Consider the following 72,089-nt stretch of genomic DNA (forward strand, 5'->3'; position numbering starts at 1 on the left):
TATTACTATTTCTTTATTATTATATTATTTTTCATATAAGCTGTTTGCTAGTCCACCGGACTTTCTTCTTTAACTTTGAAGCTCCACTCTGCAGTGGCTACTTGTGATACTTTATATGACAAACACCCTTTGTTTTACTGACAGATACCTCACTTGTCAAGGTAATAAACTGAACACAACATTAATTATAAAACCCAAATCCTTCAGACAAAAGATCATTGAGAGATAAATGGACCTCTGCTTGCCCTAGTTCCTCGTCGGTCTGAACTTTCTTATTCCATTGCGTGGTACAGTGCCGAGGGGCTGTGTGACACTCCCACGAGATCTACCAGACACTGCATACGCAGACTGAAGGAGAGGATGGAAGTCAAGGACAGAAATGGTAAGGGTGGAGTTCGACATATCAAAGGTCTGTGGGGTTTGGACAAAAGTGATGAGCTGAAGAAGGACAGATGGTGGGTCAGGAATAGTGTTCATAGTCACAAAGCTTTTCCAGAAGGATGGATTATACTACTATCTAGTATTTTACAGACCTGACCAGTTTCTTAATCATGTCCTATAGACTAAGTTCAGACTCCAGAAAAGGGTGGGAGAGGTTTTTTATAAAATAAATGACAGGAAAATTAGGCTCACGCCACCAAAATTCAGCTTACAGTTGAGTGAACGAATATGGGGGAACATATTTCCTCCATAAAATAAGAGCACATTGTGCCCTGGACTCCAGCTGAAATGATATTTTTATCCAGAGGTGCTAGGTTATGGAAATTCAAGGTAGGGCAGATTTTCACCCACTTGTAACCTTTTTTAGGATCCACTTCTATTTATTATTGACTTTGGCATGGAGGCCTCTATTCTTGGCTCTCTCCCCAACATGCATTCTCCCATTCCTTCCTTGCTAACAGTACCTCTGTTTTGCTCACCCTCATATAAGCAGTCAGGTTCTTCAGGAGAGGCTGGAATCTTCATCAGCCCCACAAGGGTGAAGTTGAGCGGTCTCAATGAATTGGTGTTGTCAACCCCTTGACCCTAAAGTGCTCACAAACAGGGAGTCCTGAGGGGATGTCTGCTGATGAGTCTCTGCAACAGATTTAGGTGCTTTTGATCTCTGACCTAGGGACTCAATTGTGAACATGGGCTTCCCAGCCCAGGGACCTGAACCACACACTGAGGATGCAGAGGGATCGAAGGCTCCTGGGTCTTCGATGATGGTGTTGAAACCCAGACTTTCAGTCACATAAAAAGAGAAATATCCTTATAATTAGAATGGTTTACATTGGGCTTTCTATGAGTTTCAGCTGCCAGTATTCTTCTGCTACTGTTGGTATTTAGGCCAGATCCTCTCAGTAAATAGACCCTTCAATGTATTTTACATGTTCATTTGTGGCAGAAAAAATAGTTACGTGTCTTTTGTAACCTAATCAGATTTTTCAGTGATTTAGTTAATAACAACAGTAGAAAACATAATATTCTGATTACTTTTTGGTCTTTTCTAATTGAAATGGACCGATGATATTTCATGTCTCTCCTTCACCCATGTCTCCATTCCAGATCCCTGAAACTTCGTGCTGCCCCCTCATTGACAAAACTTTTCTTTTCAAGCTCAACATTGTATTTCCATTCAAACAAAATGATAAATTTTACTACTTTTAGGAAAAGAGGCATGTAAAGTACAGACATTCTTAGAGTTAAAAGAAATTTAAAAAATAAATGGCAAAAGAGGGCAGAGGAAAATATCATTTATTACATATAAGCAACAGGCATTTTTATTACATGAAGAGTTAAGAGCAATTAGCAAGAACATGGAAAGCAACCCAAGGAACAAATAGGCAAAGGGTATGCACAGAAATTTAAAAATATATATACAAGCCCAATAAACAAATATTTAATGCTTTAAACCTCATTATCCATTGATGGTGTACGAATTGAAGAGCGATACAATTTTTACACATCAAACTGTCAGAGTCTGAAAAGGATGTTGATCCCTGGTGTTGGCCAGAGTATGTGGCATTTATCAAAGCCTCGAACATGTTTATCGCCTTTGAAGGAAGAACACTCCCAGAGTTTTATCCTAAGGAAATAATTAGAGAATCCTGCAGAATTTGATGTGCCAAGATGTTCTGTGTAGTATTTTTGTACCATTTTAAAAAATGAAATTACTAATTGCATAACACTAGAGTTAAATAAACTATGGTATATCCCTGAATGAAAGAGAATACTAAAGAAAAACCATTCTAATTTCAGTGTCACCTTCACTCCATTTTCAGAGATAGCTAGTGCCGTAGTCATCTGAGTGGCTGGGGCCTCTGTACTGAAACTATGGTCCTTTGTCTTGCCTCAACAGGAGCTCAGGAGTCAGTGTTCGCTGGTCTTTCTAAGTCAGTTACCAGTCACTCTTTGCAGGTTGCCAAATTCACTTGCAGGCATCTCTGTTTCCATTCTTCTTTCCTTACAGGCCTTCAGAAAATTCCTTTCTGTCCTTCAGTAGTGTTTGGGGAAGAAACAGAGTTGAATGTGTCTTTTCAATCTATTATATTTCACTAGAAATTCATATCCTAAGATTTTTAAAAAGTTGGTTAGCAAATGCTGCTTGCAAGTTTTCACCTAAAGGGCGGTTTTTATTGTTTATTTGTGCATTTAGTTAGAGCAGATGTTCTAGAGCCTTCAGCGTGCCAAGGTGCATGGTATGACGTGGTGGGAAAGAGAAAAGGCAGACACCCTTCCCACTGGACTTAGGCATTTTTACAGCAATTTAGTGGGACATCTCTTTTGGGTTTTGTTCACAGCTCGTCTGTTTGCAAAGGGTTTTCAGATGAGTCTCTTGGAAGTTGGAGTCTGAGAGAAAATCCAGGTGGTAGAGACCAGGATTCTGGCTCTTTCTCTCTGGCTTTTTCTTCCCTTGGGGTTCTCCAGAGCCTGATTTCCCAGACACATCTTGTCATGTATGAATCCTAAGAGGGGACATAATATAGGCTGAAGCTTGGGTTCCTACTACATTGATTTATTTAGAAGACTTTGAGATCACTTTGCTAACTTCTTCATTTTACAGGAAAGTCTCTGAGATCCAGGAAGTTTAAATAACTTTATTAAGGTCATAGGCTAAGTAAGTGGTAGAAACTCATGACTGGAGCTGTAACCGAGGCAGTATAACACAAACTTGCTATTCCTTAAGAAAATGATATTAAGAAAACAAGGAAAGTTATCTCACTGCATGAGATAGGAAAGGAAGAGGAAATTTGCCTAGCTGAATCTAACTCTACAAAGATAACACCACGAAATGTGATCTTCACACCTTATCCACTTCCTTCTATCCAGCAACAAAATCTTAAGACAAAATAGCTCGCATTTGCCAGAAGCTAGAAATTTCAATCCACAATAATGTTAGAGAAATGGAGTTTTTTAAAGCACACTACTTCAGGATATTTTTGGTTCCCCAAATCCAGTCCCCAGCTGAGTGAGTAAGGTCTTCCCATCTCCTCCTTCTTCCTGATGGTCATTCATTGTTATCCAACTACAGTAGCTCTTTGCATTTCTCTATTCATTTTTCCTCCTCCTACAATAACTCTGATCTTCCCGTTGCTTACTCAGATTCAGCTCTGCTTACTCTCCTCTTGTGTGGTCTGGAGGAGCATGGAACTCAGTGGCTGGTTAAGAGGTGGACGTTTGATCTCAGCTCTTAAAATCAGAGGATTACTTAGCATTTCCAGTAATGAAAGGAGAACCAAGAAATGAAGAGATAGGAACACCATGCTGATGACTTTATTTGAGCTCTTGAACACACTGCACCTGAATTTAGAATACCCAGTATTTTGCAAGTAACAAAAGCTAATAAATTTACCTCCCTCTTTTTTCTTAGCCCAGCTTCAGTGAGGGAGAATTATTTCTTTCACTTGTAAACAAAGAAATCCTAACTGTTAAACTATTGGAACAAGCCTGTGAATATACACCCATTTCTTAAGGACAAATATTACTTCTTAGGGACAATGTAATCTGTTTTCAAATTAAGAAACAGTACATTTTCCTGCATGGGGCAGAGCTTTACATTTTGAGATTGAGAATGCCCACACTCACTTTGCTCATTTTCCAGGCCAACTGCCTACAAGAGTGTACAAAATGTGGCCTGTCAGTACAGTTTTCAAATGACAGCACCACCTGCTCCATCAATGACCACTTCGTGACATTTCAAAGTTATGACGCAAAGTGTTGAAATGACAATCTTTTTATAGAATGTCTGGTCACAGTCTAACCCTGTTTTCACACTACTTTCTTCAAGTGAAAAGACAATGTTAGTAGAGAATGCTTATTATGTCCAGGGCCCAATAAGGTGTCCATCATCTAGTCCTGGGGTAGGAGGAATTTATATTTTCAGTACGTCAGTAGCCAAACATTTTTTTTAATCTAGAAATTTGAAATCATCGTACCCTACTGTACCTAACCCAGGTTGTTTAAAGAACTGACCAAAGTGCCCTGGCTGGTAGCTCAGTTGGTTAGAGCATCATCCCCATATGCTGAGGTTGTGGGTTCGATCCCCTGTCAAAGCTCATACAAGAATCAACCAATGAATGATTCAATAAGTGGAACAACAAATTAATGCTTTTTTCCCTCTCTCTCTCAATCCAATAAGAAAAAAAAACTGACCAAAGTGACAAAAGAAGTTCCCACCACCCTTGGTGAGAAGTTTCAGAGTCCAGACCAGAGGGGCCACTCAATCATAGGATGAAGAGAGGTCTCTAAATTTTATTTTAATTTTTATTTATTTATTTATTTATAATATGTTTTTATTCATTATGCTATTACACTTGTCCCATTTTTCTCTTCTCTTTACTCACCTCCACTAAGTACCCTCTATCCCACTACAATCCCCCCACCTTAGTTCATGTCCATGGGTCATACATAGAAGTTCTTTGGCTTCTCCATTTTCTATACCATTCTTGATCTCTCCCTGGCTTTTTTAAAAAATATTTTATTTATTTATTTATTTTAAAAAATATATTTTATTGATTATACCATTACAGTTGTTCTATTCCCCTCCTTCATTCCCCTCCACCCGCACACCACCTCCCCCACCATTCCCCTCCTTAGTTTATAACCACGTGTCTCAAGTTCTTTAGATTCTATATTTCCCCTACTATTCTTGCCCTCCCCCCTATTTTCTACCTATTGTCTATGCTATTTTCTGTACCTTTTCCCCCCTTCTCCTCCTCCCACTCCCCTGTTGCTAACCCTCCATGTGATCTCCATTTCTATGGTTCTGCTCCTGATGTAACTGTCCTCTTAGTTTGCTTTTGTTTTAGGTGTGGTTGTTAATAACTGTGAGTTTGCTGTCCTTTCACTGTTCATATTTTTCATCTTCTTTTTCTTAGATAAGTCCCTTTAACATTTCATATAATAAGGGCTTTGTGATGATGAACTCCTTGAACTTGACCTTATCTGAGAAGCACTTTATTTGCTCTTCCATTCTAAATGAAAGCTTTGCTGGATAAAGCAATCTTGGCTGTAGGTCTTTGGATTTCATGACTTGGAATACTTCTTTCCAGCCCCTTCTTGCCTGTAAGGTCTCTTTTGAGAAATCTGCTGACAGTCTGATGGGTACTCCTTTATAGGTGACTGTCCCCTTATCTCTTGCTGCTTCTAGGATTCTCTCCTTCATTTTAATCTTGGCTAATGTAATTATGATGTGCCTTGGTGTGTTCCTTCTTGGGTCCAACTTCTTTGGCACTCTCTGAGCTTCCTGAACTTCCTGGAAGTCTATTTCCTTTGCCAGACTGGGGAAGTTCTCCTTTATTATTTGTTCAAATAAGTTTTCCACTCGTGGCTGTTTATTTCCCCCTTCTGGTACCCCTATAATTTGGATGTTGGAACATTTAAAGATGTCTTGGAGGTTCCTAAGCCTCTCCTCATTTTTTTCAATTCTCATTTCTTCATTCCTTTCTGGTTGGATGTTTCGTTCTTCCTTCTGGTCCATTCCATTGATTTGAGTCCCAGTTTCCTTTCCATCGCTATTGGTTTCCTGGACATCTCCCTTCATTTCAATTAGTTTAGCCTTCATATGTTCCTCTAATTTGTGACTATAATCAACCAGTTCTGTGAGCATCCTGATAAACAGTGTCTTGAATTGTGCTTCTGAGAGGCTGGCAATTTCTCGGTCGCTGAGAGTTATTGGCTCTGGGACTTTGAGTTCTTCTTGTGCCATCTTTTGGGCTGTTCGTGCCTGTTACATAGCAGGATCAGAGCCCTAGGTGTTCACCAGAGAAGGGCAACTCAGTCGCTGGGTTGTGACACTGTATGTGGGGGCGGGGTCAAAGAGGAACAATGGTGTCCCGTCTGCCGCCTCCTGCCGCGGGTGCCACAGGTGCCGCACCTACCACAGTTACCAGGGCCCACGCGTTTCATCCCACTGCACGCGAGTGTGCCACCACCGTCAGTCCTCCACCACAGGGTTCGCCCCCTGGGGCCTGCATGGTCCGTCTCACTGTGCGTGAATGTGTGACCTCGGTCAGTCCACCCCACACCCTGACTGGGTCCGGGCCACTTGCACGCCTAGGTCGGGGGATCTGTCCTGCCTGGCCCTGCTCCACTGCTGGCTCCACCCCTCTTACCGTCCTGGTTGAACAGTTTGTTGTTGTTGGACTTCCGTATAATTCAATTTCCTGTTCTTTGGCTGTGTCATTGTTCTCCAAACCTTTGTTGTATTCAAACTTGGTTGTGGGAGAAGGTACAGTGTTTCCACCTATACTTCCATCTTGGCAGAAGTCTCTCTCTAGATTTCATAGACCCACTCGCCAACTGTGTACACTCAGGAAATACTGAAAGATTCATCAGAATCAAGTATATGCTGTTTTATTTTTGAAGCACTAGCACATATTAAATAATCCACACCTGGAGAAGCCCTCCAAGAACTAAATTCCAAAATGTACATTGTCTCATTAATGGAGACCTCCTTGTGTTTGGATTAAAGACAGGCAATTCTTTCACGGTTGTCCTGGCAACCAGGCATGGAGTGAGGACAAGTCTCAAGTGTGTCTTCAGAACCTGTGTAGTGACAGGCCGCACATGACACAAAAGAGATCCTTTAGGAGCTTAATTGCCTCCATGTTGTCACAATTTTATTTTCTAAAATTATCCTCATCTAAGCATACTTATAGAAATGTAGTTAAAGGAAGTTAATTCAGTAAGCCTTTTCTTCCCCAGGTAGAACTGGGGCAAAGAACTGGTGTGTGCCCTCTCATACGGAAGTTTAAAGGTATAGATTTGGGTGCAGAATTGGTGCCTAAGGCAATGATTCTCTGCGTGTTGTTCCCAGACAAGCAGCAGCATCATCACCTAGGAGCTGGTGAAAAATGCAGATTACTGGGCCCCACACTAGACCTCTGGAGTCTGAGCCTGTGGGGGCGGAGCCAGCAGTTGGTGTTGGAATGAGCTCCAGGGGACTCTGATTCAGCCAGAGTCTGAGGTCCACCGCCCTAAGGGCCTTCAGTGGACTGTCCTTGGGGAGCAGGCAATTAGCTCCTGCATTTTAAAACAGGTTCTTTGGGAGAGAATGGTCTGGGCTGTCCAGGTGAATTCAGATAGATCAGTAGAAGCCCCACCTGCAGGCAGGTCCCTCGGTATCTTTGATTCCCAGGTGATGTCAGTAAGTTGCAGGTTGCCTGGAATGAATAGGAGCTTCATGATCAGAGCTTCTGGAGTTCAAGTAAATTGATATTCTTTTAAACACTTTCTAGGAAAAAAAAAGGAAAATCCATAAATCTATGAAGTTCAACAAAAACTGAGTCTAGCTATTCTCTTTAGTGTATGCCCTAGGTACTGGACACGTTCTGGGAGCTGTTATGCTCCTTCTAGCTCAGAGTGATTCCTCGTGGCGTGGGAAACCCTCAGCAGGGTGGCTGCATTGGGCAGAGCTGGCCCTGGCTTTCAGCGGCACCTGTGAGATCGGAGTGTCCAGACATATGGAGAACTCGCAGTGGGGCTCCGACTTGTCTTAACACCAGGGCCACTTCCCAAACAGTAAGCTGCTGTTTTGTTGTGTCCTGTTTGTGTGGCATGGAGGTGGGACATGGACAGATAGTGTCTCCGCTCTCTGTTTCTGTGAACTTTGGTCCACCCAAACCCAACACCCCTAGCAACAGAAGGCTGGAGAGTGTTATTGTTAAAATGCAGCTTCTAGGCCCTGCCCTGAAACCGTGAGTGAGAACCTCCAGGGCCGAGTCCTGGGGCTCTCTAACAAGCATCCCACATTTCCCTCAGATGTGGTTCTGTTTGAGGACCACCCATCTATGCCATCTGACTTGGCTACTCGTTTAGGTTTTCGTTAGAATATACAATCTCCTTTCACCAATTGGAATTTGGGCCTATAGAAAAGTACAAACTTGGCAATGAGACTAACCTGGCTTCAAATGTAGCAGTGATCAAAGGGAAGACTTCTGGCAAGTTGATGAACTTGCTTGAACCTCAATTTTCTCATCTGCAGAATGTGATGACTATAGTTTTCAGACTACAGGAGCCCTGAGAAGAGGAAATGAGAAACCGTGAGCACAATTATTTATGTATTTATATTTGTATATGCACATATTTAATACAGACATGTTATTTGTATTTTAATAATACTTTCTAGGGAAGTCATCTGTTTTCTAACCTTAGATGATTTTTTCCAATATTTTTCCAAAGTGTTACTTTCCAAATGAATGAAGGAAGAAAAGAAAAATTATAATATCTGAGGTAACAATCAGAACCTCCCTGGGCAGCAGATATTATATCATCTAACATTTACAGATGAGGCTGCTGAAAACCAGAGAAGCAGTTGAAACAAATGCCCAAGCCTTCAAGCCTCAGGCAGTCTCTAACTCCTCAAGGGGTAACCCTGGCTCTGAGTAAGTCCCCACTGCCACATAACCTGCAGCAATTTGAAATTACTGGAGATGTGGGGCTTTATCCATACACCTGTGAGGTTTCACCTGTGAGGTTTAAGCAGATGTGAACCCAAAGTGGAAAGGCCACTGCGTTTCAGGGTGCCTGCAGCCAGCCTCCCCAATCTTCAGGGTGTCAATGCTACAAGGAGTGACTCAGAGCTTTCACCTCTAGCCAAGTAAACTGTGTCCCAGTTACTGTACTCACAGAGTGTTGTCTGAAAAAAGGAGAGACCTGAAAAAAAAACCTGTCTGCCCTTTTTGGCGACACAAGTCCTCATTCAACTTTTAATGGCCTTAGCCATTCTATACGAGTTATGGTGACTTAAACCTTGTTTTGAATGTCAAACTTGATTCCAGTCCTAGATATGGCACCAGGACAAGCCTATTAAAATTTGACTCCGTGTGTTGCAAGAAGTGGACTTGGTATTTGGGGGCCTGAGAGAGTGGAAGATTAAATCAAATCCCTAGGTCGTTGATTACGACACATGCTCTGAATACGGGAAACAGTCCTGGGAAAGATCTCAGACCTTGTTTGCAATGTCCTAAGTCCGTTTAGGGAAGAATGCACCAATCACTTCCCATGCAAACTTCTGCAAAGATACTGTTCCCAGTCTGTGGACAGCCTAGGAATTGAAAAGGAACAAACTCAGTGCAGACTAGGATTGCAGATCCTTTCTGACTTGTCGGAGAAGCCAGGGAAAATAAACAATCCTGGATAATTTAATATTGCAACAAAATTAGCTGTATCTTTTCCTTTTGCACAACATCAAAGCACAGAAGACAAGCTTCTCTTTTTCCTGTGGAAAAGTCAAATAATTTAACAATTCCCAAAGATATCAGTTTCTTTCTGCACCAAGGCTTTCCATAAATTTGGCTGGTCTTTTCAAAGCATGCATACAAAGTGATAGTATTTCATATGCAGGTGTGGCCATCATTATACCAGGGTGTGTGCATAATCACCCTAAAGGTAACAATTTCCATGGAATAAATAGACTAATAGGAATGAAAGAAGACAAGAAGACGCCCTAGTAATAGAATTTTTATTGGCTCTTTCTTGCACTCCCTTTCTTGATAGAAAAACGTCTGCCTAATCTCAGGACAGATTTAGCTCTGTGGTCTTGTTTGTAATCCTACGACACCCCTCCCTGCCCCAGCCAGCCTGGTCAGATCCAGCCAATTTAGGAAAAGAGCTTGTTTTAGGAAAGGAGATTTCTTTCTGGCTGCCTTCTCAGAGCCAGGGGAGCCAGGAGATTCCTGCCGCTGTGGCCCATACATTTGGAGGGAAACCCTTGACAAACCATTACCAAACAGCGGAGCTTCCCGATGACCTAGGAGGCTTTCCTGAGTCTCCAACACCCGCCCAGAGTTTCGGAAAGTGTAAAGGCAGTGAAATGGCAGCTGAGAATTACTGAGTGTGAGGTAAAGAATGAATTCTTGCCATGTTAATATCCGTCATTAAAGGGATGATTTATGTTTTCCAGAAATGGTCGTTTGGAAAGATCTGATGTTCAGCAGTCTTTGGCCCCAGCTGACGCTCATCCTGCATTATAAGACATCACCTCAGAGACACGGCAGCTCCTGACTTAACAGAGAATAGTGTGTGCTTAAAAGTTTTTGGTGTGTATATATTTAAAAAGTTGAAAAAACAGCAAAGTCCTTGCTGGATTAGGGGTGCTATACCAGAAGCCAGTGACTGGCAATGAACAGTTAGGCTCAGGCTTGGTTTACAAGGTGAGTTTTGCTGATTTTCCTTTAGGTTTCAGCTTGAATGTCTTCCCTCGGAGACGTATTTACTGCTCATCGAATTAGAACTAGTCCTCTCTTGATTCAATATTTTTTCTTCATAGCAGATAAGAGCCTATTTTCTTTGTCTTTTAAATGATTTCTGGCTCTAGAATGCAAATGAGACCCGTGAAAATAGGAGCTGCAGACAGTCTTGTCCATAGTTTTATCCCCAATACCCAGCAGACACCTCCTGCATACACAGACAGCAGGCAACACAAATAGTTGTTAAACTCATGGTCAAAATGAGGCTGACTCTGGGGTAGGACGTGAAGGCATACCTTTATAATAGCATGTCTTGAAAGGAAAGCTGAAAACAGGAAGATGTGAGATGAGTTCTTTTCTAAAGTGAAGATTTGGTTGTCTCACTAATAGGGGATAAAACTTAATAAGTGTAACACATTTATTTAAATCTGACAATTTAGTATAGAGGGATATACTTGAGGGTGAATTCATTATACTATCTCTTTGGGGTGGATGTACAGAGTTACAGAAAATTCGTGGCAACATGTCCATTCCCTTTGGCACTGAACACAGGCCACATAGGGCCTAGTGTGTGCAGGACACCGTGACAAGGGCCTAGCGTGTGCAGGACACCCTGCCAGAATGTTGTCAGTGAGGCACGCCCATTTTGCGTAATTTCCCCATCCAAGTGAGAGATGGAGTTTCTGTTAACGGTAAGGGTTTAGAACACAAGGAAACCATGCGTTATCTTTCAGGGTCTCTCTCTCCTAGTATATCAGTGAACCAAGGGCAAGCAAGCATAACTGCTTGACCTGAGGCAATTTCAACAATTGCCTGAGGAAAAACAATTATTCATAGAGCCCATAGCACATATCAGGCATCTTTCACCCTTATCATAATCAGAATCTTCATGAAGATGCGCAGGGTAGGTGCTGTCTCCATTTCTTGAGGGAGAAACTGAGTGTCAGTGCTATTGGCTCAAAGCCTCGGGGTGCTGAAGTGAAGGCTCCCTGCCCCCGCAACTTTGATGAGCGATCAGGACAAAGGCACAGAGGCACCTGGGAGAGGCACCTCCTTCCTGGGTGTTAGGCAGAGTGAGTGGGGGGGTCCCCATGAACAAGAGTGCCCGCACAGGGTGCCTGGAGTGTTTGGTTTGGTTTTGAATTTTTGCAGTTGTACTAGGAGCCAGGTGGCCTGCATTTTAATTCTAGTTTTACTGTTAACTAATGCAATCCCAAGAAGCAAATGTGGAATCGAACATTCAGAGAGTGTGCAGAAGGTTAGGGTACTGAACTGGAAACTCTCTATTTTCCAATCCATAAAATGGACACTTGTGCCTGTTCCTGGTGCTGGGATCAGGCTCAAATTAAAACAGCGGGGGCAAAAGTGCTTGGAAAAGCATCGCGTTTTTTCCAATGGAGGATTGTTTTTTCTTCCATGGACGAAATTTTCCACGTTAACTGAGACACAAATAATTAAGTTTTCAGCCATTATTCTCGCAGGAGATCAAAGGTTGGCTTCTGCAGTTTCAAATTTGAAAAAAGCCACTTTCTCATCTAGTACCCTTTTATTTGCACTTTCTGATTGTCTAATGAATACATGTCAGCAATTTCTTTGCATTAGAGCTGTTGCATTTGTTTTCTTCTGGTGGCCTTTTAGAGCTAATTGTGTTTAAGGGGGGAAATCAGATGTTTAGAAAGCTCACTGGCCTGGACTCGTTAATGAGCCCTTCTTATTCCACTGTAGCCCATAGACGAGTAGTAAGCACGTCATTTCTGCCCCCCACCCCTTACTTTTAAAAAACTTTGACAAAGACCGAGCTGTAGGTCCACACTATAGCTCACCACCAGCCTGCATCAATTTGACTAATGGTGTGCACTTTGTTTTCAGATTCTCTTAATACTTTAAGCACTTAACTGGAGTCTCCGTGCCTTCCACGCTCTAACCTGTGGTTTCAGGCAGAAGCAGCCCCCTGACATTTAGTGCCTTGTCTGTGAGTTGATAAGGCTGCCTGGAGTCTCTCGGCTCCTTTAAGTGCCAAATGTCAAGCTGGAACTGGGTGCCTCCTACTGAACAATGTGGGTTGTTTTAAAATGATCACTTAATACAAAGAGGTTTCCAAGCACACTAATGCTACGGGTATTTAAACAGGGGAATGGGGTGTCTTTAAAATGCCTTTTTAGTTGGCAACTTAATAATCTCCCTCTTGTTCAAATATTATTTACACCACAGTACATCTGATACTCTCCGAAAGTTAAACAAGCCATTCAGGAAAATGGGATTGAGTTGTGACAAGCTGAATAGAGCCCCTAAAAGGCCTGGAGCTCGTGTTTTTATATATGGTAAGATACACCTCCGCAACGCTTTTGTCGGTCCTGCTCAGGAGACACTGAGGAATTTTACCTGTAGATTCACAGGAAAATGAGACACATCCAATTGCAACTATTAGGCTAGACTTTGGATATAGAAAGAGCAATTTCTGCATAAAATTCATTTCTTTTTTTCCCCTCCCCTTAGTGCTCTGGAAATCAAGAGCTAGAGGAATGACCACTCTATGTGAATGGTCCATTGGATGCCTCCCCTACCCCCCAAAAATGGTGCAGAGAGAAGCCCAGGAATACTTCTGCTCCTGAAGCCTGGTGGCATTTAAGGAGGAGCTGTGGCCCCCAGGGCAGTGACTTGCCCGGGCCTGGAGCCTCACTGTGTGAAGTTCATGGACAGTTGCTGCATCCCCACCCTCTGGCTGTGGTGGTCACCTCGTACAACTGCTGCTAGTGACAACTTTCCACATACATGTCTTTCCTATTTTCCCCTTGAACTACATTCATTCTCAACCACGCAGTGACTCCTATCTTTAGTCCTTGACTTTAATGTCTCTAATAAGGTCGGAATATCAGAATCTAAGACCTTTCATTCAGATACTCTGGGAGATTCTTAAATTGTGAACCTAAATATCCTCTCCTTCTCTCTCTCTCACTCTCTCTCTCTCTCTCTCTCTCTGACACACACACACACATACACACACACACACACATGCCCACCACATACATCTATTTCATCTGAGAAGAGAAACAGTCTTATGACATGTATTCTCTGGCTAGGGCTTCTCAGCATGTAAGATATTAAGAAAAAAAGTGAAAAATCTCTTTGGAAAGTCTACCTATTAGACTTTCTATAGGCGAAACCGCTGGTAACTGATGGTGTGAGGTAAGAGAGGTGGGGAAAATGGAAGAGCTGTGAACCAGAAGATAGGCACTCAGCCTCAGGCTGGGCCTTCCCAAAAGCTCGGCCCTAGACTTAGAGGTATTTGTTTTCTTCGGTCAAATAAGGACCACACAAATCCCTCTGTCCAGATGCCTGGTGTCACTGAGAACAAAAGCGGGCAGAGTAGTGCACTGTCCTTCAAGACTCAAAATGTGTCACCCTTTGGATCCTCCTTCCCACGTGGATTACTCCAACAACCCTTGGCGACCAGCAGGTTGTGTGGATGGAGAACTCTTAGGCACACCCAGGATGGCCTGTGAATGTTACTGTCACCAATAACAACTCTGTCAGAAAGACTCCCCTTAAGCGTTGGAGTGTTTTCATACAGGGCCTCTCACCTGAGCCCCACAGTCAGGGCCCTCTGGCCAAAACAAAAGATCTACCTTCACTATTTTTATGTCCCAAGTGAGCCTCACATTCTCAAGGTTAAGGGGTGTGAGCCTGGACCCCTCCTGGCTCTCAGCCTGGGTCCCTTCCTTCACATCCATGACTGGACGAGGACTTGCAAGCGACTTGGAGTGTGCAGCCCCGCCCCCTAGCTCCTCAGGCCAGGGCTCAGGGTCACTTTCGTGGCTCAGCAAGATAAAGGGACATATCAGTGGTCCCAAGGAGCAGAGTGCTGGTTTCGTTGCTAAGATCAAGGCCTGGGATTCCTTGCTTCTAGGCTTCTGGTCTTTCAAGCTCAATATACAATGAGGTCTGTCCAGAAAAAACTCCAGCTGTTGTTAATATAACGAGAATGGTTTACATGACATTGATGTAACCTGGCAGCCAAGGAGAGTGGACTGGAATGCACATGTATAAACAATGATGAATTCACTTTACTAGTCAGGGAGGGCAGTAGATGCTGTAGTGAGCATGTGTACTGTGTGGCTGTCACACTCAAAATGACTGAGCGAGTAGAGCAATGAATCTGTATCAGATTTTGTGTTAAGCTTGAACATTCCTCTGCAGAAACTACTTGGATGATTCAGAAGGCTTTTAGGGACAATGCAATGAGTGCAGCATAAATAAATGTGGCATAAATGCTTCAAAGATGGTTGAGAATCTGTTGAAAATGATCCACATTCTGGAAGGCCTGCAACAACAGAACACCTGAAAATGTTGAATGTGTACAGGCCAATCAACAAAGATTGGTGACTGACAGTAGGGGAACTAGAAGCTGATCTGGGGATTCCAAAAATTACTGTGTCTAGTATTTTGACACAGGGTCTTGGCATGAAAGGTGTGGTGGCAAAATTTGTTCTGTGGCTTCTGGTACCAGAGCAAAAGGAACATTGTGCTGCAGTTGCTAATGAGTTAATTCAGACCACTACCAATGAACCAGATTTCCTCAAGGAGGTTATAGCTTTGGAGGGAACTGAGGTGTCATTGTCCTATGTACAATGTTGCTTGTATACTGTACCTTCTTCAATAAATGTCTCTATTTTTCATATTATGTGGCTTGATAGTTCCTGGACAGACTTTGTGTAGCATCACTGTAGACACTGTAGTGAGAGTGTGAAGTCCCTGTGGCCTCAATTTCATCACCAGGAAGCTGGGACAAACACTGAATTAGTAATGGGAGGGAAAGCAGTGTTCTGTCAGGAAAGAGGGCAATTTTCTACTTGTTGGCACCTAGCAGAGGCCTCCAGCGGTGGCTGGCAGCCTTTGAAAATCCTTCCCAGATGCTGGCATGAGAATTGCCAGGCCTATGTGGAAGTCATTTGATCTTGGGGGAAGCTGGGGAGCCATTATGAAAGCAGTTTCAACAATCCTGATGGCACCAGATCTGTTTCCAGTTTACAAACCAGGTAGGAGCAAACCCTACAGGCACTGCCTTCTCATGGTGGGAACTGCTGCCCTGGAATCTCACGGAAATGGTGTGTGGTGTCAGCCTCCGTCCTTCCACCCTGAAGATGCAAGATGACAGTCCTTGTTCTGCATCTACACCTGGGCACACACCAGTGCCCACACTATGAAGCAGCAGCCCAGGCTTGACTCTGTTCTGCTGCCCACATCTGTATCCCGTCCATTGATGCTGCCCAGGGAATATTGCTTCAATCCACACTTCTTCGGTCTCAACGTATCAAAGAGCAGATACTTGAGTCCCTTTTGTTCCATGCCCCAGAGCCATGGCCTGCCTGGGCCTGCCTGGTCCAGCCCAGCCCTGTCCAGCGGCCTGGGAATGTAGATGGTGAGCATGCAAGGGTCACCATGGTGGGTCCAGGTCACCATTTATGATTGAAAATCAACTCTGCTCAACTCGTTGAAGCACATTTCTGTGTGAAGCATTAACATAGGGCGACTTTTAATATTAAGATGCAAGAAAAGATTCTATGAACATGGTTAAAAATTCCAGCATCATTGATTCATTGCCCTGATGATTCTCCTTGGCCCTGAAACTTGTTTTGCCCTCACTTGGGCAAATAGCTCTAACTCTAAGTAGGGTAGGCGTCACTTTCCATTCATTCTATCTCCTTGGTGTCAGCCTAGGCACCAGAGAGGCACAATGTCTCTTTCATAATTTTCTCCAGTGGCCCAATGCTGCCAGCAAGAAAAATTATAGCCTCTCCCATCACTAAATCCAAGAGTCTGGTCCAATGACCTTTGCTTGGAGACTCAATTTCTCACCACTGCACCAAAAAATCCAGCAAAGGGCTTTGATCATGAAAAGCATTAAAAGAAAACAACACATAAAACAAACAAACAAGTCAGCCCAGCCCAGCCTGGGTAAAGGGCGTCTCCTTTCATGTGGTTTCCTTTGCGCCCGCATGCTGTGACAGGTTCAGGATGTCTCCGACTGCAGAACACTGAGATCTGATGTCTGAAGAGAGTGAAGCCGACTGCCTGGCACAGAACTGGATTCAGAAGCCGCTGCAGGGCCCCAGCCCTTGCCTGGCAGCCCGCCTCACCCCACCCGCTGCCCCGGCTGGCAGCTCCCTTTCCTTCGAGCTCATCATTACAGGATGGTTCCTGTGGCACATTCAAGTGACTGTCCCAGAGCAGAGCAAAGGTGGGACTGAGTGGGGTGTGTGCCAGCAGGACAGAGTGCTGTGAGTGCCCACGAATGTCCCCTTATACCTTTGCAGCTGCTGTGTCTTGTGTGTCCCTTCTCTGCTCTCTGCTTCAGACCTGTTTTCCTCAGAGATGTTCACAGCAGGGACTTCAGATGGGTTGATCAAGGGTTTCCAGGAGCCTGAGCCAAAAGTGGCAAGGATAAGTGGGGACTCCACCAAATTTTACAGTCCTCAAATTGAGGAAGATTTTGAACTGGTGTCTCGTTCTATGACAAGTGTGTGTGGTAGCATGTAAGTGCAAAAACTTCCCTAAACAGGGGACACACACTACTGCTTAGATACACATATGAGAACATGATGTCCCAAATGGAAGATAAGCATTTGTCCTTTCTTGCCACCCTGTTTATCATTAACTTGAGGTACCTCGGGCATGGCATGTGTGTCAGGTAGATGCCCCCCGTGGGGTGGCAGAGCAGCTTTGTTGCCCATGAGACCAGGACCCCTTCTTTCACAAACACGAACCTCCTACAGACTCTCAAATGTTGGAAGGAACCCTTCAGCAGAAGGAGGTCCTACCTGAGCAGGTGGAGACATGAGTCAATGGGACGAGAGTTATTGTTGGTGTTTTCCCACCTGAGTCCCCAGACCCTTGAGTCCTGGGGAGGGGCCAGTTACAAAAATGTTCTAAGCCAATGACCATGCCAGTCAGGTGTGGGAAGCCATGGTCCAACCTGGACCAATGGGTTAGACATACTCACTTAGGTCCGTAGCACAACTTAGAGTGAAAGAACATTAAAGTGGGACTTGGCTGCAGAGGCCACAAAGACTCTTAACAATGGAATTAATGCCAAGCATCCCCACATCCCAGGAGACTGTAAAGCTGCATGAGGGGAAAATGAACTCTAGCCCATGAAAGACAAGGAACTATCTTCCTCTCCCAAGAGCTGGGAGAGGAAGATCTTTACACAGAAAAGTACTGGTGTTTTAATGCAAACCCCCAACTGGGTGAAAAGAAGGAGGACTTCCCCTCAAATCAAGGCAAGTGATGGGGCTGGGCCTCAAGAGGACTCTGTGAAGATGGATGTGTGTCCTCTGAAATTTGGAGGATAGATATTTAATTCTCTCCATCGGTCAAGTGTGAGGGACCATAGCTTTGCCCAACAGCACCAAGAGTTGATTTCACTGGGATGTGAGTGTACTTCCATTATCAACATGGCAAAATCACCTTTTTTTTTCCCATGGATCTAATGGGCCATCTTGAAAGGAATCTGTCTTAGAAGAAAAATTCTAATGGAGGGGTAAAGGGACACAGGAAAGCAGTGGAAATCCAGAAATTCGGGGCCTGCTTGCATCAGGGAGTCGGAGGTGGAGGCCCCCAGCCAGAGAAAGGGTGTGCTGTATGCATCTGCTCACTGGGAGCCCCAGGGCCAGAGGAGACCTGCAAGTGGGACTGCCCTAAGCCTAATCCTCTCATTCTTGGCCCAGCCAGGGAGGGGGCCAGAAACAGGGGCTACTGAGAGAGGACGAATGGAAGATCAATAGCAGAGACTTAAAGAAACCAGCCATCCCCACCTCCCTCCCTGCAGGCTTTATGAGGGGAAACACTTTAACTTTCAATAAAGTTTGGGTTTTGATAACTACAGAAATCTGAATATTTTAGTTGCTGAAATGAGAGTGTTCATGGGACTAAAGTGCTTGGAAAAGCTATGAGATATGTTTAAGATTTCATCTAGGGACATTAAAGAACTAATCTTCAGAAAGACTTTAATAAAAACACTTGGGGAATTTTTTTTCTTTTTGCACCCAGTTAAGTTCTGCTTCTTCTATAAAATACTTACATTCTGAAAAGAAATCCTCTCATCTGATCTTCACAGTGATCATCCTGACCAATAAAAGAAAAAGAAAGTGGCCACATTAGTTTGTTAGAGTTGCCATGGCAATGTATCCCAGGATGGGGACTTCAACAGTAGACATATGTTGTCTCACAGTTTTGGAGGTTGGAAAGGTGTCTGCAGGCTTGGTTTCTTCTGAGGCCTCTCTCCTTGGCTTGCAGATGGCTGTCTTTTCCCTGTGTCTTAGAAGTTTTCTTTATGTCTATGCCTACAATTAAATTTCCTTTTCTTTTTTTAAAGATTTTATTTATTTATTTTCAGAGAAAGAGAGGGAGAGAAACATCACTGTGTGGTTGCCTCTCATGCATTCCAAGCTGGGGATCTGTCCAGCAACCCAGGCATGTGCCCTGACTGGGAATCGAACCAGCAACCCTTTGGTTTGCAGGCCGGCACTCAATCCACTGAGCCACACCAGCCAGGGCACTTTCTTCCTCTTATAGGGACACCAATCACACTGAATTAGGGCCTACCTCATGACCTCATTTTAACCTGATTACCTCTTTGAAAACCCTATGTCCAAATACAAATACTCTCTCCATCGCTATTTCCATTTCTCAATGGAAAAATTTTTTGATGATTTTACTAGCCCTTCAACTAAATTTTTTGAAAAGTTAGAAATACAATTCATAAAAATACAGAATGAGTACATTTAAAAATGTATTAATTCATTAATAAAGAAATCAGTAAAATGATAAAGTGAATTCCAAGAGCACTTTGAAGATCAGGACTTTTATATATATATTGAAAAAAAGTTAGGATAAGATTGCTAGGTTAAATACAAAACTGGTTGATGTCCTAGGGGCAGGTAAAACTGTAATCTTTGGGATTATCTCATTCCTGTGCAGAAATCTACAAGTTAACATGCAACTTTACAGTGTCTGTGTTTTAATCATATAATAAATAGCAAAGTCAAACACAGGTACATTTTCCTAGATAGTTACATGATCTGCAAGAAAGCTCATAAAATGTGCTCCAGTATGAAAATGAAGAGACACATCACCTCCATTCATCCTATGCCCAAATTTTTGATAATGTGTCTGGGCATTCAATGTGGATGGCTCCTTCCAACACTGGCACCTCTCAGTCCTCTGTCTTCATCTCCTTTGATGACCTCACTCCCCATTTTACCCCTGTTTTACCTCCCAACTGTTCTTGTCTCCCAGACCACATCATAATCACTGCAGCCTCTCCATAATCTCAGTCGCAAGCATCCCATTTTCAAACCACTGTCTCCTATTTTTCCAACGCATTCCCTCTAGTTTTCTAACTTCAATTTTGCAGCTACAGTAGGAACTATAATCCATTGGTCCCATCACCTCTGCATGTCTCTTCTCACCCTCTTGTCCTCACATACCTCTTTATCCAGTTTAAGTCCCATGGTCAATCAGTATATGCACTCCCTTTTAGAGACACTCAAATGCTTTGCTCATTCATTGCTTTGTCCCACTCCCCTGCTTAAAAACACAACTACAATGGACAAAGCTCTTCTCCTACTTTGTGCCTGTCTCTATGCAGCTAAATACTGCTGGCAAAAGTAGCAGTATATTGACTTCTCTCACTTGAAATTCATGATCACTAACCTCATGTGGACTCTTAGTGTTGCTAGCTAATCAAACTACATTTCTCACCCATGTCCATTCTTACTCCCATTTTCCTAAATCAGGGATTGGTGAGCTTCTTCTGTAACAAGACAGGTAGTAAATGTTTTCGGCTTTGGAGGCCATTACATCTATCTGACAACTACTCAGCTTTGCAGCCACATTGTGGAAGCAGCCACAAACCATGCAGAAGTGAATAGAGGTGGCTGGAAATTTGCTGTCTGTGCTTTAGGTAACAAAAGCATTTCTTCTCTCTCTTCAAACTTCCAACACCTCCTCCACCATTCCCACTCTCCACTGAAGTCCTATTTTACTGAGAAAGAGACACAAGCAGAAAAGAAAGTCCATGAACTCTCATCACCATATGGACCCACCTACATGCTCCTGTATCCGTTTGCCTCCTCTCTGGTTCCTGTGGATGCACCGATTTGCTCAGGTAAAGGACAGCCCCTCCACCAGGCACAGCACCCCCATTACTCTTCTGGACTCCTGGATATTTCTGCAATGCTTGTGTGATTTCTCTTTTCCTCACCAGTTCCCCCTCCCTATTGAGTTGTCCCTGTCAACACACAAATATAATCATATATCTCAACTTCTTGGCTTTTCTTTCCCTTCTAGCTACTGTCTCATTTCTCTCCTTTTCTTTGAAGCAAAAATTGATGATCTCATGTATTTTACTGTCTGATTTCTATCCTCTGGTTCTCCTATCAAACCACTGTGACCACATTGTTACCCTATCTATCACTTGAGTGAAACTACTCTGTCAGAGATCCTCTGTGGCTCCACGTTGCCAGGCCCAATGGTCACTGTCTGTTCTCGGTTCACTCAATCTACCATGACACCGGCACTAAATGTGTTTTGTTTTTCACTTGGCTTCCAGAACATGAGACCCTTGGGTTTCTTCTTGTCTTTTTGGCTGCTTCTGTGAACATTCCAGGCATCTTCCCACTTCAGAGCCTTTGCTCTTGCTCTCTGCTCCCAGTGCTACTGCCCAGGTAACACAGGCTTCTCTCCTTCACGCTCTGTTACTAGAATGTAACCTTCGCTCTGTCACCTTCTTAATGGCTTGTTGTGGCCACTGACCCAAAATCACAACTTCTGCTTTCCCAGCACTTCCTAGTCCCCCTCTATGCTTTACTTTTTACTTAATACTTAGCTCCATCTAACACACTATTTTATATATTAATCATGCCATGCTTCCCTCATTAGTGTCTGCCTCCAAGAATGTGAAATATTTAACTATATCTTGCATAGGCTTTGTAAAGATCAAATGAAGGAGATCTTTGTAAAAATATCGAGACAGAAGACTTGTTATGACAGCTGTTGGTATACTGGGGAAACTGAAGAAAGACCAGGTCAGTCAATGGGCTTCTTCTTTAACTTTTTATTTAATAAATTAGCAAGTAACTGGACTCTTTTCAAATATATTCACCTAAGGGGTTGCAGACTTATTTTTATTGTATCTTCTGATTCTTTGAGTCTTTAAAATTCTTCCAAATTTCAGGTTAGCAAGTATGAGACTCCTCTGTTCAGACTCTTTCTGGGAATTGAAGTGTGATTCCTGTGGCTCGTTTTTTGAAATCATATTCTAGACAAGAACTTGGCTTCCAAGTCCTTCCATGCAATTCTAGAATCATCTTTCTATGGCTTCAAAAACCTTATTCAGTGCTCATAAACTCTGTCCATGGATATTTAAATTTTCCACAAGGAAAATTTAATTCAAATGGGCTATGTCTGTTTATGTAACATGTCCATCTCAGAATAGGTTTCTCTTCCTTCTGAGTTTGTTTTGGGGCATGGATATGAGGTTCTGGCTGGTTCCTCTACAGCGAGCCCATTTTCCAGGGCCATTTTTGTTGGCAGAGACTTTGTTATGCCAGTCTCAATGGACTGACGAAATTGTGTTGAAAATAATCTTGAAAGGTAATCAATAATGCAGGTCTGACTTTCTGTAGATCAGTTTTCTCACTCCCCATCTAGCAATCCAGCCTGTCACCCATAACTTGACACCAGTAAACATTTTTTTTGTCCTGGTAAAAGGAGGAGCCCAGGCAGCAGAAAAGGGAAAAAAAGGCTGACTTCAAGCAGGGGTAGCAAACAGATTTTCACTCAAATATCAGAAAGAAGGGCATAGGTTCCATGGGAAATGAAAGCCTGCCTTTGTGAGTGTGGTGTGACCTCTCCAGGAGGCCAGCTGCGTGGCCTGTCCCCAGCTGGGCCATATCCTCCCCCTCCGTCCTGGCCCTGCTTGGTCCTGGTGCTGAGGACAACCTCCTGGAGCAGTAGCACCTGTGGTGTGAGTTGGGTCTACGGGGACGCAACCCACCAATCAATTCAGTGAAAGGATTACTCAGAGTGGTTGTGTGATGATGACGAGGACGATGATGATTTGGGCCCAATGAACCCTTTGGTTGGCTGCATTTTTTCAGTTTTCAATAATTGCCAGCAGTGATTTTTCTGAAAATTCTAACACCAATTTTCTTTTTGTTCTTTTTTTCTTAAACTTATTGGGGTTTTATTAATATTGGTTAATAAAGGTTTATGGGTGTTGGGTGCACAATTTCTATAAAACACCATCCTGTATACTGTATTGTGTGTTCAGCACCCCAAGACAAGTTTCCTTCCATCACTATTTACCCCCTCATACCATTTTCTGATGAAACAAAGATGGTCCTTCAGTTGAGCCCTGTTAGAACCTGTTAACAGAGTGATAAGTTCTCCAGGTTTTCTTTAACCTGGCCACCTAATAAAAGGTTATAACATGCCATTTGTGAGTAACAGGTTTGCCTACCAGATTCTGAAAATGGAATGTATTTCTTAGGGTTCTGCATCAGCAACAGAAGGCAATGATGCTCAACTCAAAAGGAAAGTATTAGGCAGGTCCTGCGCCAGTGAGGGACCAGGGGTCGAGGACCCAGGACTGGGAGCACGCAGAAACAAAAGGGGCTCCGGAGGGATAAGAAGCGGGAAGCGGAACAATCTCATGATCCAAACAATCTGGTGCGGAGGTCACAACAACCATAAATGGCCCCTCACATTCTTTTCTTTCTCTGTCACTCCTGGAGTCTAAAGCCACAGTAGTCTCCTTTGGTAAACACTGAAACATGTTTGTGTGGGAGAGGGCGAGAGGAAGAACCTGGATCTCTCAGATTTTGATAATAGAAGAAGTACTTTACCATCAATATTCCACCCCCTAGAGGAGTGTTGTTAGGAAAATGAGTGGATGCTGGCTGCCCAATATAATGCTTCATGCTACAGCACACTATAGGACCAAGACCTTGAGGGTACAAATCCCTTATATTGTTAAAGCAGAACTATAAACCTACATACATTAATTCCTAGTAATGCCCTACAGATAATGAATGCATTTTAAATACTTAACAATATTAGCAACCTATTGCTATATAACAAAATTACCCCCAAACTTTGTAACTAAAGCAACACGTATTTATGATCACAGTTTTCATGGGTCAGCAGTCCAGGTGTGGCTTAGTGAGGGGTTCAGCTTCTGGGTCTCTCCCAAGGCTGCAATCATAGTATGGGCCCGGACTGGGGAAAGGTCAGTTTCCAAGTTCACTGACTTGGGTGTTGGTGTGATTCCATTTCTTGGGGACTGAAAAAACTAAGGCTCTCAGTCCTTGCTGATGTTGACTGGAGGCCATGCTCAGTTGTTTGCCGCACGGGCCTCTCCAACATGTCAACTGGCTTCATCAAATCCATCAAGAGAGTCTCTGAGCAAGACAGGAGTCACGGTCTTTTGTAACCTCATCACAAAAGTGATAGTCCCTCCGTGGTGCTGTAAACTATTGGTTGGAAGCAAATTACCCAAGGAGAGGAGATTACCAAGGATGTGAATATCAGGAATGGATTTGAGGCCACCTTAGAGGCTGCCTGGCACATAAACACAGCCATTGTGTTATATTAAATGGTATTAAGCAGATGAACGTCTGTCAGTAAATTCATGAACTGCTCTGGGTTTGTGTGCAGATGTTTGAATCCCACATCAGCCACAGGAGTCAGGAGACAGTCTCCAGCAGTGGGAACAGGCAGTTCTTAGAGCGATAAGGAAGTTTGACCAGAATACTAATTCCCCTCAGGGCTTTAACCTCTACTGGCCTCCAGAACCACCAAGAAGCTCAGCCTATACAGCTACCAAAGCCTTGAAACCCCAGGGTCTTTCCTGGAAACTTGAGTTCAACTATGTCCTTTGAGCCCACATTTCTTCCATATTTGCTTAAGTAATACACAAGCTCCTTCAGTTATCTCACTTCTCCTGCACTTTTATATTCGTGCTCTTCTACCCTTTCTCTGCCATGCCCCAACCTCCCTCCATTCCCACCTCTGTACCTCTCTTCTTTGCAAATCTAAGCTCCATGGTAAACAAATTATTATCCTTAGTGTTCTCCCAGATATGGGCTATGTCTGGAATGCTCTTTTCTCCCCAGAGTAGCTCATTCTGCTACTCTCAGCGTAATTAGCATTGTCACAGGAAAGCTTCCCATGACTGTCAGGCCAAGTTAGATAGGTTCTCATGTTTTGTATATAATCATACTGCACACTAAGAGTATTTTTCTTATTCCACTAGCCACAACTCTAATGTCTACTTTGGTTATTTTGGGGACTTCATCAGTGCTTTCCCTGGACTGTAAATCCATGAGAACAGGAACTGTATGGACTTCACTGATCATTGCATTGCTGTCTGGCACAGTGGTCTCAGAAATCACAGGAGGATGGAGCATTGTCTCTTTTCTTATACTAAACAAATATTTTAGTGTTCCATTCCCCTTCCTGTATTTGAGAAAACTGTTTTTTTTCTGTAAGGCCCCAGTTACCCAGCAAACCACTAGGGAGAAAGATACTTATTTTCGTGAGAGCCAGGAGCCAGCAGGGCTTTTTATTTCCCACCTCCCTGCAGAAGTGCCCCCAACGTCATCACTCATCCACATCCATGGGAAAAGCACCAATCCTCTGAAACTCTTGTAGTCCACCAACACCACCATTCTTAACCTCTCCTGGCTGTAATCTTTGGGCTTCTTAGTCACTTGCTTTTAGTCATCAAACTCTTTATCACTTCACATCATTGTCTTCTCCTGTACCCCAAATGCTGCACTCAGTACTGTCAGGACTTCTATATTCACTTACCCAGCAGGCCTGGCACCTCAGAGGAGAAGGACAAAGCAGATCTGCAGAGGCCACGTGGAACACCCAGCACCTCAGCTCATGCACCCTTGACCTCTCCTACTCCAACAATGGCCACCTTCCCTCCAACTCATCCGACAGCACTCATGGCCACCCCGGATGTTCTAATCACCTAGAACTCTTCTGTTACTGAAACCTCAAACTTGTCTTTCTCCACTTTGTTTATCACCACCCTTGCACTTCTGGTCTGATTACTTCCAGACTGTCACACTCTCTTCTTTGATCTCATTAAAGTATCCAATCTCTTGCACCTTTGTTGCAACAGAAATTCATTTTATTCATTTATTTTATCTATTCCATCTATAGTGGATCACTCGGTGAGGGCTCTACAGTCAGACACCATCAATCTGAATCTACCTAACATGACTGACAGCTTTGTGACTTAAGATATTTAACTTCCCTGAGTTGCTACTTTTTTATCTGAAGGTGAAGACAACAAAATTATGGGTTTCATAGAATTGTTGAGGATTAAATGAAATAATAATGAATGCAAAGAACTTAGTGGAATAATGAACGTTTAATAAGTGTGAAATAAAGTGTGTTGTTACTGGTCAGAATGGTAGTGGTGGTCAGTTTCTCATCAATATCCTCTACCCACTTTCTCCACATACCTAATGCAATCTGTGTCTGCATCCTGTCTCCTCTCACTTATCAAGGCTTTGCTCCAACAAATATCTCCTCTTTTAGCCATATACTCTCTACATGATTCTGAGCATATAGCATGGTCCAATCTCACCTAAATTAAAGAAAAAAGGAAACTTTCCTCAACTCCACATCTCTTTTATCTTTTAAAAAATTTTAATAAAAATTCTTGACTGTTTTTGTCTTAATTATTCAATTGAAATTACTTTTACTGAAATCACCACCCTCTTCCCAGCTTTCTAGAAAGGGCAGCCTTTCCTCGGCCATTCGATAGATCTGGGGGCCACAATGTCCCAGGGTGATGGAGACCACTCTCCTTACATCTGTGACAGAGACGATCTGCTCCAAAGTGGTGGTGACTTTCTCCATAGGGAAACCTACAAACAACTGACATCTTTTAAAGAAGATAGATTTCTCTCCCTCTCTCCCTTCCTGCCCCCGCCACACACCCCTTTGCCCAGTCCTTGAATCACTGTAGTATAACAGCATCGGGACACTTTTTTCCCCCTTCTTCCACCTGACAGGGCATTTCTTGATATTTACTTTGACTCAGTTGAGTGCTTGTGTGTGTGTGTGTGTGTGTGTGTGTGTGTGTGTGTGTGTGTGCACGTTAGGAGGTGGGAAGGAGGACAGGGACAGGACCCCAGCCTTGCTGTAGCAGAACTGCTCTCAGTCAACCATAAAGATGGCATAACTACCCCACCCGCCTTATTGAAATCTTACTCTGCCCCCCTTGAAATCTTTCCCAGACATTCTGGCCTGTGCTTACCTTGCTTTACAATCACAGGATGGGAAGGAGGCACCCAGGTCAGAAGCTGACTGTGGTCACATTTTTTATTTTGTGCCCAGACAGTGAGCCCTTTGAGAAGGAACCATACCCTCCGCTTTTTGCCCTTTCAGCCCTGCACTCCGCACCAAGCACAGCAGAGGCTTAATTAAAATTTGCTGATAGATTAATTGCATCTGTTACCTGGTCCCGTTGTAAGAGCTGAAGCCTGTCTCTCTGAGGCCTTACCCTCCAGCTTTGGAAGTCGTCCTAGCTAGAGACCAAAAGAGGAAGCTGAAGCCTTAGACCCAGAAACACCTGCAAATCTCCCCATTGTCATGGTCAAAGATAGAGGGGACTGAGGCTTTCCCATTCTTTTTCCCAGATCCACGCTCTTGGGCCTTCACACTGCTCCTGGCTCACCCATCTTGTGGCCTATGCTTCTCTCAGCCTCAGGTGCTAATACCCTTCCTGACTGTCTCCAGACACTGTGGCTTCTATATTCAGTCAACCTCTCCTCCTCCCTTTCCCACCTGAGCCTTCTAGAGGGTAAGAACTGGGGGCAGGAGCTTCCTTCATGTGGCACAAAGACTCTGGATTGGGGATCAGGAGACCCAAGGCCTGGCCCTGGGTCTGATACCAGACTCAGAGACTTGTTCCTGCCCCCACCCCACTCCCCTACTCCTTTCCAATGAATAGCGTCCGGATCTGCACTTAGGCTGTGGGAACGGGAAAGGACCTAAAGTCCAGCCCCATGTTGCCTGAGATTTTTGCAAATCGTTGGTCCCCGTCCCTGCTCCTGGAGATTTGGGTCTAGTGGGCCAGGGGAGGAGCCTGGAATGTGTGCAGATACGGACAGACCGTCTTATCAGGAAAGTCTGGGAACCCTGGTTTGGATGACTCTGCAGTCATGCCCAGCTCTGACAGGGCCCCGCTCAGGTGCCCTAAAACAGCCCTTTACCACAGCAGTCAGGGTCACACCTGCACAGTTTTTACATGTTTATATACCCCGCAAAATTGATTGCTTCATATTTTTCTTCAAGTTATCCTGCATGAAAAAAATGTTCTTTAACTTGCTATCTGTAAAATCATGGCTTAGAGGTACTATTTCTCTTTCATATATATTAATATGAACATATAATTCAAGTTAAAAATGTTCATTCCTATACCAACAAAAATGACTTCAAGCATCATCCCACCAGAATGTGTATTTTGAATAAGAGTTTAAAATACTGGTTAGTGTTCTAAGAACAGTTAATTTAGTTGGCATCCCCTTTTCACCCTGCAATCAGGATGCTGCAGTCTATAATCCAGGCTGGATAGGGGGTGGGACAGGGATGGGGAGGGGGGCTGTGGGTGGGCGGCGAGGTCTGGGCAGTTTCCAGAAGCTTTGTGCTCTGCGCTCAGGGCCCTTATCTCTGAATTAAATGTTCAGCAGGAATGAGGCTGACACAGAAAAGCTCCGTTTAATCACAATCCCTAGTGGAGTTCTTGGTGCTATTACTCTGAGAAAAGAGCAATGCACACTGACCGTGGCATTATAGAGCAGAGCTCCCGGTAGTACCGAATCCCTGTGTCCTTCCCACTTCCACACACATGCACACATGCACACACAAACACACACACAGGGGCCTGTTTGCAAAAGAAATCCCAGTTAAGGTAAGCACGATACCTTAAAAGCCAAGCCTTATCTCTGCTCCCCATCGGGCTCCCTTGAAAGAGCCCGCTGTCTGGCTAGTAGTTCTCCAGGAATCTGTTTTCTTTGTGGCAGCTGCTGAACCTAATGAATCAAGCCAATAAACCATTTTGACAGCATCTGCTTTTTTTATTCCTCCCCCTCTCCAATCCCAGCCCCAATCCAAAAGCCTCAGACACAATCCCCTCCTGCCCCCACCCAGCAAGGCAGTTTCTGTAACTTGTTAATGGTGCCATTCTTCAACAAATGAAGGCCTTGGCAGGGGCCCAGAGGCCAGGGGTCAGTTCTGCTTTCCAATCTACACATTGACCAAGGTCTTCACAAAACTTGGGCACCCCTGCCTAATGACGGACAGGGTGCCTGGCAGGACTGGCTGCCGCAGATATGTCCTCCCATTGTTGGTCACCACCTCTGATATTCAACCACTTGTCTCTTGAGCCATGTTTCAGTCTTTGGTGTTTTCTATGAAAAACTTAACCCCCAGAGAGACGTACCTCAACCTAACACGGAGCAGGGTGAGTCAGTACCCTGCTAAATCACAGGGACAGAAGGAACTGTGTTTCTTGGAGGGCAGGTGGAGCCCGGGAAGGGAGCGAGGTGAGGGGTTCTGGTGGCCAGCCTGGGCTAGGCAAGCACCACCTGGCAGTGACACCACAAATGGATGGTCTGTGTGAGGACGGCCTGAGGCCTGTGGGGAAGAAGGAGCCGCTAACTTCACAGGCTTCTGTGTCTATTTTTAAATGTGGAGAAAATATGAAGTTTTGGTCATTGCTATTGAGGTGGATTCTGCAATTTCTAAGACAGTCTTTCTGCAAGATACTAAGACAAGTAATGAACGTTATTCATATTCCATGGAGGAACTTATAGACTGGTATTGCAAAAGACAGGTATACCCCCGAAAAATGGAAGAAAGGAAGGAAGGATGGCATGAAAGCAGGAAGGGAGGGAGGGAGGAAGGAAAGAAGGCAGGGAGGACCAAAAAAAGAAAAAGGAAAACACATCTTGACTCAAGGTTCAAACTCAGTTATACCACGACCAAGACAGAGATGCCCCGGGAATTCAGAGGAGGGAACCACTGCTTCTATCCACTAGGGATGAGATGAAGCAAAGCTTCCAGGGAAGACTGACAGATTTGCTCTGTCTATCCAGCTTCTTCAATTAATTTTCTAATTTTCTATATACAATTATCTATCATTTATCTCTATCTATCTACCTATCTACCTGTTTATCTATCTTTCTCAGTAACTCTGACCATGCCCTTTTCTGACTCTCTAAAGTAAGTACCTGCCCACTAAAGTCCTGCCTTTAGAAATATTAAATTAAGTAAGCAAGGAGGACATTAGATTGAACTGGTTCTAACACCTTAGCAGCCTACATAAGCAAACTAAAACCTAAGCCTGTAAATCCCTCAAGGTTAAGAAATCAAAATCAAAGGACAACCAGTTACAAATGACCACCTAAGCATTTCCCATATAATGCAACCACTTAAGCTATAGCCCATCAGATAATATCCTGGTTTCGCTTTTGCCTCTTTTCTGTAAAAGTCTATGTTCTAGCTCTTTCTTGTCAGTGGAGCACTCCTAATAATTTCTGGTTTGCCACTGCCCAAATAAATTCAAGTCAATTTTTGCTCAAATAAACTCTTAAAAATTTTAATATGCCTCAGTTTGTCTTTTAACACTATGTAAGGCCTCTTTCTCCTGCTAGATGTGGCTTCTAGGCCTTACTCCATCCTAATTTTCAGTATTTCTCCTGTCTGGCATTACAACCAAATGCACCCACCGTCTTCAGCCATTTTAACCACCTGAGAGACACACCTGTAGTCACTCTGTTCCCATCACTAAGATTCCACTTTATGATTTGCCGAAAACCATCCCCAGCTTATTTACAATTCAGCTCAGTGGCCAACTTCACCTTGAACACTTCTCCAAGACTCCCCAGCCAACAGAGTTCTGTTGTTGCACTTAAACTTTATTAAAAATGTTTTTGTGGAGTGTGTTTTCCCTGCCACACTAAAGCCTTTCAAGAGAAGGAGTTGTGATTTTCCTGGGGTTCTCTGTCCTGTAACCCACACAGAGCCTGATGTCTAGCAGATGCCTTATGTATAATGGACACTTAATATGGGTTTGTTGTTTTAAATAGGAAATCTCCCCAGAAAACTAGGCAGTCTTATGTTTCTATAACAGTAATAAAGAAATACTCTTTGGGGGGATTCTTATTTAATGTGGAGGCCGCATCTTCAGTGGAGTTTTGGGACCCTGGGAACGGAGGGCACAGCCCATGGCAAGAGACTCCTTAAAGAGTCTGTGAGTGACAGCTGCTGGCCTGGGGGCTAGATGTCTAGGCTGTAAGAATAAGGAGTAGTCACACAGTGCCCTTCCACGTGTAGGTCTACCAGATGCTGGTTGGGCAGGTTATCAGGCCCAGGGTAAGCAAGACAAGGGAGGAAAGGGAAGGAGTAGTACCTATCCTTGACTTTGAGGTAGGCCCCGTCTAGTACCAATCCTACCGGGGCCCTGTTCTCCAGGCATCATTAGGGCTCCTGCCACATCCCAGCAAGCACAGTACCAGGTGCATGGTGGGCAGCCAAGTAGTATAGATTAAACATATGAATGGGCTTGATGTGTGGAGTAAACCCATAGGTCAGGGCTTCTCCCTTTATCTATGCCCAGACTGTTGGCACTGTCTCCACAGGAAGAGTTGGCTATGGCCGTTACCAAGTTAGTAAAACCACAGAGATCCTGGCTTGTGTTCACTAACATGGGCTTCTAGCAGCATTTCCCCTCAGAACATAATACTCCAATGCAGAATATGGCAATTCACACAATAATGCCCACAAAGTAAAGGGCCTTTTATCTGCCTTGTACTCACCTAGATATTCACAGGAGAGGTGCTGACGTGTGGCATGTCACTAATTCTGAAATAGTAGTACATTTGTGCCCCGACTGAGCAGTGTCCAGCGTTGGCTGTCATCATTATATTTGTCATAAAATAGTTAAGCCAAGATCATGTTCCTGGAACCTGAGAAGTCACTAGGCTTGGAGTAGGAGCAGAAGTTGAGCTCGAAGAGGGGACATAATGTTCACAGGGAAGTACAGTCGATAGTAAACTGGAAGATAACCATCAACATGCCATTTGGGAAGATTTTAAATGTACAAGTTGAATGAAAAAGGCTTCAAGAGAGAATGGTTCATCAGGCCCTAGGGTTGGTAGGAAGCAGAAAAGGAGAGGTAAGATCAGGTTGAGAGGTATGTTTGTGCAGGGTTCACATCCCAGTATTATAATGTAACTGAAAAAGCAAGTAAGATTTCATATGAGTCAGCTTTACTGCCACCATGGTTAGACTTCACCTGCCGTGGTGGCCCCTCCTGAGAGGAGCAGCAGAGTGACACAGCTGGGCACGTGGGCAGAGCTGTTGAGATTATTTGCAGTATTCTGCGGACCATGAGTGCACTAGGCTATGAGCGCAGGAGCAGGACGAATGAGCCCAGTTGACTTTAATCTCCAGCTTCAGAGATGAGCAAGGGTTTTTGTCAGTTTGAATTCAGAGAGGCCTCAGTCCTGGTGTTTATTTTGAATTAAGAACTAAAAGGATGTGTGCGTTTGCTAGGATTGCTATAACAAAATACAAAAAGCTGTGTGGTTTAAACAAAAGCAATGCATTTTCTAACAGTTCTTGAGCTTACAAGTCCAAGGTAAAGGAGTGGGCAGGTTCAATTTCTTCCAAGACCATCTGTCTTGGCTGGCAGATGTCCTCACCTGGTCTTCCTCTGTGTGCGTGTGCCTCTGGTATCTCTCTTTGTGCCCTAATCTCTTCTCCTTATAAGGATGCAAGTCATATTGGATTAAGGCCCAAGTAAATGGCCTCATCTTAATGCAGGCACCTCTTTACAGGCCTTGTCTCCAAATACAGTCACATTCTGAGGTATTGGGTGTTAGGGCTTCAGCACATGAATTTTAGGAGGGCACTGTTGAGTCCATAAAAGTAGGGAAAACTGGGCGACATGAGGTGGACAATTATTTTCCCTTAGACATGTCCTCATTGTCCTGCTTCTCTGTAAGCATCTTCCCCGGGCTGTGGAGAGACACTGCTTTTGTTTTCTGATGTGCTCACCCGAGACTCTGATCCTGCCTCATGATTTTGGGAAAGTTCCAAACAATCTCCCTGACTTGCAGCAGAAAAAAAAACAGTGCAATATAAATATTGTGCATATTCAGCATGACATGTAAATATTTTATGGAATCTAAAGTAAATAATGTATATATTTGAAATGTCAGTGTAAATATTTTATAGGCTGCAGTATGACTGGCAAGTGTAGGATCTGGTAGAATGGGAGCTCTGCACAGGACCAGCGGCAGGCGAGGCCAAGGTCAAAGGAAATCAGAATAGGACTACCTGTTGTTCACATATCAGAAAGCATCTCTCTTTCTTCCTCTGCCTTGCACTGCCTTGAACACACAACTCGTTCTCAGGTGAGTTATCCACAGCAACTCAGGACCAACTCCTCTCACCTGTGAACCTTTCCGAAAGGGAACAGGACTAGGTCAAGAGCAACATGTAAAACCCTAAAGGACCAGCAAAGTAATATTTATTCATTTGATTATTGTCTGTCTCATGTACAGAATGTAAATTCCAGGGAGGATGACTTTTTCTTATCACTATATCCCCAGGGCTGAGAAGCACAAGACATACTAGGCAGAAGTGAGGTAAAAATTCAGTCAATTTAGGATGTTTCTTAAATGAAAAACTGGTGAGATTTGATGCCAAATTGATTATTGGTTCCAGCGCACAAGTTTCCAAAAACTGTAATTCCAGCTTCACTCTGAAAGAGTCAACATTTTAAATTTGTAAGTCATGCATATCTTGAGTATGAGTTTATTCACATTGATTTATAGAAACAAGATTAAGTTAGGGGGAAGAGGGGGGGTTGTGGCTGTTCATTTGGAATTAGAAGGTATTTTGGATCTTGGGCCCAAGGTGGGTGCCACTGTAGTGGGGAGCTGTCTAGGAGCCTTAAAAGTAAAGAGAAGCATGTTGCAAGTGGGGATGGAGGAAGAAAAGTCAGAAAAGAGCGTGGAGGGGTGAGAGTGGAGAAGGTACTAGAGGATCTTCACTACTTTCTGAAGTTAGTACAGGAAGTGACTCTTTACAAGCCTAACCATGAGTAAGTCTTTCAAAATTCAATATAACTAACAATTGTTACACACTAAGTAGCTAGAATTCTTACTGCATTCAGAATGCAACCAGCAACAGCATTCATAGCAAACACTTACATATTACTCACTGTGCCCCGATGCTCAAACTTCTTCACATATATTAATTCATTTTATCCTTAGAACAATCCCATGAGTGGTAGAAAGTAGAAGTGAGGTAAAAATTCAGATTAGGAGTGAATGATCTAGAAATTTTAACTAACCAATGCTCTTCTCACCCATGAGTATCAAACACTGGTGTCAGTAGATACAACTTGCTCCTCCTCTGGGTGCTGCCTCTTCATGTGTGTGTGAGCACATGTGTGTGTGTGTTCCTTATTTTCAGGTCTAGGGCCCAGGGAAGGTAGAGTATCTGCCAGGTAAACAGAGTCTGCTTGGAACATGTCTCACCTCTCAGGAAATCACAGAGCCTGAGGATGAAAAGGACCCCAGAGAGCCCCGGAGCAACACGTCCACCTGCCAAACAGGAGGAGAGAGTGGTCCGGGGGAACCACCAGCACGTGGCTGCCCCTCAGGTCGTTGTGTCTGAGGCCAGGGGAGGTCCTGCGCGGCACACAGTAGCAGGCCTGTCGTTAGTCTTTGGGACACAGTGCATGTCAACTGGCTGTGTTAATCGGAGAGGTGTGAGGTAGGGAAGGGACAGAGAAGAGACCAAGAATATAGACAAAACCTATTTTTCCTGAAATTACTGTTAGAACAGCACAAGGCAATTGAGCAACCAGTCCCAGGTGTTTTAAAGGTCTTATTCTTCTCCCAATTTAAAACCAAAGCCCTAAATTCTCTGCACCAGAGCATCAACAGAGATCTGTGCTGCTTTGCATTGTGTCCAACACAAACAACCTTCTACCTACATTCTGCCCGGCGACGTCTGAGATGCTTTTGAAGTGCCATTCAAACCTCAGTGTGCCTAGCACACAAATCACACTGCTATCAGGGGTGTGCCTGCCCCCGTGCCAACTTGTCCGTGGCTCCAGTGGGCTACAGAGGAGGCCACAAGGGAGCCGAACAGCTCACAGGATGGGAGGCAAGCACACGGAGGAAAGTGTTGAGTTTTTGATGCCAGAGAAGAAGATGGGACTCCCAGAAGCTTGAGGCTACGTGTTGGGCCTTTCTCCAAGGGCAGCTGGTAGAGATAGGACACCCCACACCTTCTCCTCTTGGTGAAGATAAGGTCCTCAAGTTCTGCCACTGAGTCGAGGCAAATGGAACACATATTCTCCTCTCTCCACATCTATGACAATAGCCTGGTTGAAAATTGAAATCATTCAGTCTTGAGAATTTCACTGCAGGTGGGCCCGGGCACTCACCTGACATTCGACGTCACTGCCAGCTGACCCCAGGGTCTGCGGCCAGAATGGAGCTGGTGCTGTTAGTATCCTGAGCTGCAAGAAACTGTGCACTTCATTTCACTGCATGTGTAAACCAGCACATTTTAGTGACATTTTCCACACCACGGAATTGGACACAAAATGTGTTGCTCCTTTCTCTTTTCTCTTTCTTTTGTCTTGTTTCTTGCTTTGTGTTGTTTTGTTTGTGTCACCTTGTCAGGGAGGAAATCCAAGGAGCAAGAAGATTCTCTTTAGTTTAGATAATAAACATTAAACAGGTGACTGCTGTTTGCTAGATTTATGTCACTTCTATGGATTGAGAGATGAACAAAATCCATTCAACAATTACTACGTGATAAATGCTAGAGAAAACACATACATAGGGAGAATAGAAGCCAGGGAAAGAGGCCCCTAATTCAGACAGAGGGTGTAGCAAAGGTGCCTGGAGAAGGTGACATGCTTACAGGGAACTGAGTTTCTGTGCTTCTTTTTAATTTAAATTTTTTAAATTTTTAAAAAATTAGTCTTTATTGTATTTTTTCACTACCTTTAACCCCCTCATACTCCTCACCCCTCTGCAATCACCGCACTGTTGTACATGCCCATGAGTCATATCTACTTGGCTGTAAAAAGGAAGAAAATTTACCCTCTGCAACAGTATGGATGGACCTGGAGAACATTGTGCTGAGTGAAATAAGCCAGTCAGAGAAAGATGAACACCACATGATTTCACTCATATGTGGAATCTAATGAACAAGCTGAGATGACAGGCAAAAGAGAAATAGGCTCATAGATGGAAAACAGTTAACAGCTAGTGGGGGGTGGTTCGGAGGCAAAGGGATTATTCATTCGTATTTTTAATGTACAGCTTCTTATAGCCACTTCAGAAAAGCCCAGATTCCGAGTTAAACAGACCTGGGTTCAAAAGACAGCTCTGCCTTTTACTACCTGTATTAGGCCGAGCTAACTGCAGTAATGAGTATTCCGCACATATCAAAGGTTTAATGTAGTAAATGCTTAGTTCTCACTTACAATGCATGCTTCTTATATGGCTCCCTTTATTTTAGGGCCTCATTTTCCTCGACAGTCAGTTGCAGTGGGAAAGAGAGAGATGATGGAGAAAATGCACTTGCTGTTAAGCTGCCTCAGACCAGAAGTGACTCACATCACTTCTAATAACTCTCCATTGGAGAGAACAAGCCTGCCTAGAAGCAAGGAGAGAGGAAAATGCAGTGCAGCTGTGGTCCCAGAAAGATGTGTATGACTGTCAGCAGTCCCTGTGTCACTCGCAATGTCATATCCATCAAGTCACCTAAGCACAGTGAGTCCTGGACAGTGTGGCTAGTTTCCCTCCTCTGGGTAGAACAAGGACTTGCGCCTTGGGCCCCTGCCTGCTTGTTTGTTATCTGGAAGCACATCAGTCATCAGTCACGGTCACAACAGTCATGGGGTCAACCAGGAGGTGGCCAGTCCCTGTGCTGGTCTGGGAATGCAACGATGGTTCCTGTGCTCACAGAGACTGACATGCCTGGCATCCTCAGAACAGACTGTTGTGTACTGCGTGGTTGTTTTAGTGTTCTACTTTTGAGAAATCCTTCAGAGTTAATGTTTATACATTAAGAGGGTGTGGAGTATTTACCCCTTTCTTTAAACAGATTAATTTGCAATTGCCTCCAACCTTTAGATCTCATGTTTTCTTGGAGGACTGACCTGTTCCTCTTTTTTCATGCCTGGAGATAACAAAAGACAGGGTCCTGAGGAATGACCTTGCTCTGCAGTTTTGCTTCCGGAGTGTAAGGTCATCCAATATAAAATACTCCAGATACATTTCCTGGTACAACATGCCTTGAAAATTATATGCTTTCAACTGAACACATAATTGGATACGAGAAACTAATGTTCATGCTGTTTTATAACATGTTTCTCATAGCCTGTGGCCTTTCGTCCACCCCTCCCCTTCTTGAGTGCACAACTGTTTCAGAAAAGAGATTAACCCTCCAAAGGATCTGAGTGTAATCACTGAGTGGCTATGGATTTCTCAGGGAAACCCTGTCTCCACAGCAGGCTGGATACTGTTACCCTGCAACACACTCGTCACTGAATCCCAGTTGGCAGTGTTTTTACAGACAGTGGGGGTAAAAAACGGAGAGATGAAATTTATGAATGTCCTGGAGTCCTCGTGTAATCTGACAACGTTAATCTTTGGTGCTAATGGTGTGGAAGCTACAGACTGCCCCTTTGGAAACTGGAAACGAGGACAATTAAAAGAAATCAAAGAGCAAATATCAAACAAGCAATACCTCTTCCATCATCCAGGCTGTTGTCTGCGTAATCCTCCGTACTTCAGTCTGAGAGATGCTGGAGATTCTGGGGCCCTTTTAGGAGATTATCGGTATCAGTTAAGGCTTTGAAGTAGGGGCTGCTGGCATCTCATTACTGACAGAGATCAAAAACCGAAGCGGGAGTGCCGTCCCTGGCCTGCAGGGCCTCATTCACACATCAGAGAAGCACTAAATTATCAAAGTCCCCAACAATCTTTATGTCTTACCTGCGTGACCACAAGTAGCCCTTCCTGCCTCCTGCTGCCTTTCTCTCCCTTGTTCTTGCTTTTCCTTCACTTGCCCCGATTCCCTCTGCTATTCCTAAATCAAGGATGTCTAGAAGGTTGTAGGGGCAGGTCTCTCCTAGGTTAAGAATATGTTTTCAACACCAGAAAAAGAAAAAAAAAAGACCTTTATAGGGTTGAGTAATTTAAGTGGAAATTGTTCTTCTAATGGAAAAATGTTTTAGCAACAGGCCAGTCCGCAGTTTTTTGGTGCCATGGTAGGTCTAACCGTGGAATTGCTTTAACCAGCAGAATCGTTTCTCTTATAGTACAGACCTAACATTGCACAGGCCCAAAGATTTACTACATAAAATTTACCTCGTGGTGTCTGTGAACCTAGACTGTGAATTAGCACAGTGTCACACCCCCCGATGCCGAGTCTTGGTGGAACATTATCTGGGAAGGTAGGGAAAGATAGATAGGAGCTCTAAGCATCTGTTCAGATTACCGCTTAGCTTTTCCAGGAAATTTTTTACTTCTTCAGTCAGCTTACCACAGAAAGATACTATAGCCCATCATGAGAAGTCTTTTTCGTACCTTGGCTTTTCTCTTGTCCTCTCTGCTTATGCCTGCTCGTCTTTTCCAAAACATCAATATCATTGCTCTTGTACTTGGGCTATATTCACTCAATAAAATGCCAACCCTGAGTCGATCCTTTCACCTTCTCAAATCCCATACTTCCACTGTGGGCTAGATCCTGCATCTCAGCTCTTACGTGCTGCTGGAGAAAGTCACATACGGGTTTTCATGGGCTCCAATATCATTTGGGTGTTGCAACCTTTCTATGTTTCTCCAGTAAGCTCCCTGTGATTCTCCACTTACAAAAAGTTACCTCTCCCACCACCACTCTCCCAAGATTCTTGGCTCATGAACTTGTCTTCTTGTTGTGTGAAGACAAAAGCCATTGCACAGGAACTCCCCCAAACTCTAACTCATTCCAACTCTCTCACCTGTGACTCTCTCCAAGCTCTGCCCATCCTGTTCCCTCTCTCTAGTCCCAGGATACAGATGTCCTTCCTTTTGACTATGGCCAACTCCATTCTTCTCGCTCAAGAACTTATCCCCTTCCTACTCCTTTGGAGCCCCAAATAATTCATCTTTTTCCCTCCCTCTATTTTCAGCATCTCCCATTCAAATGGCTTTCTCAGTGGCATTTATACATGTTCAGACATCTCTCACCTTAAAAGCAAACAGACTCTTGACTCCCTGTTTCCCTTGAGGTACTGCTTTTTGGCTGATCTTCTTCTCAGTCAAAATGCTTAAAGAGTTATCTGAGCCGAGTGCCTCCATTTCCCCATCTTTCATTTGCTCCTCATCCTGTCACAGTTTTGTCTCTGCTGTCACCATGCCATTGAAAGTCTTCCCCCCAAGGATGGTAATGGCACTGTTACCATCACATCCAGTGGCCACTGCAGTTTTCACCTGGCCATCTCCTCAATGACCTTCAACACAACCAACAGTGCATTCTTCCCTTGGCTTTCCTGGATGCCAAGCTGTCCTCACTTTTAAAAAATCTCTCTGGGCTTCCCCCAGAGAAGTGTGTACAACAGAGTAGGTGCTTAACAAATATTCAAGCAAGGAAATTGCCTTCATTTCCCCTTAATACCTCTTTCCCATTCTTGTCTTTTTTTTCTCTTATTTTCCTGTGCCATGGGCCAGTCAGATCCTGCTGTCTGCTGGGAGAGGGGAGGGGTTACTGACTCTTCCCCTGTCCTGAATGACTAAACCCAAAGGCCCAAATAGCTATGGGAAGTCTACGCAAGGGAAACAGAGCGCTGGCACAGGGCTGATCTACAATCGCAGAACCACCTGCAGGGAAAGGGAGCCAAGGAGAGCAAGTGCGTGAACCAGCACGTCATCTCTCAGGATGTGAGGAGGTATGTTGTCAACACGTCACAAACTCCTCAAAACTAGGGGCAGTATATATTCATTTTTCTGTGAAGTTCCTCAAAATACTATTTTTCAATGACTTTTGATGGCTAAAAACCCTTCAACACGTAGCTCTAGCTGGCAATTATAACATGCAACTTTACGCCTAGTTGTTGGAAAAGTCCTTTTTTATTATTATTATTAACAAAACCCGGACACTAGTGGTAAGACGGAAGCAGGCATGGAGTGTTGTATGACTCTACCTCTGTTCTGCATCTTTATTCTGGCATATCGGGAGCACTACAATTGCCCATGGGAAACTCCAAATATATGCCAATTGTTAAGTGCTAACTTTGTGCCAAGAACCATGCTACGTGCTTTACATATACCGGTCTCCTCTTCACACCTACAAGGTGAACATTATCACACAAATGACAAACTGAGCTTAGGGAGGCATCCTACCCCAGGCCATGCAAGTAGCAAGTCTGGGAGCCGGGGTCTGAGCCAGCTCTGTTGCCCCTATGATCATTCCGTAGCCCTGTAAGGCTTCCAAATGCTACTCTCATCGAGGTCAGATGGACCATCATGTTGATGAACCCACCAGATACAATATCCAAGTCCGGTAATATTTAACCAGAGGTGCCGATGAAATTACACTAAACTAGCACAGGTGTTACCTCCTGTATTTACCTGTTCCTCTCTGCGGAGGATGCTAGAGAGCAACTGAAAGCATATATGAAGGAGAAAGAGAAGAAGGTTTCCTTGTAGATCCCCATCCAGTCGATCAACAAACCCATTTATTGAGCAAGGCATTTTACTAAGTACTTGGAAGATTCAGAGATGAATAAAATCCCACTCTTACCCTCAGGGAACTTACAGTTTGGAAGAGGAGGTGGGCAAGTGTCCAGAACCACAAAATTGTGAGGAAGGATGTGATATGTGCCAAACAGAAGTTCAAAGAGCTCTGCAGGTGAAGAGAATAAAATTAGGGAGCTGGGGAGACAGGGTTACGTCATCAAGAATTCGCACTGCAGGAGCATAGAACATTCGCTGCACTGGAGTGGCAGGGGTGGAGGAGTCAGGAGGGAGGAGATGCAGAGCCATTTCGGTGCAGAACCCTAGAAGGAGAAATAGAAATAGTGGGAAAGAAAGTGGGGCAGAGAAAACAATAGCATGAAGCTAAGTTATATTTCACAATATTTCTGTGATATTTGTTTTCCCTCTCTTCCTCGTAGTCCCTGGAAATAGAGAGGTGTGAAGGAAAGCAGGAGAGAAAGAGAACACAAACACAAAGATCTGATCCAGAGTAAATCTTTGCCCCCAGAAGTCATCTGGCTTAGATGCGAGATCAAACAGCTCCCCCCAGGGTTTGACTGCCGGGGAGCCGGGCTCTGAGGAATGTGTCACCAGCAGGAAATGGAGCCTGGTTTAAGTAGTTCTACAGCCAGGTTTCGGCTGATATTGCCCCTAGGGTGCCTAGAGAAACAGGAGCAAAAGGAGATAATATGAAAAATGGCCTGGCATTTTGTTTCCCTGGCCCCTTCTCCTATCGCTGAGCTTAACAGACAGGCCTTTCTGTCCCCTTGTATGCACTTCCGTAGGGTCCAGTAGGGAGGGTGGGCTTATGAAATTGCGATTGGATCTGAAGCCTACGCAGTTTCTATTGTGAGGTGGTTGGGACCATGAGGGAAACAAAGAGGAAGATAATGGGCATCCGGAGTGCTCGCTGAAGTGTGAAGGGGGCCCAAAATACCCGCACTGATTGCACCCCTGTCGGATTTGCACCCCTGCCACTTCCTTACATCAGCGAGTCACTTCTGTTTATTGAACCGTGAACTCAGACACCGTCCATGCCCCACGACTCCAGGCAGCCACGTTTTTGCTGCCTGAAGGGATGTTTGGGGATGGGCTCCCAACCTGTGGACACCAACCACAGTGGGAAGGAACACATTTGCCACATTTGGGCCAGATGCGTGGGTTCTAGGGTTAATGGGAAAACAGTTGAGCGAGGGAAGAGTGGTGTCCCTCAGCGGCAGTATACGACACTGGAGGAGTCTTACTGAGGGAGGGCTTGTTCTGGTCCCCACTACATAGGGCTTCGCTGGCCCCGCGGATAATGACCCCACTCTCAAACTGGCCTTTTGCTCTCTGGCTCTTTCTCAAAAGAGAGCTGCCTGTTGTGGTGCTGTCATCTGCTTGTGTCTCAGACGCCAACTGTTCTGGGAGGCTCCTGCTGCCGCGCTTGCTTATTTCTGCCCAGAACTTTTCTCTAGGGGAAGGAAGACTTTTGTCAAACTGTGAACTATCTTATAAACAAGGCAGAGCTATGCATACAGAATCAGTTTCTCAAAGCCTCTGCTCAGATTGCGGTGACACTAGAGTGGAGGGCATTTGGACCAAAGTCCAGTCTCCGGCAGAGTTTGAGGTCCGATCCCAGTTTTTTCTGCTTCCCTGAGCTGCCTTCTGGGCTCAGCCCTGGTCACACCTCCCAGCCTGAGGCCTGGCCACACCCCTACCCAGCAGACGTGGCGCCTCTGCATCTCCTTGTGAAGTTCAGATCAATACCTTAGCCAGGGAGGTATGGCATCAAGGACTTCATGTGTCGTCGAGGCAAAAACAGGTTTTTGAATAGGAGACAAAGGGAAGGTGAGTATACAATACCTGTCCTGAAAAAGTACAGCCACTGTTAACATAATGAGAACGATTTGCAGGACATTGATGTAACCTGGCAGCCAAGGAGAGTGGACTGGAATGTACATGTGTGAACATGACTACTTCACTATACTAGTCAGTGGGGGTGGTAGACACCCTTGAGTGAGCATGTGTACTGTGTGGCCATTGCTTTCAAAATGACTGAGCAAGTAGAGCAGTAAATCTCCATCCAATTTTGCATTATGCTTGAACATTCCTCTGCAGAAACTACTTGGATGATTCAGAAGGCTTTTGTAGATGATGTAATGAGCGAAGCATAAATAAAATGTGGCACAAATGCTTCAAAGATGGCTGAGAATCTATTGAAAGTGATCCACATTCTAGAAGACCTGCAACAAACAGAGCACCTGAGAACGTTGAATTGGGTACAGGCTGCAATCAACAAAGATCAATGACTGACAGTGAGGGAACTAGAAGCTGATCTAGGGATTCAAAAAACTACTATGTCCAATATTTTGACACAAGATCTTGTCATGAAACGTGTCCTGGAAAAAATTCATACTTCAGCTTCTGCTACCAGAACAGAAGGAACATTGTGCTGCAGTTGCTGATGACTTGATTCAAACTGCTACCAATGAACCAGATTTCCTCAAGAAGATCATAACCAGAGATTATGAATTGTGGGTCTATGGCTATGATCCAGGAACGAAGGCCCAGTTTTCCCAATGGAAGTTGCGTGGTTCTCCATGCCCAAATAAGGCATGGAAAAGTTGCAGCAAAATCAAGACTATGTTAACTGTGTTTTTGGATCGGGAAGGAGTTGTCCATCATGAGTATGCCCCTCCAGGCCAAACAATTAACAAGGAGTACCACCTCAATGTTCGTTGTTGGTTGAGAGATGTAATACTATGAAAATGGCCAGAGCTGTGGGCAACTGGTGATTGGCAGCTTCCTTACAACAACTAGCCCACTCATGCATCATGTCTCATGCAGAGTTTTTTTGGCAAAACATTAAATCACCCAGGTGATTCAGCCCCCTGGAGCCTAGGTTTGGTGGCCTGTGACTCCTGGCTTTTCCCAAAACTAAAATCAATGTTAAAAATGAAGAGATTTCAGACCATCAATAAGATTCAGGAAAATACGACAGGGCCGCTGATGGCGATTCCAACAAAAGATTTTGCAGAGTGTTTTGAACAGTGGAAGAGATGCTGAGAGAACTGTGTGAGGTCTCAAGGTGCCTGCTTTGAAGAGGGCTGAGGCATGATTGTCCTATGTACAATGTTTTCTGTATCTTGTACTTTCTTCAATAAATGTCTGTATTTTCATATTACATAGCTGGATGTTTTCTGGACAGAACTCATACTTTGCCCCCAGAGGTCATGGCCATGGTCAGAGGAGCCAACTTGTTCCAAGGAGGTAAGATGACCTCAATGAGGCTCAGTTAGCTACAAGTATAACCCTTATTATTTCAGGCTTCTCAAGAGCTAAAAATATCTATGTGCAAGAAGTACAGATTGTACTAGGGCATTAAAATCCTTATACTTCAAAATGTGTGTTTACATGTAAATTAATAACACCAATGTTGGTTTAATTTCTGACCTGTATACAATCATTCATTCAACAAGTAGTTATTGAATGTTTGCTGATGTGTCCCATGAGGACACAATAGTGAATAAAACAAAAAAATTTCACTAATAAGGGCAAGGGATGGGAAAGACGAATAATGAATCATGACATTTCGTGTAGTACCCAGTGACGAGCTATGGAGAAGACTAAAACTGAGTGAGGTGTAGAGAGTTCTATGGGTAGGCCGGGGCTTCCGATTTCAAACAAGACAGAGCCCACAGAGACGGCAGCATTTGACCAAGACCTATTGGAATGCAGCTATCTGTGGGAATATTTTAATATTTCATAATAAAATATGTTTCAAAATGCCCAAGAAAATTACAATTTTTTATTGGTGACCTAGGTGTAAAGACCTCATCTATTTCTTTGGGACCATAGTATTGCATGGGAACACCAAGACAGAGGGACGGCCTCACACAGGGCAGGGTGAGTCCTTCTCCAAGCAAAAGAGATTCTTCCTCAGAGAGGAATCAGGAAGTTTCTTTTTGGTGAGGTACTCAGTAAAGCAACTGCTATATCCCAAACCATAAATACCTCACACAACTAAATTAGATGTTGGAAGTAGAAAGGGTGTTTCCACTAAATGGCCAACTCTTCGATCCTATTCTTTCCTCCTTTCATTCAATTTTCAATAATGTCCAATGAAATTCAAATACAAGGTATTATTAAATATGTGCACAACTGTCTCCTTGCGTCATAGCCAAGGGCGCATGTTGTCCTCTAGACACATAAATGGAAAACAGTAAAGAACCTGTGAGGAACTCAGGTCTTGCCTCCAAGGAGAGGCCAACAGATCTAACTCCAGGGAATAACCTCTGTAGTTAGTCGAAATTAGCAGAACTCATCCTTTTCTACATACACATACGGAACTTGGTCTCTCTCTGGTGTTTGTCATCATATGAGAGGAGAGCACAGTGGTTGCTGTCTACTGCCGAGGTCCCCTAGCACCTACATAAGAGGAATGACACTCTGAGCACCAAGACCTTTTTCAGATGCCTTTACACATCTGAAATGGTGGAACCATTCAGATGGTAGAACATCTCTGCTACATTCTACTGTTTTGAAATGGTGAGATATTTTAGAAGGTAGTTTCTCTGCCCTCACCCTGACAGCCATTAAAAAATAGATGCTGGGCCCTGGATGGTATAGCTCAGTGGACTGAGCACGAGCTGTGAATCAAAGAGTCGCTGGTTCGATTCCCAGTCAGGGCATATGCCTGGGCTGAGGGCCAGGTCCTCAGTGGGGGCCATGTGAGAGGCAACCACGCACTGATACGTCCCTCCCTCTCTATCTCCATCCCTTCCCCTCTCTCTAAAAATAAATAAATTAATTAATTAAAAATATAGATGCTGGTATTATCCCCACCCCCAATGTTAGTGGTCCACACATGGTACCCTGATATGAAAACGAATGTGATCAGAATTCATAGCAGCTGAAAACTCACACACGAGAGACCTTTCCTAGCTTAGACAGTGGAGGTGTTTAACCTGAGGTTGCAGATGTTATTGGAGATATGTTATGCCTGACCTCAGGTTGCAGAGGTCACTAGGGATATTTCAATGTGAGGGGTGAAGGTGGAAGGAGATTTGTGAGGAGAACGAGTCCAAGGTGCTCCAAATTCTGGTCCTCACCTCCACCTCCCACAGAGTTGCTTTGGCAATTTATTAGGTCCTTATTTTTTTTGCCTCAATATTTTCATCTATAAAACAGACTGTGAAAATAGGGCCTACCTTATCACACTGTTATGCAACTTAAAAAGTTAATATTTGTAAAGCATGTACAACAGTTCCTGGAATACATTTAGCACTTAATAATAATACTCTTTTTATTATTCTTATAGAACAAGAAACATGTGCACCTCTACTCTTTGGCTTTCTATGTATTTTCTGAATTTTCTGGAACCTAATTTAAAATTCTGCTAACGAGGATCTGGCACTTGAAAAAAGAAACTTTAAGGGCACTTCATAGAAGACAGACCCCGAAGGAATGTCTGATCTATGTTTCAGTTTTTCTTTTCCTCCTCCTCTTCCTCCTTTTAATTTGAACTCTTCTTCAAACATTCACAGTATTGTTTTCAACAGTCGATTTTACTTCAGATTTGCCCACATATTTACTTTGTATTTTTATTTTATTATTATTATTTTTATTTCTTCCTGTATCTCCAACATTCTTCATTCTATATATTTTCACCTGGTCTATCTTTCACCTCACTATATTTTCTTCAGCTGTGTCTAAGCTTTTTTTTTTTACCCATTCACTGAGTTCATAATTTTTGTTTTATATTTTTCAATTCTATAATTTATGTTTTGTTTATTTTCAAATCTTCTTTGTAATTTTTTTTTACTTTGCAATTCTCTTCCAATGTGTTCAAAATTTTTTCCCCTTGAACATAGTAAGCATAGTTATTAGTCCCGGAAATTGTAATTTAAAAACTGTAGAAACTATAAAACATTTTCTTCCAGAGAAGTTTTTTCTTTCTAGGCACTTGAGTACACTAGTACTCTTGGGTTACCTTAATCTGATTTCTAAAACTCATATTTTTAGTGCTACACAAGTTGTTTAAAACTAAGTCGTGATATGTTGGAGGACCGCTTTACCTTTCTCCTGGTGTTCATCGTTTCTCGGTCTCAGTCACAGCCTGGAGGGATTTCCAGAGCTTCCCACACTCAGTGAGCTTCAGGCTCACATTGTTGTCCTCTTAGCCCCATGAGGCTTCTGTCTTTGTTTATTTCACTTTATGAAATTTTACTCTGGTTAGCTTTTTTATTCCTTCAAGGAGATTTTTAAAATAGATTTTCAGATTTTCTGATTATCTTTGGCAAGGGAATTTGTTCAAACTGTCTCAAGGGCACTGTTATTGTCACTCCTTCCACTGAGACACTTTTGTGAGGTTGTGTGAGTGGTATGAAAGACCCACATGCAAGTCCTGTGTTTGCTGCTAGTAAACAGTATGGATTTTGGTGAATAACCCCGGCTTTCTGGATTTCATTCCTCTTGTATATCAGGACATTTAATTGGATGATCTTTGCTGCCCCTAAAGTTTCTAAAATTTTATGAGTTCCTGGTTCAGGATAGCTGAAAAGAAAATACAATACATTGAGAACAGAGTTCTTTAAACTTGTGGGTTTAAACCAACCAATATATCTGTATCAAACATACCCACATTACTTTAATTCTGGGATGTTTGGTAGAAAAATGTTTCCTGAGATTCAAGCCAGGGTCTGATTTCAGTGTCGGTGCGTTGGAGGCTGGAGGAAGCCTGAAGCTCATCTGTGTCATCAACAGCCACTCAGGATGTAGGACCACACCAGCTTTTTGGAAGAGAGAATTCAGTGCAAGAAACTGTTGGCCATGTATCAGGAATTCTAAAGGCAAAAAGGAACTCAAAGATACCAACTGCTTTGTTGTAGCTGGCACCTCTAGAGGTGCGGACTTAAAGGAGAAAAGAATAAATCACTAAAGTATAGAAGCTTGGAAGAAGGGCATGTGGAGCTAAAACTTGGACATCTTTGAAGGAGGCCCTGCTGATGCTGGTGCCACAAGAACTTTGAGGACAAGCCCTCAGGGGTGGAACTCAACCTCTGGGGAATGTCCCTGTCGGCTGGTTAGGTTAAGTGTCATTGAGGGAGAATATTAAGACTGGTTCTAGGAGTGTTGAAAAAGCCGCCAACTGCAATGAGCAGCTGCTAGTGGAACAAACTGCTGTCTCAAGAAAGACACCAACAGGAAGAAGTGTCTGCCCTCCCTCACCCGGCCGTACAGCTTCTCTCTACTGTTCCCACTGGCAGAAACTCAAACAGAGCCTCTGGGCAAAGGAGAAACACAGACCCAATATCACAAAGACTTTAACAACAGAGAAAATGTTAATAACCAGCACACCATATTCACAAGATATTTTGTTATGTGTCACTGAACACCATGGAGTTTTAAGGTAAGAAACTGGGTTTGTGCTCCAGGTGTTTCTGTCATTGAACCTGGACATGTTATGTCTGTGCAAGAAGTACAGGCCCACGACTATGTAGCAAAGGAAAATGAACCTTCAGAGAAATCGTTGAAAAGATAGCCACTTTAAGAAACAAACGTCTATTTCTCTTATTCCCGTTTTCAGCCTATCCCTTTTACTATTTGATGAACTAACTTAGCTTGCTCAACAACTCACTCCACTGTACTGTAATAAACCCTCAGACAACAATTCTTGCCCTTATATCCTAAACTAGCAATGTTTGAAACCTCAGTGCACGGTACTGAGGCTCTGAAGGCTTTCTATGACTCATACACTCTAACATGAGCCTCTGTCTAAATACAGACAGACTCCGAGGGAGCCTTCCCTAGTGGCCTGGGAGTAAGCTGGTGGCTTGTAAACAAATAAGCTTCCTTCAGCCCCGGTTGCCGTGTTTCTCTGCCCCTCCCTGCCTTTGCCAGCACAGGAAGGCTGGTTCAGAGTGTGTAAAAAGTCAAATTCCATTACAACGAACTCTGCAGTGGTGCCTAAATTATTTTTTATTATTGTAGAGTTTGTTGTATCTAGTAATGTTTGTCGTTAACCAAGCGTTTAATTAGGTTTCAAAACCCTTATGTCACCTTGAGACCCAGTTAAAGCAGTGATGTTTGTTTTATAAAAAATGGGTTATTTAAGTATATTAGAGTGCTCCGGGTTTTTCAAAACCAAGTAAAGAGAGAAGTTCCCCATATTCCAGAAATTTATACATAAAATAAGGATCACGTGGTTTAATATCTATGCAGCTAAACATACATACATGTTTATAAAACAGAGCAACCAAAGCAGAAGCATTACTTCCATTAAACACAGACTTTGCCATCTGGTGGGAATGATGACGGTCAGGAGGACTTCAAGGCATGACATGCTATATTCCAGCAGTGGTCACCAGGCTTCTTCAGTTCCAAACGGAAGGAACCCTCCTCCGTAAGCTTAAGTAGACACATAATTTATTAGAAATAGTAAATAGTTTCATATATTATCTGGAAGAGCAAGAAAAGCAGTCTTGGAAGCCATGCATTTAGGAATAGTGCCCAAACCACTGAAACATGCAGTGGCCCCGCTAATTCAACAGCATGGTTTCACTTGCACAAGATGCATAAGCTCTAGGGCTCTGCTGTACAACATGGTACGTATGGCCAGCGATAATGCATTGTGCACTTACTACGTTGTTAAGAGGGTAGATCTCATGGTCTCACGCAAACAAAATAAAAGTTATTTAAATTTGTAAACATAAAGGAAGTCCCAAAGCATAGGCCCTGAAAATGGTCTTTTTGGTTCTGAGTTCTGGCTTCTACCACTAGAAAGGCTGCCTCTACCACTGCCTGAAGGTGTCTGCTTACACTGCAGGATCCGGACAGCACCTCCTTCTGCTGGAGTCTCATGTGGCTCGTCTGGCCAGACATCAGGTCACAGCCCCATGGCCCCAGCTGCTGGGGAGGCTGGGAGAACGGGCTTCTGCCCCCATGGAAGAGGCCTGGAAGAGCAAGTCTGGGAGGCAGTGACTCATCAGATAAGGAATTCCCGAAAATGGGAAGTGTTTAGAGGCACTGGTTACCAAAAAAGAGTGGAAAAAGCCAGTTCTCAAAGTGTGGTACTTCACCTCTGCATCACAGTATCTCGGGCTGCTGCTGAGAAATGAAGATTGCTGGGCCCTGCCTCCAGGTCTCAGGGATTAGAATCTGGGGTGGGATCAGCAACCGCAGGCCCCTCGGGTGGTTGTGACGAACGACACAGAGTCTGTATTTTCAAACGCGCTCTGAATAATAGCAGTTGATTTATTTTTAGAATTAAATAAGAAAAACTATAACTGCTAGCTCAGTCAGAGGTCAAAATCTCTGTAATTCTCTATAGAAAAGCCTTCTGCTGTGGACAAGAGAAATAATAAATGTCTGCTATTTTCTTCACAGGAGGAAGAGACAGCATTATGTGTGTTTAGGAGTGTGGACTCTGAGGCTAGATTGCTTGAATTTGAATACACTTGATCTCAATTACAGCCCCAAACTTATGTGCTTAAACACAGCATTATCTTGCAGTTTATGTAGGTTAGGAAGTAAGAAAAGGCGTAGCTCGTGGCTCAAGCTCTTGCAGGATGATCCAGTTAAGCTGTTGCCTGGGGTTATGTTCTCGTGTGAGGGCAGGAGAGAGAAGGACTCTCTTCTGACATCACTCACGTAGTAGGTGGTAGGAGGCCTCCGGTCCTTACTGGCTGCTAGCCAGGAGCTTCACTGCCTCAGCAAAAGGGCCTGCCCCTTGGGGTAGAGAGAGAGAGAGAGAGAAACTTAGAAGGAAGCAGAAGTATCTTTGAATAAACTCCTCTTGGATGTACGATCGGCCACACTGTTGCAGTCGTCCATGTGTGCCGCCCAGCGGCCCTCTGCACAGGGACGTGAATACCAGGCCACCATTTAAGAGCAGTGCCCATGGCCAACCTCGTGTGAAAAGTCCCTTCTTTTGTGTCTTTTCAATTTTTCCTTCCCTGTTTACTGTAATCACATTTCATCTGTATCAAAATATTGGAGAGGAGGGAGGGGAGGCAGGATGCACCCAGGAATTTCACTGCACTTGGTTCCAGTCGTGTTGATAGCTGCCTGCCAAGCTGGGCACCACGAGAGCTGGGCACCACTAGCCCTGTGGAGACCAGCAGCTGCCTTGCCATCCATCCCCTCAGAGCTGTATAGATAAGTCAGATCACATGTGGTTAAAACACAGGGCAGAATATAGAAACTGTAAAATCCGGCCCTGGCTGGTGTAGCTCAGTGGATTGAGCGCGGGCCTGCGAACCAGACGATCGTGGTTCGATTCTCAGTCAGGGCACATGCCTGGGTTGCAGGCCAGTTTCCGGCAGGGGCCAATTCCCTGCAGGGGATGCATGAGAAGCAACCATACATTGATGTTTCTTTCCTCTCTCCTTCCCTTCCCCCCTAAAAAGAAAATAAATAAAATATTTAAAAAAAAACAAAACAAAACAAAAAGAAACTGTAAAATCCAAAAGGTGTGTTTACATGACAAATGTAGTCCCGTTATGTCATTTAATTTTTGATTTGTAAATTGAAGGAAGAGATTAGGCTGGGGAATCTCAAGATCTTGTTCAGTTTTCAGTTTTCTATGGATTATAAGAGAGTGGAAGAAAGTCCAGCCTGGCCTTGTGAGCAAGAAGCTTCTGGAGTGACCAAGAGAGCCTGCTGGCCCTTGAGGAGTGACGGGATGTCTGAGCTGGAAGGAAAAGGGTGGGGGCAGAGGAGGTCACCGAGGCCAGCGTCCACAATCTCGTGGCACTGTGGCAAAGAATGACTAGTGGTTTGGAAATTTCAAGCAGCTTTCCTCGTGTCCACTTCAAGATAAAGACTTGGACATTTGTCTTTTCCTTTGAAAATTATGCATAACTATACATGACTCAAGTGTATAAGTTCATGTCTACTTGTTCCTGGGAATCTTACTTTTCACGTTCCTGCAAATTTTTATTTTGTATTATGGATATCCTGAAAAATCAATCTATTCTATGTAAAATGCTAGTGTTTCGCCCTTATCAGCATAGGTAATAGTGGGCACTTGAGCAACATCCCAGCGAAATCCAGAAAGTCAAATAAACATCCACCCAACTTGAAAAGTAGTTACAACGGGTGAATAAAAATAATGCTGAATTTGTTTTTCCCCTTCTCCTAAATTTCTATTTTTAAAAAATTATGAATCTTTTTTTTTAAACCTCTTCTTTCTGGCTTTACTATTTCCGTGTATGCAGTTTCACAACCTCTTTCTCCACCTCCCTATAGGAATGACTTTAAAACAGGCAGCCCTCTGCAAGTTGTGGTCTGCAAATGCCTCCTTTGCTCAGTGTGAAAGCCAGTGGGCTCTAGACTGTGTTCCCTGGGGACAGAGCCGTATCAGTGTGGGGGGGTCTGGGTAGGAATGCAGAATTGTAGCTTCCAGCCCAGACCTACTGACTTAGAATCGATATTTCTAACAAGATTCCCAGGCGTTTCGCGTACATGTTAGAGTTGAAAAGTTCGAAGACTGTTATTGAATGTGGAGCATTACTTGTGCTTCTCAAAGGTGTGTATACATCCGGGTCAGGCTGGCACATGGACACCCAGTACTTGGGACTTTGCGAGATATCCATTTTTCCTTCCCTTCCTGTCTTCCTCCCTCCCTTCTTTCCTTCCTCTCCCATCACTTTCTCCCCCCTTCCTTCCCCCTTACCTGCACTGACTTTATCTTTTTATTTTTCTATGGAAATATTGAAACAATTGAGACTTGTTTTTCCCCATCACTTGGAACTGGTCCCTTTCATCTTTGACTCAGCCAATTTCCTTCAAAGCTAAATATTAAACAGATCTGTCTCTTGACAGCTGACCCCAAATTGGGGACACACGGTCCTCCCCCTGGGGTTGGAGAGCTGAGCCGACAAAGGTGGAGGAGAGACAGGATGGGGCCAGTTCCTATCCCCTGGGGAAGCCCAAAAGTTGTGTCTCTGCCTTCACATCAGCCAAATAGCCAATAGCCAAACAACCGATAGCTTCTGGAAAGCATTCTTGCAGAAATTCCTTTTTTGCCAGAGGGTGAAAGGGTTGCTAATTGATTTTGTCTGCCTCTCAGATGGACTTAGAGAGACACAAAGGTTTGAACTCTATCAGAAAGGTAACATTTTTAGATAGGGAGAAAACTGGAGCCAATGTTTCTATGTAGCCATGTGACCTAGTTTTGTATATTAGTTATTCTGCGCCACCTCCCCACCCCCCGGCCCCGCCCCCGCCCAGCTTGTCATTCTGTTCAGTGCAGTAGGAGCAGGAAAGTTCATTAGGTTAACCATCTTCTAAAATACAAAATTGTTTCAAAAACCATTACTTCTTTACAGAGAATTAATTTAAAAAGAAAAGAAAAAGCTGGCTCTTCCCAGATGCTTCTGGACTTGGGTGGCGCTACCTCTCACCGAAGAGCACAGTCCTGCGGACCCGGCCGGAGAGAACCGCTGCAGGCGCTCTGTGCGGCCTAGCGCTCCTGCCTGGGCACACGGTGCTGCTGGCCTCACCTCTGACTCGCTGAAGGTCAGTATATGAAAACGTGGAAGAGAAGAGATGGGTACAGAAGACGGAAATGACAAAACACCACCTTGCCTTACCATGTCACACTGAAATGAGGGAGCTGAGAGGGCTCTGTCATATAACTTAGCAACAGAAACACCAGTGTCTCAAAGGAGATGACAGTTGTTTTAGATACAGCCTCCTAGTCATCATGAGAGATAAGTTTGTGAGAGAAAAAAAAAATCACAGGAGTCAGAAAGGCCATAAGCCTGATCAGAAAAACCAGGTGTTAGAATAAAAATTTGGTAGGAATACATTTGCCTGCAAAAAAAAAAAAAAAAAAAAAACCCACCAGGAAATTTGTGGAAAATCTATGAATTCTGTTTTGTAACATCTTGTTAAGCCCCATGAATTCACTTTTGTCCCTTTTCTTTAGTTATTCTGAATGTGAGTGTTAATTTTTAAGAAATGAAAAATAATGGGTTTATACTTATGAGATGTTACCCATTACATGAAACTCTGGAAGTGAGAGGTGAAAAGGTGAGTTTACTTCCTGTTTAGCATGAATTCAAACAAATAGAAGCCTAGGAATTCTTACGATGTTTGTAACGTAAGGTAGGGTCCAAGGCTATACTGGGTTTTGTTGTATTTTTATTTGTTTGCTTTTTAATTCAAGCTATTCCACAGAGTTTTGGGCATACTATGAAACTTAAGATCATGAATGCATGTTTAATAAAGTAAGATTTCTAAATGGGTAGTGGAGAATAAAATTAATTGCGTCCTCATTTCTGAGGCAATGCTGTTGACACTCAATAAATGCCCTGGGTGAAAATTATAACCTGGATTACAAGTAAAATTATAACCCAGGATTATAGCAAAGTTCTAATCCCAGAGGGAAATTTCTAAAACAGAGGGCATACTATTTGCTCTTCTTTGGAAGGAGAGAAAGAGAGAGGTATTAACCTCAATCAGAGCTCCAATTTATACCCTTTTGTGTTTCTACATCACCTTCATATATCTCTCCGTAGTTTATATATTCCTGTAATGGGCCTTACATCTTTCTAGAAAAGACAAGAGTAAGTACTTGCTATTTTGATAATTATTTGTTCAAAATTAATTTTTACGTTTTTTCAAACCTAAAATCATTCTTAAATGCAGTAACCAATGGCTTTGTAACTATTATTCAATAAGCAAGGGCTCCTCCTAGTGAAACTGCTAAATCAATGCAGTGCACCAATTCCAGGTACGTGTGTTTTATTTGTTGTGTGACAGGTTCGTTATTTTTACTAAACACAGACTTTGAATCTGTTGAGTTTTCAGAGACTGATAATGGATACATGGATTTTTGTGCAACTGTAGTAACTTCTCCAGGCCACTAGGGGCCATTTGACTAAATGACAGTAGTCCCCCTATACCTGTGGTTTTGCTTTCTATGGCTTCAGTTACCAGCAGTCAACCATGGCCCCAAAAGATTACATTTACCCAACCATTGATATGGTCTGCCTCTGACATCCAACCATCGACATCATCATGACTCAATGACCAAGGGCCATCAGAAGTAGATGACCTTGTTTGTGACTTCGTTAGCAGGTCACAGTAGCCTAAAAGCTGTGTCACAATGTCTATGGATATCATCCTTAATTCTTTGGTAAGATGAGAATGATTGCATCATTAAAAAAAGTGTTATTTTCCCCTTTCCTTGCCAGTAGTTTTTATTTTTTTATTGTTGTTCAATTATAGTTGTCCCCATTTTCCCCTTGTTAATCTTCTCTGCCCTACCCACCCCCCTCCACCCCCACCAAGGATGTCCACATCCTTGCCTGTAGTTTTTTTATCAAGTAGTTCCATTCCAGGTCAGTTATACCAGGTGCCTTGTCCTTTTTAAAAGTAATTAGCAGATTCCATAAGACATCATCTTCTTGGTTTTACCCACATTGAGAATCAGAAAAAGACTATTGGATACAACCAGGTAACTACTCGTCCTGGATCCCCAGGTGCCTGGGATGGAGCTGGACCTCTGGTTGAGCTGATGGCAGGAAGGCCTCTCTTTTCTTTTGTTTTTTTAAAAATATATTTTGTTGATTATTCTATTACAGTTGTCCCCACTTTTCTCCCTATGTCCCCCTCTGCCTGGTACCCCTCTTCCCTCCAGCAAGAAGTATTCAAAGTGATGAAAAGCAAGGACCTACAACCTAGATCACTCTCTCCAGCAAAACTATCATTTGGAATGGAAGGGCAGATAAAGTGCTTCCCAGACAAGGTAAAGCTAAAGGAGTTCATCATCACCACGGCCTCTCTTTGCTTTTGATGAGGTTACAAGGTGGTTCCTCTGTTCACTTGTGGAAATAGCTTTGAAGGAAAGCAGTGCAAACTGGTTTGTTGTAATTGGATTTAAATACAGTTGAATATAATATAAAAGTGACGCATCCTCCTAATAATTAAAGTTGTCATCTTTGGGTTTTATTCAAAGTTTCAGTCATGCTTGAACTCGCAGATTTGCCTTGAAGCTCAGATGCTTCATCTCAGCAGGCTGTGGGAGTGTAACAGGCAAGCCAGCAGCAGGTTGGAATTTTCCTCCACAAAGTTCTGTGTGCTCCAAATGCAGTCCTGGTCATCTGGACAGCCTGTTCCTGCCACATGGGGGTGATTGCTAAAGAAATGACTTCAGGGTGTGTGGACAATGCCTCCTCCTCTAACACAGGTTGCAGTGGGGTGTCAAGGCGAAGGCTGAATTTTCTGAGTTGGAGTCTTTCTGCAGGTTCAGCCTTTTTGTGGTTTCAGCTCCCTTATCGTGATACAGAGCTGGGGAAATCAAGTCTGAGCTTCAGGGTGTGGACAGGAGGCAGGAGTTCTGCCTGTAGATTACAACAGAGTCTGAACTCACAGGGCCTGGCAAGGAAACAAAGTGGCCAAGACTGGCCTGGGCCCCAAGCCAGCGCCCCTCCAGAGCAGGAGCCGAGCTGGGGCCTTCTCCATGGGCCACTGCCGCTGGCCTCTGTTTGGGCAGCAGGCAGGCTGTTGATCACTGAAACAAACAGGCTAGGCCGAGATGGAATAAGTGAAGCTGGAGATTAAAGAAAATTTTAAGAAAGACATGAATTAGAGAGTTGGAAAGGTGACTTTGTCTTTCCCATTCTCTTCATTTTCAGAGTATCATCTCACCTCCTTCTCCTTTCAACAGTGGGACCAAGGTTGCTGGTGCAGCAGCTCAGAGCCCCCTAAGGACCTCGGGAGGTTAGGGAGAGGGCCTGGGGCCCATGGGGTGGATCCCCGGCACTGAAGGGCTTGTCTGTAAGCTTTCTTTATTCCTATTGAGAAGGTACTGGGGCTTGCACTCACTGCAGCTCATAATACCCCTGGAGAGCTCAAAGTAAAAATCAAGGACACCCACAGAGTCCGTAGGTTCCCAGATTAGTTCTACGCTCTCACCCTCACCCTCACCAACTCCAACCCCATGGATGTTAGGGTCTTTGAGACCTTGGAGCTCAGGCAGAGCTGCCCCGGCAAGACTATCAATTCATCTGTCCCTTGAGACATGCTCTGGTATGTTTATGAAATGAACACTAGACACTCCAGTTTCACAATCAACAATGCACCTAAATATAGAAAAAGTTTTGTTCCAAGATAATTTTGTCTTTAAACAGCAAGATCAACAAAGGATGCCTCAGGGAGCTGGTGGTCCTGCACTCGAGAATATGAGACTGAGCTGCCTCTCGGGAAAGGGGGAAGGATGTGGCTCCAGCACAAATCTCTTCCCACCACCTCAGGCTGAACGGCAGTAACCTGTGACTTTGGCCATTAGGACCCCTGCACTTGGGTGGCACTGTTTAGTGGACTACCTCGGGGCAAGGCCAGGCCCATGGTCTAACTGGTTGGAAAGCTTTTGATGAAGCCCAGAGGGCTGGTGCAGGAGTCTGTCTTCCACTAAATTTTTAACCCCCTGGATAACTCCCTGGAAATATAATCAGGATGTTTGTGACTCATGTATACTTAAGCTTATGCCACTGTTGTTTTCAAAAGGCCGTTGATGGAGATTCAGAATGTGCTTTTTGTCTTCAACCAATTAAAGACTCCTGGCATTAGACTCACAAGAGTCAACATGAGTTGATGCGAATTCTGACTATTTCTGTCTTAAGTCAGCTTGCTTTTTTTCTTTCAGGCCTTGGTACATTTCCTAAGAAGACAGGAAACAAAGGTACTACCCATCCCAAATATCTTCAGGGCGGTGTGTCCTTGGGTACGTCATCAGAATACAGCGAGGTAATACAGGGCTTCTGGAAATTCAGTTTAGGAAAGGGAGTAAAACAGAATGAAGCTGAAGTAAATAGCAATTCCCAGGTTCTTGCTGTACTGAAGGAAGTACTCCCCATTCCAGCTGGTGGACAGAGAGCCAGCACGGTCTTGTTGTGTCAGTGGCTAAGGGATCCCAAACACAAACCAAATTCAGCATAGGGGTTTAGAGTCATAAAGACTTGGATATGAACCAAAATTCTGTCACCCTCCACCACTCCCAACTAGACAGATGACCTGGATGAGTTACGGAAACTCTCTGAATCTCTTATTGTCTTGCTTTTCAAGTGGAGGTGATACTATTTACCTGGAGTGCTTAGTATGTGTCAAATATTGTGCTAAAACCTTTACATGCATTATTTCATTCTACCTCAACAATTTCCTTATTTTGGAGATGGGAGAATTGGAACTTACAATGTTTGTTGAGCTGGAACACAAACACAGCCCTTTCTTACTTGAGAGTTCTCATACTGTCACTGTGAGTGTTAAATGAGATAAAAGATAGCTAGATAGATAGTGAAGAGAACCAGCATTTACTAAGAGCTGACCTACTATGTGCCATACCCTCCACGTGCTTCACTTTCCAAGGCTATCATTTTACTTGTGTGTGCAGAGCTGCTGTGGAATTTGTTCGAATATTCTAGCAATACAGAGACTTGACTATCTCTGACGAAAGAAAAGCCCTCCAGTTTCCCTGGAGAAGGGAAACCAAACATGCAGCTTTAAGAAAGATGCATATAGAATGTTGACTAAAAGGTGAGGGCCCAATCAGTCCTTCAAATCAATGGAGCAAAAGATGTCACGCTGACTCCACACCCTTCCCAAAGGGATTTAGCGATACTCCCAAGCAACACCAACATAAGTCTGGAAAATGCAGGAGAAATGTTTTTCTCTTCAGTGATCTATTTGTGCCAATGGTGGGTTTCTAAAGCTTTTAAAAAACATAGTAATTGGCTCTATTCAAAAAGGTAAGAGATACTGTGGGCCCTCCCTCAGAGTACAGAATCTCCCATGTTCTGTATTAATCCCTTCTCATTCAACGCTCCCCCACCCCTTCTTTTTGTGGAGGGGAAACGTAGCTCTCTGCAGAGATATGTGTCCTAAAAGTCCTTTGACTACCCTGATTTGAAAAAGCAACATGTTTGCAGTATTCAGCTAAGATGTTAGGATAAAAATGGGCAGTGTGGTTACATCAGATAAAAATAAAAATGCTTATGAAAGTGGAATGCTTTTTTAAACAGTTGATTTAAACTGGAGATAAACACAGGAGATAAACCCCATAGCCATATTTATATCATAGACATTATAAAACTTAGCTTCCTAAGAGATGGTAGTTTCTACCTAGCTCAAATCTACTGAAGCATACACATATACTAATCTCTTTATTTTAGGAGGAAGAGAAACACGTGACTGAGAAGATAAAAAGATTAGAATTCCTTTGCTGCTCCCAATGATTAAACATGGTATTGACCTCCTAATACAATCTTATCAACATTTTTTGCTTGACATGAATCAGAACAATGTCAATAGCAACTTCCATTCATTCAGCACTTATTCTTTGCCAGAAGCTGTGCTGGCCCCTTGACATAAATGATTTCATTTAATTTTCTCAGCAATCCTATTGAGAAATCGAGACTCAGATTTTAAGCAATTTTTAAAGACTGCATACCCTATGCATATGTTTTTATTCCTTGTCTCATTGATGCCAAAATCTAATCCACACCTTCTGCCTCTAACATGGCAATGACATATAAAGGGAAGGGGACCTGGGTGTGAAGGGGCCGGGGGATTGGCATCTTTCCAGTGGCTGGTCTATATCAGGTACTTTGCACGTGTTTTTGAGTACCCAAGGGTATAGAATTGTTAAGGTATGTGAACTGGGGTTTAATACCAGCTGCATCTGCTTCCCTGGTTCACCCTCATTGCCTCTGCTGAACTTGCTGCCTGACATTCTTGAAATCTTATGTAAAATTTTTTAAAAAATTGAAATACACATTAAAGGTAGATTTAGAAACCACTTAAATAGGACTCTAACTAAAATAATATTGGGAATTAAACTTTACACATTGATGTTCTCATTACCTATTGCTGCATAAAAAAATTACCCCGAAGTGTAGTTGCTTGAAAGTAACAACTTATTAATATATTCATGATTCTGTGAGTCAGAAAATCAGGTAGAATGTGGCAGCTGTCTCCTGACCTGGTGGGATGTCCTTTCCCATCCAGAGAGGTCATCAAAACATTTTCTGGCCAAGTAAATGTGCTCCACATATAATAGATATTTAATAAATACATGAAGGTTGGATAAATGAGTGCTAATGGGTGAGAAGCTACAGTGCCGAATGGCAGAGAAAGCTTCAGCACCCCACTTTCACAGTTTGACAACTAAACTAGCAAAACAATGAGTGAAATTCAACGAGGGAACGCATGAAACCGCATTAGGACACACCAAACTCAGCTAAGAGAAATAAATCAAGGAAGAAAAATCAGTGGCCATAGAATGAGGTAGAAGAAAAGAGGACAAAGTCTCTAGGAATTAGTATTGGCTGGATGTTTTTAGAAGTTTAATAAATACTTGAAGCAATAAATGCTTTAATAAAGTCTTCAATAATATGCAAAACTTGTGAATGTTGAGAAGCTAATTCAGTTAGAGATTACCTAAAGAACTGGAAGAATGACTATTCTTGGAATTTAGGTAAAGAAATATTCAAAACAAGTCAACTCTGAATGAAGATAGAACCTCCCAAGTAGAAAAACAATGGAAGCATTTAAATACCTATGCCGTTAAAAGCCAACCCATCCCTCTTTTCATGAATTTGCGTGGTTCTTAGAGCTCAGTCCTGGTGTAACATGTCTGTGTTAACTTTTGCTGAGGGACTTTGGTCCACAGGATAGTGGAGCGTGGAAATTGCGGGGTAAAACCATGCCCCATCTTTAGCTCTCTCAATTACAGTCCTCGGTTTACATGGAGTACACAGTATAAGCTGATAATGTGGAAAAGGAGTTTTCTCACAATACCAATTAAGTTAAATTTGGAGGACCCAGTCAGTTTTCCCGCAGGGCTCAACTTGAGTCCATTGGAAAGCATCTGGATCCCCCAGTGCTGCGCATCCCTGCTGACTAGAAATGATGGGTCTTCTATGACATGGGCTCTGCTGAGGTCACCCACTTCTCCCACCACTCATACATTTAGCACTTCCTTGAACTATGTCAACAAATCCTGGATAATGCTTTTCAGTATTTCACTACATTCGTAAGAGCAAAGGAGATCCAAAAAATAATAATTCCAGTGACAAGCGATAATAATACAAAAGAAAACTTATTTCCATATTAAATTAAACACATCTGGGGCACTCATTTTAGGATCTACTATCGTAACTGCTTTTGTGTACTCTTATTTTAGCATTCTTAGAATTCGTAAAATAGACCAATTCAGAAAGTTGGATGCCATTATTTTTGTCATGTTTTTATGCAAAGCAAATGGAAGTCAATGCTTATATAGATTTAAAAAGTGATGTTAAAGGTATTTTAGCTGGTGGGAAATACATGCTGTCTGGGGCATCAAGATGATTTTAAGAACACGCTGACCTCATCAGTCCCACCCCCACTGGTGGCAGGGCCGTCCTTTCCTAGCTTCAGGTGTGCATTTAGTATCCTGCTCCCAGATTTCATTGGAGGATTTAATAAAAGTCCCCTTTCTTGAATTCTTTGCATAATATATAAGGGCCAACTGGATAAACAGCTTCTTAAAATTTAGTAACAGGAAAAGCAAGTGTCTTCTGAGAAAATAAAATGATCCCTTTCATCAGACGCTAAAAACAATGTGACCCATTGTGTGTCCTCTTTTCCAAAACTGCCCGGAAGCTCTGAATTAAATTTAATGTTAAGTTACAGAAACTATTTTAAATCTCCCCTTTTTATGCTTTCTGATTTCCTGTTCAAACAACCCTATTGGGAGTGTTCATTTTAGGCATTGAAACCTGCCTAAAATATTTTCTGGATAAGTATATAGGTTGTTTTTTTAAACAAAAAGACAAAACAAAGTTCTAATTACAATGAAATCTATGGATTATTTGAGACAAAAATCTCAGAGTTAATCACAAACCATTAGTCATTGGGAAAATTATCTCCACATATTCCCTGTGTCCTTGTGCATAAAAACACCCAGTGGAGAAAAGTAGAAAGGCCATTTGGAATTTGGCTTCTTGATGAAAACTTCTGATTTGATCCTCTGCAGAACTTGTTCCCCATGGAGAGCAGAAAAACACCAGCTAAGTCTCATTTTTTTCCCCCAAGACTTTCAAGTGACTGTGGAGCAGAGTTCTTTGCTCCGGGCTATCGTCCAGTATGGATCTTGCTGTGATATACGAGGCTCAGGGTGCAAAAAACTGAGCACAGAGCTTATGTAAGCACCTTTACCACGAGTTGCTGGCCCTGGCTGCCCCTGGCTGCCCCTGGCAAGGTATAGAATATCGTTCAGTCTGACTTCCGTTAATGATGTTAGTACTCTAGTATCTGATATTACAAATTCCAAAGGGCTGGAAAAATACAGTTAAAGAAAGCCAACCAAATTGCACTAAAGCTTTAAAAATAAACATTTGGGATTCAATTATGGGTAAAGCCCTGGGAAAGAGAAGAAGAATTTGCAGAAGCATTTAAATTAAACCAGTTTGCCCACCTCGAATTACATTCTGAGACGAGTGGTACATATTGGTGGGGTTCTTAAACCCCTTGTCATTTTGGGCAAGTATAATAACCTCTTAAAAGATTTTATGAATTAAAATTAGAATTTGATGCTAAAGCTCAACACTTCCATTCGAAGGGTATATGTATCCAGTCAGTGAATTATTCTGTATAACAGCAACAACAAAAAGCGTGGGAGAAAACTAAGGAAGATCACCCAGGAATTCATGGAATTAGTAAGCAATCACAAAACCTCAGNACCCCTTGTCATTTTGGGCAAGTATAATAACCTCTTAAAAGATTTTATGAATTAAAATTAGAATTTGATGCTAAAGCTCAACACTTCCATTCAAAGGGTATATGTATCCAGTCAGTGAATTATTCTGTATAACAGCAACAACAAAAAGCGTGGGAGAAAACTAAGGAAGATCACCCAGGAATTCATGGAATTAGTAAGCAATCACAAAACCTCAGATAAAAACCGTTTGCATTGCATTTAGTATGGCTGAGAGAACATTCTGCAAATTTAATAAACCTGAAGCAAAGTTGTTTGAAATCCCAGCAATAGATAAAATGGTTAAATTCCACTCATTCCTGCATCAGTGCAGGGCTGATGGCCTGGCCTTATCTAGGAACACAACACTCAGACAAGGCAGTCCCTGATGCCTATCTGCTGACCCTGGAGGGCAGCCGGCAGGCAGAAGGGACAAGTCTCCTCCGTGCCTTATCTTTTACAATGCGTGCTTCTCACCAGATCTGTCGCCTTTTACTTTTATCCAAACTGGAAAATAAGGATCAAGGCCCCCCAGCTGGCAGGACTGCTGATGTTGGCAACGCATACATAAGTGACATGAAAACAGGAACAAACAAACAAAAGGCTTAAAACAAGCTCTTGAAATGCACAGCTCCCCTGAACCCTCTCTAAATTGACAACAGGCTTCTTAATTCAAAGGTAATTTCCCAGAGTTCTGAGTTCCCTCTAAAAAGCCCAAATAGATACCAATATTTTTTTAAACGAATAAGAACACTTGGTGTACAGTAAAGAATATTTAAATACAGTGTATGGCAAAAGTAGATTTATAGTTCTGAGTGTGTGAGACAGAGTTTATTCTTGTATTATTTATCGATTATTGCATTATTTTCTATACGAACAACTGTAAATCTACTTTTGCTCCACCCTGTATATAAACAAAGTAACTCTCAAACACAATCACATGTTCTTATGACACCAAATCAAATGTCCCAGCTACAAGAACGCCATTGTTGGACTGTGTTCTTATTGCGATCTATAGCCGTGACTTTCCTGTGATGTTTGTGGAAAGTGGTTGAAAACTTGTCACCTGGCTCAGATGTGAGAGGAATGGTTGCTTTACCCGCCCCCAAATGAGTTTGATTTGGCTTCCCGTTCCTCGCCAGTCCAAGCCCTCGTGAACCAGCCCACCACCGCTAAGAGGAGTGGGCAGAACGGTGTAATGAACCATTGTATTAACGGTTAATTAACCGTGTATTAACGGTTAACGGTGTATTAACTGTTCTCCTATCTCCAAGAGGAGCTGGGAAGAACGGTGTATTAACAGGTGTTAGTTTGTATCAATGTATTAGACACCAGTAAATGTTAAATCTGCCACTTTTTTCCTGTAGTAATCCCTTCCACTTCCCCACAATGGTGCTAACCACGACATACATCCTCACCATACACCTAAGAGAAGTGCCCGACAAAACTACAATTCCTTTGATTATAAACAGAGGCATAAAATGCTAAAAAACACCCTCATTACTGTTTGAGTGGAACATGAAGTTCCATTGGTTTTAAGGAGGCGTGGCTCTCCTGGGAACCGATAACGGTTAACCTTGCCTCCCAGACCCAGGGGTGGGCAGCCTGTGCAGATGGGGGCAGGGAGGACATGCGGCATGCAGTGGTGCCAAGGCAGCAGGACCTGTGGCACATGGTCTCCGTCAGCACGGTCAGCACATTAAATGCCGCTACAAATGCATTTAATGGGTAAATCCCAGATGTCAAGGGATAGCCAGCATTTCACGTGCTAGAAACCTGCAGTGTGTGGCCATTTCTCCACTCCCCTTCCCGTTTTCTCTCCATGTTGCCCCAGAAGCTGGTGTCTATAGACAGATGGACTGGGGCATGGATTATTTTTGACTCCTTCATGGTTTCAGCCAATGGCAGCCCCTTGTAGTGGATCAGAGGGTTGCTGCATTCCTCAGACAAAAGCCCCAGCTCCTATTCTGGGATTCTCTGGCTCTTCTTGGGTTCTATAACTACCTCTGCCCTTGCTTTTTAGGCCTAGAGGTGACAACGGTTTCCCACAGTTGCTAACCTCAGAGGTGCTTCCTTACTACTCGGCAGCATCTCTGCCCACAGTTTTACATAACTGCTCTCATGAGACAATTTGTAGTTGCCACCTTTCAGTGTGGTCTTTTTCAGATAATGTACATGTAGCTGTGTTGGTTAGAAAGGATAGTTGTACTTTAATAAGTCAATAAATTGGGCTTTTTATCAATCCATCTGGTTATTTCGTTCACCTGCCTCCTCAGTTCAATGTCTTATGCAATATTAAAACATGAAGGTAATAAATATAAATTAATAATATCATTCTTGAGTACATAGGTACTAAATATTTTGCATATATTATCTCATTTAATCCTTATTGTCCCTCTAGAACATGAGGATCATTATCGCCATTTTCCCAAAGGAAATGGGCACAAAAGTATGAAGGAATCTGCCCGAGGGGAGCTAGTTGCCTGTGGGGCGCGAGGGCCTGTGTTCCTCACTCATCAGAATCACCCAGTGCTCTGGGCTCAGAGCAGCTGTTCTCAGATCTAGTCAGCTTCCTTGCTTCCTCTGGTTATTTTTGCCTTCTGGATTCTCTCTCTCTTCTTTCTCATTTTCTTGCTTTCTATCTTTCTACCTCGCTCCTCCGACCATTTTCCCCTTTTTTCTTTTCTCTCTGGTGGGCTGGATCTTCTCCTCCTGGGCAACACAGAATGAGATGGCAACACCTATCAATAGTTTTAATGGGTCTAGCCATGAGAAACTATGGTTGTGGAAAGTTCTGGATGATGTGGAAAAGGCTGGACCTTAAACTCCCTAAAGTGGCGCCTGCCTTCCTCATTGTGCTTCCCAGAGCCTAGCACAGGTGTTCCACACACGTTTATGTAGGGGATGACGTATTAAGCTTAGAAAGCAGGATATGTGGACAGCACTTATAGTTCAATGCCAACACAAAAAGCATGTGTGAGGAATGAAGACTGGAAGGCCATGTGCCCATATAGCATCAACATTTGCTTTGAAAACATGGCTTTTTAGGTGTTTATCTATATCTTTAAACATTTCTATGTTTTCCAAATTTTTCACAGTTGGCATGTATTTTTTATTTTAAGCATGAAACTAACCAAAACAAAGCAAAAGAGTTCCATGTAACAGGACGAGGAGCCCCGAGTCTCCTGCTGCCGGGGCTGGACTCTGCCCAGGCCATCACCTACACCTGATGTGCACACCTTTTACGGAATTGAAGGCACTGACTCTCACAGTGCCCATGAGGTTATGAAGTCTGACCCAGAACTGTAAGAGATTTGCCCACCGTCAGGCAGAGTCCGGGGAAACGCAAGCTAAGATCCTGATCACAAGGCTCCTAGTTCAGGGCGATCGCCTTTCTGTGTGGCTACCTGACTGGGAAGGCTTGGTGTCAAGCATTTTTACTTTAACAAATGCTTGGCTGTGATTTCTGTCCTTGAGGTCAGGCACTATTAAAAAGATACCCAAGTGTCTGATCCCTAAGATACTAGAGTAAAATGAAACCATTTCATGAAGCTTCCAGGGACAGTTGTCAATGATTGGCAATGAATTCTGTCTGATGACAAGAATCCCGTAACTTCAGGCTGCAGGATGAATGTAGCTTTTTGTCTGCAGGCAGAAAGGAGGTGAACTGGTATGAGTTCTGCAAAGAGCGGAAGGGCTGGGCCCCACATTCTCCTGTGATGGCTTCTAATCTACACAAGCCTGTGTGGAAAGAACGCAGTTGCCTCGGCAGTGGGCTGACGCAGGGGAGAAACGTGCTCAGCCACTGCAACATTTGTTACGACAGGAAGATTGAGTTGAGAGTGTAAATTTGAACACAATCAGTGGCATCATTTCAGGAAGAACTTTATCCCGAGAGAAAAGGATCATACGATGCAGAAATGATTGCCCACTTGTCGTGGGCACAGAGACTGCAGGAGCTGGAGATGGACAGCCAAAGCTCCATTCAAAAGGCTTCAGACCAAAAGCACCTTGGAAACCCAATTCAGGGACAAGGAAATTATATCCAGAGGCCAGTGGTGTCTAACTAGGTCTATTAGATCACAGCATCTCTTGACAGTAGAGATTGTTCTGTAATTTCATAAAAAAATTCTTGGTCTCTTACAGTGTTACTAGGTCAAAATACAGTATGCTCTAAAACAAAATCTGCTGACAGAAAAGAAAATGAGCATATGATTATATTGCAGTACAGTTTTTCTGTTGCTTATAAGAGTCTCTTTTCATGCTTTTAGCAAAAACTTGTTATCCATAGTTCTGGAAGTCTGAAATAAAGTGTGTTGGGAAGAATGAGCTAAATTGGGTAAGAGATTAATTTTAGGTAAGTTTAGCAAACCAAAACCAAAACAAAACAAAAACAGTGATTTGGTTGATTGGATTTACTGTGAATCAGGGTTTAAACAGAAATTTTTGGGCCCATTTAGTACTGTACATATTCATATAGCTCATCCTCTGTGTGGGAATTGTACAAGGTGTGGTGCAGAGAAGCTGAGGGCAAAGTCCTTGACCTCAGGTGCTCACAGGTTAGTGACTTCAAAAGCTTTCAGTTTGTTACTGAAAACTTTCTCACAGATCAGCACTGCCAAGACATGCATTCACCTTTATGCACTTCAGGCCTTCATTTACAACATGAATGCTCATTACATCAGACATCTAGCCTGAGCTCCAGACTCAGATCTGGAGTCTGCTGGACATCCGCACTGGCTTTCAGGGCCGGGAGCTGAGTGCTGCGTTCTCGCCCCCACACACTCCATGTCTCCCACCACCTTGCCTATCACCTTCAACAGCAGCTCCACCTTCCAGGGCTTCAGGCACTTGGACTTCTCTGCTGGTTCTTCCTTCAAAACTTCTGCTGAATGTGACAAGTTGGCCCTTTCATGATGACTGTACCCACCTCCTCTCGGCTCCTGAAAGATGTACTATGTCACTCCTACCCCTACACCAACACTCTATTCACAACCCAACCACCAGAGGTCCTTTTAAGAAGTCAGATAATGACTCATCTGCTCCGGTGGCTTCCTACCTAACTTTAAATAAAAGCAAACATCCCATCAGGTTCCTTCCAGTGATTTCTATGTCCCTGCGTGGGCTGGTCCCCTGGTCCCCTCTTGCAGCGCATCTCCTGCCACTCTCCTCTTTCGTCCCCTGGTCTCCTTGCTGATCCTTGGAAACACCAAGCCCATCTCCGAAGCTCCTCAAGTTCTGTTCCCTCTGTCTAGAATGTCCTTCCCCACATGCACGTGTCTCACTCTCTTCCTCCTCCTTCTGCTTGAAGGCCACTTCACTAGTCGGGCCTTTCCTGACCTCTGACCCCAAGCCTGCTTCTCCCAATAACACTTAAGTTTCTTTCCCTCCTGTACAGCTTATAGGTGGATTTGCTATGTATTTACTTGTTTATTTGTGTATTGCCTGCCCCTTCCCCCACCCCATCCCATCCCACCACTTGAATATAAGGAAGGGCAGGTCGTTGCCCGTTTTGTCCCCTGCTCTGTCCCGCACATCTAAGCAGTACTTAACATGTGAAATGTATTGCTCTGTCCAAGCCTAAGAAAAGGCGGAGTATGGGCTGACTCTGTCCACACCTCCAGAAATCACAGCTTCTGTTTGGATAAAGTCCATGAGATGGGTCTGTTTTCTTATCTTTTCTTCCTTTCATATAAGTAGCATTTTGGATTCTGGTTGCTTGAGAGAGACTTTGCCTGAAACTCCATTTTGACAGTTAAAATATTACAAGTCTAGTTTATAACATAATATTTTGTACCTTCTTTTTCCAAACGACTGCCTTAGACTTCTTCCAGGTTCAGTTATAAATCTGAAGTGATCACAAAATAACAAATTAGGTAACATCGATGTTCCATACAGTTAGACATTGTTAAGCTAAGTATTATTAAAGTTGAACATCCTTTCAAGTGGACAATGGGACAGGAAAGCAGTTCAGAGCTCAGGCTCTGGAGTCAGATGCATTCAGATGCATGACAAGGAGCAAACAAACCCACCTGCCCCTCAGTTGATTTATCTCTTCAACAGGCATGATAAGAATGGCACTAAATTCCCTGTGCTATTATGAGGATTAAATAAGGTAATGCATATCAAGTTCTTAGCAAAGCTCTCAGTTATTACTCAATAAATCCTCCCCATTATCTTCTTTGATTGCCAGCTCACTTATCTCATGTTTTAAAAACACGGGCTTACCTATCTTTTCCCAAATTAGAACTCGAGGTAGCTGTGGCTTACAATAAAAAAAATAAGGCAACATGACTACATTGGAATTGGGAAACAACATTAAGGTAAAATGGTGTAAATATACTAACCGAAGCCTATCTGATTGCCTTGATTGCACTTCAAGTTAGACCTTGGACTTGCTGGCCTCTTGGACACAAGTTTCATAACTTGGTTGGGAAAGAGGAAGGATACCACAAGCTCCTTGGGAGTAGAAACATTTCCCTGACACTAAAGGAGACCTCGCAAATTAAAGTTCTATGTATATGAATTGTATTTAGATTCTGTCTTATTTCACAGTAAATGTGAAGAGGATTTCTTAAGGGTCTTTCTGATGGATAGATAGGAGGTGACCCAAATAAACAGTCAAATTCTAGCATCAAGAGTGAAGCAGAGAGACAAAAATATGACTTTTGTTACGAATAAATCTAATATTAGACAATATGGACTTTATCTGCAGACAAGCTGGGTTCTGAGTGCTGAACCCCAAAACCTGAGAAGTTTACCCAGCTAGTCATAGGCAGTGCTGGTTCACCACAGGACTTACACGTGGGGACCTGTCCCCGTGAGACACCACAGGGGCGGTATGGAATGTCTGCTTTCTGTAGTCAGGGTCATTTCTAAGAGAAAGGTCAGAGAAAGGGTGGGGCTACACATAGTCATTCCTTGTCCCAATCTCAGCAATAAAACCCGTTCCTCTCTCCTTGGACAGTCAGAATATCATGCCAGTGACTTTCTCTCCATATGTTAGGGAGGAAGCATTCTCCCTGAAAAGTTTCTATGCTAAATTCCAGTAAAAACCAGGAATGGCATGTCCCAGAGCAGCCTTGAGGTGCTCTGACTTGATTCCAGGAAAGGATATAGAATTGCTCTGTGAATAGATAACTAACATGTCCAAACAATCTTCCTTTTCCATGTACCTATTGAACGATGCCTCTATGTCAGACATACACGTACTGGAAGGAATGGTTTGCAGATGAACTGAAACGGCAATTACAAATATGTAATTGCCAGCAGGGGTCAATGCCACAAAGGAAACGTAGGGGCAACACTGAGCATGCTCAGTGGGGAAAGCGCTCCCCTGTGAATTTCTGGACACTCTTCCTGAGGACGTACACTTTGAACTAAATTTTAAAGGATGCGTAGGAGACCGGAACAGCATTAAGGGAGAGGAAATATCACGTGCAAAGGCTCAGAAGTAAGAGGAGTGTGATATGTTGGAGAAAGTTACGGAAGGCAAAGGGCAGGGGGAAGAGGGCCACAAAGATGTGGAGAGGGAGGGAGGGGCCGATGGTGCGAAGTTTTGCGAGGATGTGATGGGTTTTGGTCTCCACCCCAAGAGCAGTGGTTTTGAGCAGAAAGGGTAAAATGATCAGAGCCCCATGCTCAGACTTTGATGGGTGCTGACCAGCACACCAGCTCCAGCTCTTATACTTGAACGAGGATCCCGTATTGGTGTTGGAGGATTGCATTCTGGAAGGTGGTTGTGTTGCTTAGCTTCTGTAATTTTTAAGACTGGTACAAATAGTCAGTTGAATTCCTATGCATTCTAATTTCCTGTTAGAAATTAGATTTCAATCTTTTTTTGAAAAATCTTATCAGTATTTTATTTTAGCCCATCTTTGAAAAAATTACATATGGCTTACAAATATGTGTAAACTACGAAGTGAAAATAGAAAGTATAGGTCTGTGATGAAGGATATCCAAGGGCGGGGGGTGGGGGCCGGTACTGCATGGAGTGGAAGCTGCGGCCAGCAGCTAGGTCCAGCCCTGCTGGGGCAGGGGTGAGTGGGTCTCACGCCTTTGGAATGTCTGATTCTGCGCATCCTGCCTTCTGCTGTGCCTGCCTGAGAGTGCTGACTGCAAAGTGTACCTCCGGCAATTGGAAGTGCTGAAGTGATGGCATTTGGAGAATATATGTCAAAGGTAATTTTAACTGGGTCTTTATTAACATCACGCCATTATTTCAGGCAGTAATTGAGTCACTTTAAAGATCATTCCAGGTTCATAGTCATAAAATCTTTCATTAGCACATGGAAAGACATTTTTCTTTCTTTAGTAGTACATGGTTATGCATAAAATCAACCTAAAAGCATTTTAAATCATTATGGTAAAAAATAATAAGAAATCAGAACTCAAATGTGTTACATCACGTGAGAGTATCTTCTTATCTATCTAGGGTTTCACCCAGTTAACCTTGATTCTTAAGGTAGAAGGAAAATATAGTTTTATAAGAGCTTTCATATTCAACTCACATAGCTGGGCCATACACTGTTATTAGAATCTTCTCAGAATAAGTGGCCAACTAAAGACGGATGAGGCACACAACCCACCTCCAATTTAAAGCAGATTTATTCATGAAATTAGAGGACATGAGAGTCTCCATGCCACTCATGAAAGCCTCTTGCTCCAGAATGAGTCTCATTATGACTTTAGAAATATCAAAGAAACTATTAGATTTTTAAAAAAGGAATGAATGGCCAATAAGTATTGGTGACTTGTATGGATCACTCAGCGTACAGCCCAGGTTTCCAAGCTTCAGGTTACCTGCACCTGTATGAGATCACCTTCTACGTATTCACCTAAGTCCTGATAACAGAGCTGAATGGGATCAGGCTGAGGACTAAGAAAATCCCTCAAAAGAAATGAATCTGCAAGGTGACATCCATCAGCATCCTTTGCATCCTTTGTTCTCCACCAGCCACGAATGCACCTAATTATTTCAGCTTTCAGGCCCTTATCTCGTCTACAGAACACCGTGAAACACCCGTCACGTGCCCCAGGGAAGGTCCTGTTGGCTGTGCTTGCTCCTCTCCCCCTTCCCTGACTGCCTAGTGCTAATGAGCTTGTCCAGAGTGGAAATTAAAGTGTTTGGACTTGACCCACCCCTAGTGAACTTTGAGTTCTCTATATTTTCCAAAATTCACTTTCTCCTTTAATAATTCATATAAAATCCTGCCTTATTGTCTAGGTTAAAGACCACTTTAAACATGGGTTCTACTTATTTTTATGTGGGGTTAGAAAGTACAGTTTGTTAGTACATTGGTTTTCACTGGCTTTTATTTGACCCTTTGTCCATTTTAACTAGGGTAATTTTCACTCTCTACAAACTGACCCCACCAAAATATAATTATACCATAATCATGTATCTAATTTAAGATTAATCAAAATTTATTATTCAAAGAAATGTATGGTTTTCTAACTTGGTTATAACAAAGGCATGAATACATACATACATAAGGAGTAATACATTTTTTTCCTGTGTATTTTTATATTATGTCTCCTCCCTCATTTTTCTGCAAGACATTTTCCTTTGTTTTCCTTGCTGGTCCACGAGCTTCTGATTAGTGTAGTTTCCACATCTGTTTCAAACCTTCATAGAAATCGTTCTATTGACCCAAGGAGTTTTCTACTCAGGACGGATGTTTCAGTCAGGACTTCACTCTCTTATGTGCTCCTTTTTATGGGCCATAAGTGTAAGCTAGCTCTTCCTTAATTTTTTTCTCTAAGGATCAAAGAATAGTATCTGCTGATTTTTGTTACTATTGTAAAAGGACTTTTACTGTT

The 72,089-nt window shown here is 43.3% G+C and overlaps 1 long non-coding RNA gene across 1 annotated transcript; it reads right to left on the reverse strand.

The window, feature by feature from the left end:
* Positions 1–14,025: 14,025 nt before the first annotated feature.
* LOC118990460 (uncharacterized) lies at positions 14,026–33,949 on the reverse strand. Its single transcript, XR_005067227.1, has 3 exons — positions 33,937–33,949; positions 20,776–20,779; positions 14,026–14,789 (listed from the first exon to the last, which is right to left on the reverse strand). It is a non-coding gene; the product is annotated as an uncharacterized LOC118990460 (long non-coding RNA).
* Between the last annotated feature and the right edge of the window lie 38,140 nt (positions 33,950–72,089).

This window comes from Sturnira hondurensis, unplaced genomic scaffold (assembly GCF_014824575.4).
Source record: "Sturnira hondurensis isolate 20B ecotype Veracruz unplaced genomic scaffold, ASM1482457v3 Scaffold0007036, whole genome shotgun sequence".
Classification (NCBI taxonomy): domain Eukaryota; kingdom Metazoa; phylum Chordata; class Mammalia; order Chiroptera; family Phyllostomidae; genus Sturnira; species Sturnira hondurensis.